We start from the raw sequence: 72,089 nt of genomic DNA on the forward strand, positions 1-72,089 counted from the left end.
TTAATGAAAATCAATCAATCCATAACATTTAAATGGACAAATAAGATCTATTATTGTGAACTGATTGAGTATATGGTAAGAACAGCATTACAAAGGAAGACCTTAGCAGTTGCACTGAGGTTCTTGCAATATTTCTGCCTGACTTTTTTTCATCAAGAACTGATTTCACCTTATCAGAGAGGCATAAAAATATCATAAGGCAAGAAGTGAACAAGTTACAGCTGTTCTTACATATGTCTCATATCCTAATTTCAAAAGCCTAATGTCATTTTCTAATCATTTTTGCTATTTTTATATTAAAAACATTAGAATATACAGTATGTGTGTGGGGGAGATTGGAAATATATATATATATATATTGTTACATAGTTTGTTATATATATATATATATATATATATATATATATATATATATATATATAGAGAGAGAGAGAGAGAGAGAGAGAGAGAGAGAGAGAGAGAGAGGGGGGGGGGGGGGGAGGGAGGGAGGGAGGGAGGACACACACACACACATATATGTATGTAATTTATATATATAAATTAGAAATTAGAAAAATGAATAAGCTTAAGAATTAAAAATTAAAAACAAATAGCAAAAGACTAAATAAAAATTTAATTTAACAAACATATACATGGACTTTTGAACCTTAGGATTTTTGCTAAATGATTTGGGGGGGGGTGGAATAAAAGTGGTATATAATACCTTCATGGGAATACCATTTTGTTTAATCTATCAAACTAATAACAGAGATTTGAGCCTTTATGGTTTCAAAAATTAGACACTAAGGGAATTTTTGAATTGGAGGGTAAACATTGGATTATAAAGAATAATAGATATTGCTGTGAAATCTGAGTCATTTCAGAAAACTTCTGAAGAATGATGACAGAGACTTGTAGCTACAATGGCAGAAATAATGTTTACTTATATGAATATATTATTTACAAAAGAAGAAAGGAAAGTTGTTAAAGAAAATGCTTTAAACGACTTATAGAATGAAGAGGTGAAACAAGTTTATTCAGATTAAAAAGAAATTGTGGATTACCAAATAGAGACAGCAATAAAGAGGAAATACAAATGACAAGCCAAGATAATGACCTAGATAACAATTTAAACTAAAGGTAAAGGTTTTCCCTGTCCAGTCATGTCCAACTCTAGGGGAGGAGGTACTCATCTCTGTTTCTTAGCCAAGAAGCCAGCATTTTCCACAAAACACCATTTAATCCTCTGAATAATTGTATCCATTACATTAGGCAGAGAGAAGATGAGTGGATTTATTAATACATGGGGAACTGACCCAGCTGAAATTCTCCATGTATCTTGTCCGCAGATATGCCACACGTAAGGAATAAACTCTGTCTTAACCATGTGACTTGGGGGGAAGGGGGGGCAGTGTAAAAAGATAATACATCTAGTGCTATTTGCTGTTATTATTCATCCAGACACACAGAATGCATAGAGAAAGATATGGAACAGTACAAGTTTTATCGATCACTTATTGAACTGAAAACATTAAATCTTTCCTTTACTTATTCTCCCTCTCTCTCACACACACACACATGTCTATGCATGCTCCGATTCAAGGCCTGGCTAGCCAGACTAGTTTTGAGGTCCAAACTCATTAAATGGAGAAATTTATCATGCATGGTTCCTTGCTCTACGCATTTCCAAGCTATCAGAATCTATAGACTTTACTGGATTTTATCAATACAGCTTTTCACTGAGTGTTTTAATAATGGATCAATTAAAGATCAATAACATTAAATATGCATTCATACCATCTCATATATATAGGAGTACTTCAGTCTCTAATGCAATTTGAGCTGAAAGAAATACAATTATAAGCTGCAAACTGTAAGATATGGCATTCAGTTCCGAGATTAACAAAACTTCAGAGGAGCCAGACTACATCAGCCAAACTAAATATGAGTCTCAGTCTATTTCCTGTCTCACAACTAAAAAGTGAAATCAACCTAAGCCTGAAATCACTGGAAGATTAGGTTTAAAAATCCAACTGCAGCTAGATCTAGCATGAGGTCAGGTATACATTGGTGATAATACCTAAGCACTTTCTGATAAAATCAATTTAACATTTTGTGTCAATACATTTGGAGCTCATATTCCATATTTTGGGGCTGAAGTCCAGCATAAACTTGACCCTGCATGTTAGAAATCAGTGTACATGGTGGCTGCAACTTAATACCATTCTTATTCACTTTATAAACTCAGTCAGTCCCAGCTTGGTACTTTTCTATTACATCTAAGCATTTTTCCACTTGAATTTCATTGTTATATCCAATTTCCTTAGAAGCATATCTTGTTTTGTTTTCTTGGAGGTCTCTTCATATGGTATTCTTCCACATGCTGGAGAATTAAAATCTTTCAGAAGAAGGCATTCTTCTTATATGATCTGCTTGATTGTGCCACATGAACTCCATCTTCCATCCTTACCTTGTCATGTTTTCATCTGTGTCCATTCATATTTTTTCTATCTTTGTCCACCTTGTATAGGAATAAGGCATAATAGAGACAGGCAGGCAGGCAGACAGGCAGACAGACAGACACAGACAGACACAGATATGTATCAGACACCTACAAAACTATACAGTATGTGATAATTACATAATAACACTGATACAAAGATGATGACATTCACAACCATTCAATGAATGTCAAGACTACAAACCATAGCATGTTACTTTACTCTCCCATATCTATGTCTATCCCATTCATTGGCTTTGATGTCAAATAACACAAAACAGAAAGGAGCATGGTTGGTTTGTTTTAGGCTTAGTAAAATATTTTAATTCAATCATTATAGATTACTGTCATGTAATCTCCTCTGGGTGCCGTTGGCCAAACAATGTCGACTGGCGGCCCCCAGGGGGAGAGTCTTCTCTGTGGGGGCACCTACTATCTGGAATGAGCTCCCACCGGAGATATGGAGGATCCCAGATCTGCACACCTTCCGTCGCGCTCTCAAGACTTTTTTATTCCATCAAGCCGGCCTGGCCTAAATCTTTCCCCTTTAAAATGTAAATTTTAATTTGTTTTTAAAATTATTGGGTGTTTTAAATTTGTCTCAGCCAAATTGTTTATTTCGGTTTTATTCTGTTTTTAAATTTTGTATTTATGTGTTTTATTCTGTGGCTGTTCACCGCCCTGAGTCCTTCGGGAGTAGGGCGGTATATAAATCCAATAAATGAAAATGAAATGAAATGAAATGTACTATATGAACTAGGCATTACTTATTTCCATTGGTGTTACCAATGCAGCTGAGATAAGGTAAAGTTCTTTCTTTGCAGAAAAGAGAAAATTAATCTGAATTAGGACAATGACAAACTTTGCTATATGGAAAGTTTACCATATTAGTCGTCACAACTGCTGCCTGGTTATCCTTAGGAATACATTGCCTCAATGTGCTTCATACTTGGCCTAGCGGTTAAGGCATCAGGCTAGAAATTAGGGGACTGTGAGTTCTAGTCCCATCTTCTGGATAAAAGCCAGCTGGATAATTTTGGGCCAGTCAATCTCTTTCAGCCAATTCATCTCACAGGGTTGTTGTGGGGAAAATAGGAGAAGAGAGGAGTATTAAAGATGTTTGCCACCTTGAGTTGTTTATAACAATAATAAATAAATAAATAAATAATAAATAAATAAATAAATAAATAAATAAATAAATAAATAAAGACTTTATACTTTATATACAATTGACATATTACAAAATGAACATGAAACAAAAGCAAATAAACAAGTCCAGATATCCTGATCTTCTATTGCATTCTTCAATTACCAGCTACAACATCATTGCAGTAGACAGATATACAAGGAGATCTTAGCTGCTGTAGTTACTTGTTTTATACCTTGGAAATGCTACAATTTCAAGAGTGATCTATCCAATTATTTATTTTGGTCTGAAACAATACCTATGTGAAGTGTCTATGATGAAAATCAAGTAAATGCTTGAGTGGTTCCATTACAATCAGGGAATTTTTAAAATTTGATCGGATCAATTTCACATTCACAAAATCAAATCCCAAAATAATTGTGCCAAATCATCTTTTCATTCATTCAATGGTTCAGTGATTCCTTCATCCTACCTATATTGATTTAAAAAAAAAAAGATGTGGGGGGAGAGGGGGCTTGCATGTACAGAAAAAACAGGGATTAAAAAGCAATCTATTGAGTGAAGAAATGGCAAGTTAATTTGTGACATTAAATAAAAACTGTCACCTAAAAGACACACTGCTGCATATGACACCACACAACGCCTTGAAATGAAGTTTGCTTTTGAGATGACCTAATAAGACTAAGTGCCTGGCAGCAAGAAAAGCTATGGATGCTGAAAGGCCTCATCAGGGAGCCTGGACAGCAGAGAATTGCTGCAATCCATCTTTGTAATGAAAAACAAAATGCAGCACCTTTTCTTGACCAAGCTCTGCTAAACATACCATCTAGGAACTTATGACAGGCTGTAATGGTGAAAAAGCACAGTTAATACAGGAAAGCCAGGGATGAAAGGGATGAAAGAAAAGCCTGCTGATTGAGACAGCATGTTTTATGTCTTGGAGAGTGACAACTTAATTTATAGCCGAACTGAAAGGCTAGTTCCCATATATCAGCGAGGTATGACTTTAGCATGTAACAACATGTAAAAGTTAATCTAAATACATTCACAGATTTAACGTTTCTAGAACATTGCACAAAATCTGTAAATTATTATTTTTTTATTTTGAAAAACATTTAATTTAGTACTGATCAATGATCTGATTTTGTCTGTTATAATATATGGCTGCAAGGAATGATATATTTTTCAAAGCAACATCTAATATAGCTGGGACATATGTCAGTCTGACCACTTAAAGAGAATGCAAGCTACAGAGATGACATGATGTCTGCACTGCTTGCCAATGGCATTATCAGACACAAATTAAGGTTTTTGACATTGACCTTCAAATGCTGTTTCATCTGTTTCATTATGAACCTGTTTGTCCATCAAGACCTGCAATCGAGGTCCTTCTAAAGTTGCCCCTGTAGCCTATCTTCTGGCACATATCCTTCCTCTGTGATATACCCTTAGAAGCAGCATTTCACTTCCATTCCCTCGGTATTTAAAAAAATCTGTAGACAAACTGCTTTCAGCAGATTGTTTCATACATCCATGTAGTTTACATGGCAACTGTATCAAAGATGTTTAATATTATCCTTTTCCAATATAGACTCTCCATCTCTGAAGGCCTTTAAGAAGAAGCTGGAGAACCACTTCTTCTGAATGTTGAAGTGGCTTTCCTGCACAGTTGGAGAATTGGACAAGATAATCCTGGTGGTTCCTTTATAAAATCTGGGAGGAGAGATAGCAAGCGTACTCTAGATATAATCCCTCCTACTGGTGCTGACTGAACATGCATTTGAAGCCTTAAAAGATGGCTAAAGGGTAGAACATAATGAATAATCTTAGCTGCATGAACAGTTTTACTTCTCACCAGCCACGCTCTTCACCAATTCTATTGCTTCAGTGCATCTCAACCAAAAGTAAGAGAGTCACAGGAATGAAAAGGAATTTGTTTTGTTTGACAGTAGGCAGTTATGCACAATTCTCTAATGTAATGCAGAGTGAGGAAAAAAATCCAGTTCTCCATGAATATCTATTTGAAGCAGAACATTAGAAATTTATTCTGAGATTTATTCTTTCCTGCCCTTCTTATTTCTGGCAAGCCAAAACATTGCAATATAATCTTGCTTAACATTTCAGTATGTGGAATGAAATCCACTTCCAGCATCATTGAACCGTCATGTTATTCTGTTAATATTCAGTTATAACTCTGAAAAATTAAAGCATCAGCACTATATTTCTTTCCTTAATAAAACTTTTCATGTTGAGTTCAATATTTATAAAAGTTACAGCTACAGACACCAATATTGGCTTATATTTGCACCTTGCGATTTTAAGAAGCTCAAAACAGTACATATGAGAATGAATTGATATGATTAATTAATAGGATTAATTCCTATTTATTAAGTTGACCAATAAAAAGATGGGGTGGGAAAGAAAGGGAAGAATTTTCTTGGTGGAGAATATCTAAGCTCAGGTCATCCAAGCCAATTCACAGGTCTTCTGACTGCATTTCCTTGCTCTGTATACTTAGAAGAAATACTGGGAGAACAGAAAATGTGCACTATAACTATTTCCTTATCATTTAAGTTTTCGAAAAGCTTTTAAAGTACAAAAAGGAAAACTTCAGCCCCTTCATATCCAGCCCAATGAGGCCAAGAGGTATAGAAAATCTCATTTGTTGGGGTCAATATTCTGACAATAAAGGCAGAGATCAAATAGTGGCTTGGCTATGGAAGAGGTAACTCAAGCTATTTCCTCACAATTGATTTATAACACTATCCACCTTTCCTTGTGTCAGCAGAAAACAATGCCCTCATAAAATCAGCCGTCTGCATCACCAGTTCTCATCCTCTCTCTAGTGCATCTACTGCGACTCTCTTCCAAACGCTTTTTGGCCAAATTTTCAGGTACACCAATTATGCAAATATGTTATTTCTCTCTCTCCCTCTCCCTCTCCCTCTCCCTCTCTCTCCCTCCCTCCCTTTCTCCCTCCCCCCCTCTCTCTCTCCCTCCCCCCCCCTACTGCTGTCCACTTTCAGCATGTTGGCAGACACAGAAAAATCATACATCATCTAGGCACTGCAGCATGGATGGAATCAGCATTGCATAATTCCACAATTTTAAAACATAATGTAAACCCCTTAGAGATAGTTCATCTATCTTTCCTTCATCTGGGCATCTTGCAAGTTACAAATAATACTAACTGAATAAACAGGAAACACGTCTCAATCAGAAATGGATGTCTACTTTTTTTTTTAATAAATTGAGCACTAGTTTCTAATGCAAACAAATAATAAAGGCACAGTTCTAATTCAGACAGAAAAAAAAAAACACCAAGTAAAAGTAAAAGACAAGGAAGAAAATTCCAGCAATGACTGCCATTAGCTAGGTCTTGTAGAGCTAAATCACTGAAACTGAGCCACATGCCGGGTGCTCTCTTGTTTCATCAAGGGAAATAAGACAAATACAGCAAAATTGTCAACAGAGATCAACATCATTTTTCCCTCTGTAGAAAGCTGTAATGCGGAAATGCAGGAATACTGTACGGGATAAGCCTGTCCTCTACTAGTCTTACCAGCTCTTCATATATTAATGCAACTATCTAAACAAAACAGTTTGTTCTCACTTTGCAGCTAAAGAACTGAGAATACCACTTTAGATTCTCATATGAAAGTTGACACAGGAAAAATCAGAGATGCAATTAGGCTGGCATCAGTACAAGATCTGCACTGGAATTAGATGTGGAGTCAAATAGCATCGGGAATGTCTCTAGGAAGAAGATTGGAAATGGAGATGATGGCTGGCAGCTAAAATCGAGTTTGTCAGCAGCTGGCTATTGAAGAGTGACTAATGGTTTTTTGCAAAACCTAGTAGGGATAAACGAGATGGATTTGCTTGTGGACAAATGTCAAAAAGTTTGCCAAAAAGAATTGTTTGAGCACTACTCGAAATATGAGACACTGAGGGATCTTTCTACTCAAGTCAGAAAATTTGTGGTGAACCTGAAGATGGAAAATAAGATCAAAGGCATGCCTGTCAGATAACCAACTGCCAGTCTGATTGATGGGAAAAAAATGCTTGCTAGAATAATTTCAGGCTCTTTTTAAATTCTAGATAGAAATAGTTCTATTATTTAGCAAACAGAGAAAGTTGCATACATGCTGGGTACATGTATTTCCCAAGTTTATATAACTTTCTACGTAATGCAATTTTAAAATGGCTTTGAGCTAGACATTAAGAGTCCAGACTGGGGGGAAAAAATGCTTGCTTGATATTTTTGTGACAGGCTGTGACAGGCTATCGTTCAGAACAAGTATATGACCACAACAGTTAGTGAGGTTTGCAGGTAGAAAAGTCAGTGCTTAACTATTCTGATAAAACTTGGCTGAAATTGCTTCTTGCTCTCTTAAAGTGATTTTTTTAAAAAAAGGTGTGAGGAAAAGTTGTGTGGACCTGCCTCTATCAACCACATCTCTTAAGCTCATATACCTTTCTCACACAGCATCTAACAAGATAGCTTTTGGGAGTTATGCAAATACAGTTATCCAAGTCACTATTCTTCAGTGAATAAACTAGTGAACTCTACTCTTCACTCATACTTGTTTGGGAGTCTGCAGAGACACAGCGTTCCAGAAATGGTGATGGTTGGGAGGTTATCTTCCCTTTATTTCCCCCTCCCCTAGCACTTTAAAGGCAGCCTGAAGACTATACCTGGTTTCAAATTATAAAAGGAAAACACTGAGGAGACAAGTGTGGGCATGTCTATGTGCTTTAAGAAAGATTTGTGTTGTGTGGGAGAAAAGAAAGGAAGAATTTATAGCTGAGGGAGTGGAGTTATCAGCTTAACTGGCAAGTGATAGTATAGGGGAAATAGGCTTGGACTTCACCAAACCAACGGCAAACAAACTGAATGAAGAGACAAAGCCCAGCAGTTTCACTGTTTCAGCAGCAATGCTGAGAAGTTACAGCCAGCCAGCAGCTGGTAAACTATCTTCCTTTTTTTACCTCAGCACAGACTGAGAAACTGTCATGCCAGTGCAGAACAGCAGCTGACAGCAACGAGCCAATCAGAAGGTGGTTAAATGATGGCTAAAGACTTTGGTGCAAGCTCAAGCAACAAAAATAGACTATTTAGGAAATAAGAAACACATATATACTGTACAGACATAGATGTCAGTCTGGCTGTAGTATAAGATAACAAGGTAAAAGTAAAGATTCCCCTCGCATATATGTGCTAGTCATTCCTGACTCTAGGGGGTGGTGGTCACCTCCGTTTCAAAGCCGAAGAGCCAGCGCTGTCCGAAGACGACTCCATGGTCATGCCAAAGGCGCATGAAATGCTGTTACCTTCCCACCAAAGCTGATCCCTATTTTTCTACTTGCATTTTTTACATGCTTTCAAACTGCTAGGTTGGCAGAAGCTGGGTCAAGTAACGGGAGCTCACCCCGTTACACAGCACTAGAGATTCAAACCGCTGAACTGCCCACCTTTCGGTCGACAAGCTCGGCATCTTAGCCACTGAGCCACCATGTCCCTTATTAAGATAACATAGTTTAGGAATAAGTGGTGAAGTAGAAAATAAGTTTGTTAATTTTTAAAAAACTAAAAGCCTCCCTGGGGAAACAAAGTGAAAATAAAAACAGCCTGTTTGTTGCTGGTTTGTACCATCTCCCAGAAGAGTCTCCTCACTGAGATGAAGATTTACATGTGGTATGCATGCATATATACAGCCACCCAACTCAAATATGTGATTCTGGGTAAAAAGATAGAAAAACTGTAAATTGCACAAAATAATGTAATACATTAAAACATACTAAATAATAAAATGGTGAACAGGTTATTTTAAAGGTTAGAATTATGGCTCTGACTTAGAATCATGGAATCCTCACTCAGGCTGAACAAGGTCTTCCAGGACTATCTACACAGGAATAAGAACCTCTGGATTTGGAGACCATGGAAGAATCAGTCCCAAGGGCTGTTGCAATTACTTTTTAAATATCTTGATTAAATCTCTTCCCTGCAACAAAAGCATTGCTAATGATAGTCACATCCCGCTCCTCTTCTTTGCATCGTGTTCCCAATTCCTCTTCTCCTCTGTATTTCTTCAGGTTACAGAAGATCCCAGGAAATATTTAGTTTAAAATAGTAGTCCAATATTAATGCAAAATATTAGCCCAATATTGTCAATACTCTAGTGTTGCACGGTAGTGTTGCACACTGCACTACGCCCTTCTTTAACCACAGTTGATTGTTAAGCCAAACCAAACAAATCATGTATAACCCAGCTATTGACAGGCATAAGTTTCAGACTGTACAGTATTTATTTAATCTACCAGAGATTTATCTTTGAACCTTCTACTTGTTTTCTATCATTGAAATTTCTTTCCCAGTATTATTTCTGAACCATGTTCTGCACTATATAATATGGTGACCTCTGAAAATTTCATCTGTAGTTATTTTGACAGTATATCCCACCTTTCCTCCCGGACTTCAAGGAGGCATACACAGCACTCTCTCCTCCAATTTTTCTCAACAAGAACTCTATAGGTTAAGCTCAGAGAATATGACTAACCCAGACAACTTTCATGGCTGAGAATGGACTTGAACACACACATGCAAACAAATCAAAGATTTAAATGACATTTATTCTTTGTTTGAAACATTACGAATTGCAATAATCAATCACATACATCAAACTATTGTTGAAACATCAAAGCAGTTTCTTAATTAAACAAGCCAATTTTATGACAAACATCTGTAATTCCATAAATTAACAAGAATTGATTTTGCACAATTTTAGTGCACAATGCAAAACCAGAACCATTAATGTAGTGCATAAATATTAAAGCCTTTGTAATAAAGGCAGGTAAGCATGCTTATCCCTGAATTAGTCTTTGCCAACTAGTGTTCAAACTGCTTGGAATGCATAAGTTCCCAGAATGAAGTGGTTGGGGGAGATAACTATATGCAAAGGATGTCATGTGCCCTTAGTAATTTTTCTGCAATCCTCAGAAAGCAAAATAGAAATCTTAAATTTGCAGCCTTATAGTATTCATTAACTTAATAACTTTAAGGCATTTGCTTCAATCTTAAATCCATCCTCAGACTGAGGGGGTACTAAGGGACAAAAATTTAAGAAACCCATTTTCTTGGGCTTCGTTCTATCATGTAGAACGAAACAAAAAAGCCAAACATTTTGACTCTGTCTGCTCTGATGGTATGAATTACTTCATCTGCAACTTTAAAGTCTATTTGGGGGAAAAAATGACAACAAACAAAAAACAAATCCTGGGTAGTCTATCCTTTATATTCCCACACTACAAAGGAAAAGAAAGTAGACATCATTTCAACCTCCAGTTTTGAACACCTGGCCAATATAAGATATCAAAATTTATTTAGTTGCTAAACCATTAGTCTTTAATGGGGAAAGTTACTTTTTTTGATCTCTAATTAAAAAAAAAACCTTTTCCTTTTAAAAATATGTGTTTAATTTTGATACCAAACAATATCCAACTAATAAAACAGACAAGCATATATATTATTATTAGTTTATTAACTGCATGCAAGTATATATGTACCATTGGCCAATCTGATCATCTTTTGTCTTAAGCTAAGCCATAAACAAGCATTTCGCTCATCCCAGGAACTTTCAATAACCAGAATTTTGTCTTTGCCTAACTGGTAATCAACAACTTACAAACAAACTAAACTGTTCAAGTTTGAAATTTAATTCAATATCCTGGCTAGTAAACAATTGTTTTGGTCAAGATAGAAAAAAATATGTTTAATTGGGGGCTTGTGGTTTAATCATGTCTGGAACAGACAAACAATCATAATTCTGTTCTGTAAACCAATACATTATCAACTGTAATATCTTGTCTCAGAAGTCTCTTTGAACTAGAAGAGAAATATATCTGTGTGTCACTTAACAAAGATATTTTGTAATGCTATCTAGAGTATAAACACAATTTAGTCAGAATCAACTTTCAAAGTAGCATATCCAGTTAGTTTTACTGAATGTCATGACATTGCCTAGAATTAAATGAAAAGAGACACAAAATTGAACTATTTTTTATAAAGGGGCACAGTTTTAAGAAGATACCTATTCTTTCTATAAAGCCAGCAATCCATAACACTAGCAGAAACAGGAACATATTAGTGTTTCTTCAATGGTAGATAAAAGGTGAGAAAACGTAAAACAAGATTCAGGTGTACAATCTGTATAATTTGCTACAGCACTGCAAATCTTTCTGATTATCAATAGTAACAAACAAAGAAAACAAATCCACAACCACAACCCTTTCTGGCATAACTTGTCTTATATAGACTATTTATCTCTCAGCTTCATTTGTCAAATTATGAACAACAACTGATCAGATGTTGATCAGAACCTTATAGACTTCTGTTGAGCAGTTTTAGAATTCTGTGTTAATATTTTTCCCAACTATAATTATTCAGTATACTTTTGCAATTATATATTCAGGACAACTTAGTACATTCTCATAGAGAGCTATTTGCTCTGTCCTATAAATTGCCAGTTTGTATTAGTTTTATTCTCCATTATTTTGTATTTGGCACCTACCCTGTACACTTCAGAATACTAAGTAATAAAATAAACTGAAACTAGTTAACTAATAAAAGATCAATAAATAAGCAAATTATTTTACCCTTCAATATTAAATTTCACCAAAAAGCATAAAGGAACATTGGCATTTGCAAGCTAATGTATGTGAACTATTGTTTTTATGCATGCCTTCTTATTCATGAAAGTTAGGGCCTTGCTATGTACATCATCCACAGATACTGATGCTTGTGCAACTCTTTGGGTTATAAATTTCACAATTTTACTGCTTGTAATGTCCTTTTGCAATAGTACTTTCATATGTATGCTGGCCTGCAGACAAGAGATAAAACAAGGTCTCGTGAATTTTCATCAACCACAGGTAGTCCTTGACTTACAACATAAATGAGCCTGGATTTATGGTAGTAAGTCATGGTAGTTGTTAATCGGATGACCATGTGACAGTGCCCAATTTTACATCCTTCTTTGTGTCAGTTGTTAAATAAATGCCACGGTTATTAAGCAAATCTGCTTTCACCAATAGATGTTTTTTGTCAGAAATCAGAAGTAAAAGCCAGAAACCAGCAAAAAATACCAAAAATCATGGTCATGTGACCACCAAATGCTGAAAACAGCCATAAATTCAAGCCAGTTGTCAAGACCCCAAAATGTGATTATGTGACACATTTTGGAGATGGTGCAGCCATCAGAACTGCAAGTACAAGTTGTAAATAGCTCTTGGGAGGTCCATCATAATTTTGAACTTCACTAAGGACCACCTCTACACTTTTTTCTCCTTCAATGTATCTAGTCAAAAACAAAGAAGAAAACTATAAAGCTATCTGGGTTATTGGGTTACCAACGTAAGATTAATAATAGGCATTTTCAATATATTTGCTATGCTGTTATCAACGAGAGGTAGTTTAAAATAAGGCATTTCACAGATAAACCAGCCAGTCATAAACTGGTTATTTTTTTTCTTCATTATAATTAGATAAGTGTATTAAGACATTAGAAAACTAGGAGTAAAATCTCATGTCCTAGTAGAAAACATAAATCCACTAAAATCCTTATTCCATCATTCCATGCTTCATAACAAATGAGGCATTCCATATGATTGCATTTCCATTTATAGCTTGCACAAAAATGTTTTAACAAAGATCTGATTTTAAGAAGGGAAAGAAGCAATTTATAGTCAGAAGAACATTGAATGTATATTAATATTAGCAGGAAATGATCAAAAAATCTCCAGTAGCATAATTAACTATTAAATTAAGGTTTGTCTGGGCACACTCAGAATTGACAATGTATGATGGAAACCTCAGCTGGCCTCAACGTGAAAATTATCAAATTGTGTCAGTTCAAAAGAATGGGTCCCAATAGCTGCCCAGCCATTCTCTGGACTGTGTGTGGTGATGTTCTCCCACAAAGGATAGCCATTCAACATGCCAGAGATATTGGATCCCTGTCAAAAAGAAGGGAAAAGTACAAATTTGTATTCAGGAGTCAATATTGTTTTCAGTATAATGATGAAGCACATCATAAGACAATAAATAAATCTTTCTAAACTAATTGGAAAATATTTGCCCACAAGGCAAATACTAGATCTTCCATTTTGAGGGAGATCTGCATTGCAAGCTCTCCACTGAAAATAAATTCACAAAATACGTACACTGGATTGAAACCAGAAAACAAATCATGGCCACATTCTATAATCAATGGTCTATAACCATTCCCACTGACCTTTATTTGCACCAGGCATATTTATCCATAATCTGGATACTCTACAGAGATGGAGTTCAACTCTCAGAATTCCCCAGCCAGCCTGACCCTTTCTGAGACCTCTGGAAGTTAGACTATTAGAACTGGGGAGTGGGAAGCTGACAGGGGAAATTGCTATTTCAGAGTTATTTCCAGGTGAATTAATTCCTATCATTTCAATGTCACAGGAACAACAAGCTAAATTAAGTGGGGGATATCCACATATTATTTCCTCTATTCACTTCATTCAGAGGAATAAATCAGAATATCACACACACAAACACACACATGTCCAAAAAGTAACCCTATGATGTACAGTCCAGATTTTAGAAGTAATAGGAAAATACGTAACTATAATGCATCCCAAGGAATGCCTTATATATTAAAATCTGACTTCAGGAAGGGCAATTCTCTGAAAATATGTGGATAGACAGGTTTTAACCTGCTGGGGTTTCTTGTACTAATCTCTAAGAGGCGATTCTTGAACAAAGGAACTCTCTCAGCATGATACTACTGAATTGCAGCTTGTCAGGTAGTTGAATTTTAATACCTGTGGCTTAATGAGATAGCAGGCCTTTATTCCTCTTTAGGAGTTAATCAGCTTACCAGTATTTGGATAGCACTTCAATGCTTACCTTGAGAATCAGAGTGAGTGTATGCCATCTGTTTGCTCGCACACCAGATAACCCTTTCATCAAGATATCAACGCCAGCTACAAAAGAATAACATTTTAAAATGCTTTCTCTATTTATAAAGTGAATTGAAATTGTGTGCCATACAAACTCTAAATTTGAACAAAATTAAATAAAACAAATTAAAAACATACAAGAATACAGTATAATTAGTATATTACATTCAAATACATTATTATATTATATTAGTATATATTATATATATATATTAGTATATATATTATATATACTATATATTATATATATATATATATATTATATATATATATATATATATTAGTATATTTTATATATATATATATAAACACGATTTTGCAACTAACAACAACAACAAATTCAAATACAGTGATAACTTTCAAGATAAGCTAAGGATAAAAGATAGTTTTCAATATTGTAATTTATTTGGTGTTGTAATGTATGTGATATACACCACATTTTGAGTGCATTTTGAGTTTTGAATATTAAAAAAAAATGTTCCAACTTCTACCTTTTTTTTATGATCTAACTTTTTATTAGTTTATCCAAGTATAAAATACAAAGCAAAAAACATGGAAAAGTAAGAGAGGGAGGGGAAAACAAGGGATATAGTATAATGGGAGGGAAAAAAAAGAAGGCACCAACTTCTGACTCTCTTTAGAACAGAAAGAAACATTACAACCAAAACATTTTGCTTTTACACAGCAGTATGTACAACTTTTTTAAAAACTTTTTTTAAGGGACGCGGTGGCTCATTGGCTAAGATGCTGAGCTTGTCAATCGAAGGGTCAGCAGTTCAGTGGTTCGAATCCCTAGTGCCACATAACGGGGTGAGCTCCCGTTACTTGTCCCAGCTTCTGCCAACCTAGCAGCTTGAAAGCATGTAAAAATGCAAGTAGAAAAAATAGGAACCACCTTTGGTGGGAAGATAACAATGTTCAGTGCACCTTTGGCATTTAGTCATGCCAGCCACATGACCACTGAGACATCTTCAGACAGCACTGGCCCTTCGGCTTTGAAACAGAGATGAGCACCGTCCCCTAGAGTCGGGAACGACTAGCACATATGTGCGAGGGGAACCTTTACCTTTACCTTATATACAACTTTAACCTTCCTAACATCTGGAGACACTAGGTTGCATAAGATTCTGAAATATGTAACATGAAAGATTTGCAGGGCAGTTATCAAGCCTCTGAGAATAAAGGGCAATCCACCTATCCAATACCCTCCCCCATCATGCTGCAAAAGTTAAAAAGTAAGAACTCACCGAGATCTCTTGTGACTCGATATGTGCCATCAGGAAAAACCCAGAAGAAAATTCCTTGGGCAGATGGAACATATATGCCACCTTTGCTAATTCTTCCTGCAATGAATGCTCCTCCTTTATTTGATTCTATATAAATATCACAGGTTATTATGAAATTTACCCTGCAGGAATAAATGGAAGATGGTTAAATTTTGGACTGATTTTTTTTTTTTAGGAATGGATACTAATTGTCTTAATGTTTGAATAGTCTTTTCTCTTGCTTATTTTGAAATCAGAATTTGTAATAGAAGGGTGATCCAGTTCATAATTATGTCAGGGGAGTGATATTTTCTTCCCACGAGCCGGATGCGTTACACGCTGACCACGCCCATGCCTGGTTCAGTGAAAAGGAAAAAAGTCCTGATACGTCACGTGACGCCATCATGACGACATGAGATTGACACCCCTGATCTAAAGTAATATTCTCAAAATAAAATAATGCTTTATTTGAGGCTAAAGCTTATTCCATATAAGACTTCCCAAATGAGAACTGCTTCATCTTGGATTATTTTTTAGCAAAGATGAAGTAAGACAGGTCTAGGACTTTTCGGCTCGAACTCTTGGCACTGCCTGTTTCTCCACCAGGGTTTCGTCTCCGTATTATTACACTTCGGCACTTTGGGACACGACCCCTCCGTCCCAGTCCCTTCACCGTGGCCCATTCGTCACAGTACAGTTCGTGTCAGGCTTTTGGGCACATAGGACAGTTTGAAGCCAGCCAATTGGTGCAGGGGCTCGGGGGCTTTGGGAGTAGAGCGGGGGCTGCAATTCAGAGGGAGGCTCTGTCAGTTCGGAGCCTCCTGAAGCGCCCAAGAGCAGTGTGGGGGAGGGATCCAGCCACAAAAGATGTGGTGGAGAGGGGCAGTAGAGGTTCCCAGGGCCTCTCCCTGTGGAAGAGGGGGCTGGGAGGCGGCAACGGTATTTCTACCCCAACCAGGGCTGCCCTAGTTAGTAGTGCTTCAGGCTCTGAAACCCCCATCCCCACCCCGCCTGTCAGTTTGGAGCCTCCCTTGGCGGATGAAAGCAGCGCAGGGGGAGGAGGACTGTAGAGGACGAGGGATCCATCAGGTGGGGCTTTTGCAACCAGCTGGCGGGAATGGCTGGCCTGATCTTTTGCTTTTCCTTCTGGTTTCTGAAGATCCTTTGTTTTTCCTTCTCCTGGTTTCTGAAGACCCACCTGTCCCAAGAGCCCTGCTCTCTTCTAATCCCTATCCCCACCTCTTCATTACCTAGGTTTCTGGGAGTACCTGGCATTTGTCAAAACAGATGTCTCACCTTTGATCAGAGCCTCCCCCTTCTGCCTAAGAATGCATTCAGTTTTGATCTGTTCCCAATACACCAGGGGGCCAAATGGCCAAAGGAAAGAGATTAGACTGATAAGACTAATGAGGAGTATTCTATCCTTTTTGCAGGAATACACAAATCTAATTAGGAAGCCAGGATGTTATTTTATGATGTTTCTGACTATATAAAAAGGAGTTACACCTTCTCTGAAGTGTAGCCTCCATTTAAGTTTCTTGTTTGGTATTTATGAGCTTAAAGTATTATTATTGGACCTTATTGGACTTTACAGATGGAAATGAAGAGTAGTGAGGAGCAACACTAATTCCAATCGCTTATCTTTTTCTCTTTCTCTGCTCACATTCCTTTCCCCAAACAGCCCTGGGAGGGCTAGAGCCCCCGGTCAGGAATTCCCTGGAATTCAACGGGGAAAATACACCTTCAAAACTGCCTGATATCTTATAAGATTTTAAAAATTTTGTTTCCAACAAAGCCAACACTTCACAATACTTTTAAGAGTTTTTGAAGTTTAATTTGGAATGCATTCAATACTATCTAGGACTATTGAAAATGTTATATTGAAAGTGATATATTACATATATTATACAATTACAGAAATACTGCACCTAAAAATACCTCTGGAAATACATCTAAGAGCAACAGAGATGCAACTATCAGTCTCTTTAGGAGAACTGAATCTAAAAGGATAATCAACAATATTATGCAATGTTCCATTTCTCTGGCTACCATGCTTGTAGCTACAGTATATGAACCTTCATTTTATTCCCAGGTGCTTTTTCTTTTCTAGTTTGGTATAGCTAAGGAAGAAACAATATCAAAGATGAGATCAAGGGAAAGAATACTGCAATAGGGAAGACAATAAGCAATTATCAGTATGTTCTTTATCATTTATTTGTAAACCATTCTGTAGATTCATTTTTAAAATCGAAGGGCATCACAGTGTCTTAAAATAAGTAAGTTTATTTACAGCAATTTTGTTTCCAGAATTCAAGAGATCAAATAATTCATACTTTGAAATATAAGACATATCCTTGTAACAAGCCTACTTTCAAGAATACTACCGGTAGCTAGGATAATTTTTGTCATAGGAAATATGTTCAGTTTTCTTTTAGCAATGGCTTCTATTCATCAGCTTCTCATTACACTGAAGGAGGCACTAGGTGGCAATCTTAGATTAAACATTATGTAGCACAAGATTTATATAAAATGACAACACCTCGGATTCAACAGAAAAGGCATGTTATAGGTCTTATCTACAAAGGAGTTCCATCTGATGGCACCCAGGAGACCTTTTTCTGATGTGACAGTATAGATTGGCTACAACCTCATTGGCCCTTAGAAAGTCCCTGAAGCCATTGTCACAAGATCAGGCCTTGATTGGTTAAAAAAAAGTTATTTGTTTTAATTATTTTAGTTTATTTCTGTGAGTTTGTATTTGCTGTTTTAACTCATGAGATGCCAAAGTCATATAAGTGAAATGGGGAGCAGCTATGTAAAATGTATGAAATAAAACTAAAATAAAGAATAACCACAATAAAGCAAGTTATCAAGAAAAGATTCTCTGCAACTGTACGTTCACTGCTATGCCCAAGTTTCATAATAAACTTTGGCCTAAATTGAAAATGTACTACAATACATGTACTACATACCACTTATAGTCGCCTATAATGCTGATTGTGTTCATTGCATCAAGAGCCCAGGTTACAGGTCTCTGAGTCACCACTTGCCGGAATGTAAAGACATGGTCCCCTGGATCAGAAGCATTAATAAAATATTCAAACACTCCTGTTTGATCAGCAAAGTATGGTGCTTCGCTGAAAGGTGGGTTGCCTATTTGAAGAACATAAATTTTATTATTTCAACTCCTCACAGTCATAGGTGTTCACATTATACAAAAGTAGAAATTTCTTAGTTCCAAAAAAACTCCACATTGTAATTGTTTATCGTCATATGTACTGCAAAACTCATTTTTACTGTCTTAACTGGTCCCCTCTTCAAAGTTATCAAGCTAAATGAAAAAAAGACCACCAAGAACAGTCAACTGAAATCTGTATGTGATTGGGAACTCTAGTGGGCTCAGATCTCAGTATTCATGTTTTTTGTGATTTACACCAACTAAGATGCTTTCAAAACTAAAAGGCTGCAGAAAGAAGTTCAGTGAACAAATGCATGGACTGACCAATTTGCAGCAATAATCACCAAGCAGAGCTAAATAGTTATTTATCATGGATGGTTTAATTTGGATCCCTGTCCAAACAAGGGATTAGACTTAAGGTTGTCAATAGATTCTCCCATTGTATTGATTTCTGTGTTTACCATTATACGTTTCTGTTCCTCTACTATAGGGAATGTTAGAGAATTTATACTGTCGATGAGGACCCTATCCTTGACAAAAATGACTAGTAGCCGAGGATCATCAAATAAAGAATTCCCTCAAAATAGCTTGATGTTGACTTACGGATGTTGAAATCATCTTTGTAAATGGACGGAAAAGGTTGAGAAGGAGGAGGTTCTGAGGAAGAACCTTTATGGCCAGTTGTTAGAGTTGTCAAAGTATAGATTTCATCCAAGCCCAAATTTAGCGCCAATATTCCTTCAGAGATCTGCATAGCAAGAAGGAGGACAAGTGACCAAGTAGTAGCAGTACATACAGGGAAGGCTTTCAGGGCATTGGAAAGGATTCATTTTTGGACCACTGGCAAGAATGAGAGACAATTTGGTCTAGCACTTAAGGTACCAAGCTAGAAACCAGGAGACAGTGAGTTCTAGCCCCACCTTACACATGAAAGCCAGCTGAGTGACTTTGGGCCAGTCCCTTTCTCTGCTCGATTTACCTCACAGGGTTGTTGTTGTTGTGGGCAAACTAAGAGGAAGAAGAATATATACAGATAACTCTAAAGAAATGAGTTTTAGCTGCAAACTATCATTCCAAGTGATTTTCTACATTCCCAAATCAGCCATTTATTAGGAGAGAGTAAGGAGTTATACTAAATTGTTATACTAAACCAACTAAATTGTTGGTTTAATACACCATCTGGAGTCCATTGGAGTTGGGCACCTGTAATCAATTTAAAATGAATAGGGCTTATAGTTTTAACATTTAGAGTGCTCATAGTTCTTTCTAAATTCTAGCTGCCTCATTAAAAGCAGAAATATGCTGCCTGCTATGACAAGATGCACACATTTCAGATATGGGAACTTCATAATACCTTTCCTACTTAAACAGCATTACTCTTTTGTTACAGAATAACAAGCAGTTTGGTTTCAGGAAAAATTTGTCCTGTAATTTACAACTCCTACATTGCAAAAACATATGGACTATACAACTTGACCAGGGTAAAGCAATAAACGCAATTTACATAGACTTCTGTAAAGCCTTTGATTCAGTGGTACACAACAAACTACTGTTAAAACTAAACTCTTACAGCATTTCCGGATCCTTGCATAAGTGGATAGCTGAGTTCCTGTCAAACAGGCAACAAGTAGTCAAAATAGGGAGCGCCCTATTAAATCCTGCACCAGTTAACAGCGGTGTCCCCAAGGCAGCGTTTTAGGACCCACACTCTATACTTTACATAAATGACATTTGAGATCATATTATAAGCAACTGCGTCCTCTTCACTGATGAAGTTAAACTATTCAACACCACTGTCAATGCTGCTGCCCTACAAAGTGATTTTGACTATGTGTCAGAATGGTCAAACAATTGGCAACTCCAAATCTCAACCAACAAATGCTCCAACTTACACATTGGCAAAAAAAATCAGAACACCATATACAAGCTGGGCGTATATGATCTCATAGATGACCCTCACTCTGTCAAGGATTTAGGAGTACTCATCTCAAATAATCTAAGCGCCGGAGCTCACTGTAAAAGCATTGCCAAAAAGGCATTAAGAGTTGTAAACCTAATCTTGTGAAGCTTCTTCTCCGATAACATTGTATTGCAAACTAGGGCATACAAAACCTTTACTAGACCAATTCTCGAATACAGCTTGTCCGCCTGGAATCCGCACTGTATATCGGACATTAATACAATTGAGCGAGTCCGGAGATATTTCACGAGAAGAGTACTCCACTCCTCTGCTCGCAACAAAATACCTTATGCCACCAGGCTTGAAATTTTAGGCTTGGACAACCTAGAACTACAGCGCCTGCGGTCCGACCTAAGCGTAGTACACAAAGTTATCCGCTACAACGTACTACCTGTCAACGACTACTTCAGCTTCAACTGCAATAATACACGAGCACAAAATAGATAAACTCAAGGTAAACCGCTCCAAACTCGATTGCAGAAAATACAATTTCAGCAACAGAGTGGTCAATGCCTGGAATGCGCTACCTGACTCTGTTATTACATCCTCAACCCCCATAACTTTAACCTTAAATGATCTACTGTTGACCCCACCCCATTCCTAAGAGGTCTGTAAGGGGCATGCATAAGCACATCAGCATGCCTTCCGTCCCTGTCCTACTGTCCCCATTATTCGTACCCATTTCCTGTATTAATATCCATGTTATACTTACTCCTGTTATCTCGTACATGTTTGACAAACTAAATAAATAAATAAAATAAAATAGAAGCAACTTTGTAGAAGACAGCATGCAGGCAAATGCTCTTCCTTTGCATACCTTTAGTTCCTCCAATAGACTCTTAAAGGCAATATCCATTAACTGTATCATAGCCATATTAACCCTTTAACTTATGGTGTACTCACATTTTTAGGGCCAAGTGACTGAAATAATGTAGAGTTGGCAGTAGAAAAACCAAGCTTGGAATACCACATCTGAAGAGATTTCAGCTTGTTCTAGAGGAGAAAAAGTTTACATATAATTTTTAATTTTATTTAATTTTATAGCCACCAACATAGATGGTTTTTAAATTATAGGCATGAAGAAGACTAATATTATCTACTAGCCAGCATCAGGACTATTGTGACTCTAATTACTAGTTACTAAATAGAACATGAGCAATAAGATACCACTTTGCTCATATCCTCTTTGTGGGCTCCCCACTGGTATCTTTTTAGCCACTGTGAGCCACTGGATATGATTAAATTGACCTTTAGTCTAGCCATCACAGTTCTTCTGTAGTTGCTTAGACAGGAGGCAGTGGCACAGCAGCAGAAAATTAAAACAAAACAAAACTCTAAACTAGGAAGTCAAAATAACAATCATCTAAACACCTTTTTATATAGATGGATAAATATCAGACTATTGAAATTACATAACTTTCTTTAATTTTTCAATGTTGTAATTAATTATTTTATTTATTTTTTTGTAATAAGTTTTTTATTTTATTTGATAACACAAAAATTCCAATTTCAATTGAACAGTGTGTTCTCTGGGTACAAATCATTTTAGGAAATAATAATCATGGTATTTACAACAATACTTGTTGCATTAATATCAATTGTATTAATATTAATAATATTAATAATATTTGTTTAACCATGTTTGTTTATGATGAATTGAATCTACTCCATATGAAATTGCATTCTCTAGTCTTGCCTCTCTCGATACAAAGCTGATTCAAAGTCTTCAAAGTTGACAAATTTAAGAGAATTAAATAGAATATTCTATTCTATTAAATTAAATATTTAATAGAATATTCACAGTTTAGAATTGAACTATTCTTCCATATGTAGAAGATCATCTTTTTTGAATCCAAGCACAATATATCCAAAGTTCTTCCAGGATTGAACATTTCTACATTTTTGAAAGATAAGGATTAAGAATATCAATGTATTGTTAAATTAATTGCCTTTAAAAAGTTCTGATTCATCATGGCTATAATATATGACCAATAAGGAATTACATATTTACCAACATTCCTTGAAATTTATTACTAATGTAGCATATTAATAGACCCAAACAATTGTTTTTTTAAAAAAACTCAGAATGCTGGGGAAAAGTAGCAAACTGCATAGATAACAAAAATTTTAACAGTATTTATTGCTATTTAAAAACCTTTTCAGAATCTCAAAAATACTAATAGCATTTCTAAAATTCTAAATTCTAAAAACAATTGATTAAGAGTATTATGAGCCCATGACTTTTTAAAAAAATGTACTTCTACCCATTTTAAAATAAAAGAAAAATTTATACTATAATTATAACTACTATAATTGTCCCGATAAGCTGAGCCCAGCTTAGGGCTCTGATATTTATTCAATATTGTTTCCATTCCAATGCATGACTGAGATTAATAAATGGGCCTCATAATACTATTTAAAATCAGAACAACAAAAACAATTATTATTTACTTCAAAATAAATTAAAATCTGGTTCATTTATCATCAATTCTGCTGCTGATAGTTCCACTTAAATATTTTAAAACCCATTAATAAGCTAATAATTATTTTTTAATGGAAGGAACAAATATCCAGAATTTCCCTGTTCAAATTAAGTCTTTCTTGGAAATCTGAGTTACACAGCAGAAATTAGTACTATAATCAGACCACAGGAGGCAAAACATTGCAGTACCATGAATCTGAACTGCACCACGTTTATTTGTTCATGGACAACTTCTGACAACAGCCAATAAGACTGGGTGCATAGGAATGGAATTTGTCCCTCAATTAGTTTTATGTAACATTCAACTACATAGTCACTTCAAAAATGCCAATCATTCTAATTGCTATAGATAAACAAAACAAGCTATTGTCTTATCTTATTTTGATCATCTACTCTTTAAGGCACCTGACAGAGTGATTGAGGTACAGTTCAATTACTTACAAAGGATCCCTTCAAGTGGAAAACTGCCTTTTGGGGTGACACAACATAGGGAGGAAGTGGTGGCCTGATGCACTTTGAGTGGTTACGAGTCTAAAAATAAAGAATAAATTGCACAGATCAAACATCACCTCAAAATGTAATTCCTTTTATTTCCATCATCCAGACTGTACATGACATTGCTTATTTAGATAAAGAGTGTCACCCACATAAAAGCATAATTATCAAATTCTGGAAAATCATTATGTATGTATGTATTACTTTTTTTAAAGATAGGGTGAAAAGAAAAGGACAGAGAAGAGAGAAATCCCAAGAATAGCTCAATGAGAACTGAGCTATGTTTGGTGACCACGAAATACTGACCACAGGAATAGGGGGCGAGGTTTCCCCACCCCATCTTTGTCTGTCTTTGTCTCTCTCCTAAGACAGCATTCTGAAGAGGGTGTAAGTCATAATGCAATACACTGCAATAATAATTCTGCTTGCAACTTATGTCTAGGATATCCCCATCAACTGTGGTAGTGACTGGGAGTGAGGAGATCCCTGGAACTAGGTTATTCTATCTGATATGCCAAATCAGGAAGTGGAAAATACATCACTAACACACAACAGAAAAAAAAATACACACACACAAAACATAATCAGTAAAAACAGACCAGGTTTGCATTGCTGAATCCTTAGAGCATAATGCAAGACCTTAAGATCACAACTTGAAAATTGTTAAAGAATACAATGAACCACAATCATAAGCTTCTTATTGTCTACTCAGGATCTGAAAAAATTCCCGTTACAAAGATGTGGTTCAATATAAACAAATATAAATTTGTTTAATATATAAATGAATAACTTGACTTTAGTATTGCATTTCAAAATGTTAAAAAAAATCCTTTATACATACTATACCAATAATTTATACTACAACCCTGTAAAATAAATCAATATAACATATCCCCAGAAGACAAATTTGTTTGTCTAAGGCCTCTTCTCGAGGCCTGTCAAAACTGAGACTCAAAGAAGGCACTTCTCATTCACAACTTAGTCTTAGGGACTATGTTAGACCAACTGAAAAGACACTAATACAATGCTCCTCATAGAGAAGCATTTATTTTCAATATATATCAGCAGGTGGCAGCATTTGACTGATTTTGTGGGGGCTCAAAAACAAAACAGTGTTATTATTTGGATGGGAGAGTATCAGAGACTACTTGGGTTATAGACTATACTGAAAGTCGGGGGTGGGGGAGACACCTTGAAGAAATGCAACAGCAATTCATTTTCATATTGTTGCCATGAATACTCCATGGATGCATTAATGCAATTAATAGGAGCCAGGAGCAACTCAAAGACAGTATACTTCCATAGCATTCGTCCTGTTATGCTTCCATAAACTTTATAGTGTGTGAAATCAATTCTACATTAGACTTTGCCGAATAACACTACCATTGTTTCAATGATGATGGTCAGATTGCCTAGCCCATCAGTCAGAGCCACAAAGCTTCCACCTTTTTTCAGATGCCCATCTACTTTCAGGTAATACCAGCCTGGTTGGGTGAACTGTGTTGTATGTGCTGTGTTAAAACAAAAAACAAAACAAAACACTGAAACCTGCTTCAATGGGAAGAAAAAATAATAAGGTCAACACAAAATCACATGAAGAAAGGAGATAGCTCAATTGTCCTACAAGTAAGCAATCATCTCGCTCTGATTGCAGTACCTATATATAGTTACAAGTCAAAGAAAGGTCCAGGAATAACTTCTTATAGGAATGCAGATGGTTATGGATTTAATTCAGAAGAGCTCCTTCATAATGTGCGGGATCATGAATGCAATACCAGTCTGTGACTCAATAAAACTACTGTGGTTTAAACCAACAGTTCACAGCCTGTGCTCTCCAGCTATTCTGGATTCTACGGCCTATAAATCCCAGACAGATCAGATATTGTAAAATGGAAGGTTCCAGGCTAGACTCCAGTCCTAATTGTCAAACTTCTGAATTAAAAAGTATTTTGAATGATTAAGCAATAAAGTAAGAACAGCATTATGTTCTCATACAACTCACACTTTTTTCATAAAGTTATGAGCTTATTAAAATGTAAGCATTGAATCAGTACATTTAATGGTTTGAATTCCAAACCTGACTGAGTCAGAAATCTGTACATGGGAAACAGAATGAGCCTATGGCCTCAATTTTGATAGGACAAAATGTCTGAAATCATTTCAAATCAACAGTAGTCCTATGAAGCTACTCCATTGTGCAAAATCTTGCACACATGTTGAAACAAAACTGTTTTACTCTATGCACATTCTCTTATAATCTCTAGTAAGAAGCTATGTATTATTCATTCAGAAAGATTCTGCTATACTCCAACAAGTATTACGATTCAAAACAATAGATATTCAATATGCTACTCAACAGCTCAACATGCATTTGATAACTGGAAAAGTTTATGTCTAACTTTTAAAATGTACCTGTGACCCATATAGGAGAATTCACAGAGTAATGTCCACTCCATGGTTCTTGTGCTGTCATTAAACCACACCTTCCAAAGGGTAATTCATCATAGTAACTAGCCACCAAATTCCAAGCAAGAGTGCTAAGAACAAGAAATAAGAAAAAGGAAGGAAATTATTAATTATATTCCACTATTCATAAACCAAAATGTTCCAAGTGATTTTACAGGAGATAACAGCAATCATTAATAAAATCTCAATAAATAAGTATATGAATAAATGGAGGTGGTTACCAAAGGTGAAAATACTGACACAGACTAACCTTAGAGAGGTATTTATTTATCTGCCTGCCTTTCACTCTCTTCTGAAACTTTTCACTTGATGGTAATAGCGCAAAAAATCAAAAGGAAGGGGCTTCACAGATGTTTAGACAGTTAAGTGGCCAAGCAAACATCCACCTATTTAATTCATCCCAAGAGCTACTATATATTGATCAATCAAGCACAACGTAAGTATTTACCAAATCATATATTAAGAAACACTCTTATGGGGGAATGTCTGCAGAATAAATGTTCTTGTTATGAATAATTCATCTTGGGGGGTGGGGAATAGTTGGTCCAAGTTTCATGAGCATAATTATTTCATTTATTAAAAATATTGATCCAATTGTCACTGCCAAAAGAATTGAGCAAGGTTTTCACAATATTATAGGTCCACATTATTGTCATGAAATACACTTTTATATCACCAGACATATCGATACATACGCAGTCATGTTCCCATTTACATAATTTTGATTCAGGATTCGAGCCCAGCAACCAGAACCCACTTCATTGTTGAAGGTACTGTAGTCCTCAGAAGACCAGAGTTTCTTTAGAGTTAATTGAGCAGCTTTCACTGTTTCTGTCCCTGGATAGTGAGCCCTAGACAAGGGAAAAAAGTATACGTTTTAACTCCAATATATATGCATTTGATTAAATAACATTCTAGAAAAGTATAGAAGGCATGGTGTCTTTTCTGATAACGTATTTCCTCAAGGCTTCAATTTTTGATGGTTATATGGAAAATTGGGAATCTCAACTAGTCTTAAATAACTCATAGCTCTTTCAAGGGCATTTCAGCAATCTCTTTGCTCCCATCTATTCTCCTTAGCGTTTACTTTTAGAGCAATGATAAATCTGTGGCATAGCAAATAAAAGTGTTCATGCATGAATTCAGGAATAACATTTAAAGGCTACCATTTACAATGTAAATGCTCAGCATTTATCCAGCATTTTAAAAGTCAGAAATGTTTGAAAAAAAGGAAGAGTAAATCAGTACGATAATCCCTGGATTGCAGTTGGCAAGTTTTAGCCTTAGTTTTCTTTATGGCTGTCTAGTAAGATCAAAGGAAAGACAAAATTTTTAAAAAAGATTTCCAGGGTTTCACTATGTGGCAGCATTCTCTCATTACTACTGAGCAGACTTTAGAGACCTAAATGTCTCAGTGCTTTTGATTTATGTATCTTAAAACATGAGTCTAGATTCCTTTTGAAATGAGGAGATACAAAATAACTCAAACCTCTATCTTCATTTAACAACTAATATATTCTGAAGTCTTGAACACTTGGTACAGAAATCACTGCTAGGGACAGTCTTGTCAATCCAACTTAAATCCTTCCAATAAAACATAAGAGACTTAATATCTACCTCTTTAAAAGTTATGTTCAAAACTCTTTAAAAATTGGGACCAGCAAACATTAGAGATAACTGTGACTGGGAATTTCTACTGGTTCATTTTGATAAAAATCAGAGCAGAAGACCACTTTAGAATTTTCTTTGGTTTTTTTTTCAACAAATACACAACAATTACTTTCATTTTCCAGCTACATTCCTCAACAAGACTGTTTACACTATGCAAGCAAAGATCATCAGTTTTCCTTTGTCAATCCAGCTGACAGTTGTCCTTTTTCTCTCTCAGGTTGGTAAAGCCATTTTTCTTTCATCATCTTCAGTCTTGTTAGTGGTCATCTGTGAAAGGCATCCCCTCCTCCTCCTCAACTTTGGCAGGTCTAGGCTGAATTTCCTCTCCTTTGCTTCAAGAGGATTTAAACTCGCCTGAAACTAGCATATCAGAACCAAAAAAGCTTTAGCAGTGACACTGTCTAGCCCAGGGGTCTCTAACCTTGGCAACTTTAAGACTTGTGGACTTCAACTCCCAGAGCTTTGCTGGCTGAGGAATTCTGGGAGTTGAAGTCCACAAGTCTTAAAGTTGCCAAGGTTGGAAATCCCTGGTCTAACCCATGTTAGGTTTATCAGACATCCATGTGTTTTCCTAAAACCAAAAGCCAATTTTCAACAGCCAGAGCTGTCTTCCATCATCTTAGATGCCGGTCATTACACATCTCCATTAAGTTCTCTCCAAGATCTCTTTCCCAGAACATCTGATGAGTTTTAATCTTTCACTTCTAATGTCAGCAGAATAGTTTTCTTTGGAAATCTTTTCTATAGGAAATTAAACCATCCCTATTCTTATCTAATAACTAGAAGAGGCACTTGGTTGATTTTTATGTAGATATGTAAATAGCCAGCAGGAAACCAGGGCTGAATGCAAACTATTATAATAACCAAGTACGAAAAACAAGTGGAGCAACTTTTATTCACTGGAAAGCCATTGAGGTGCTACCTCAGATATGTCTATGGAAATTCTCAGTCATGCAGATCATGGTTGCCCCAAAGGTGCTTTTCAAAAGGCAACTGGACTTTGTTTTTTTCTTGAAGATGTTTCACTTCTCATCCAAGTAGCTTCTTCAGGTCTGACTGAATGGTGGGGATTGGAAGGATTTATATTCTTTGCAATCATATGATAAATCCTTCCATTCCCCACTATTCAATAAGAACTGAAAAAGCTTCTTGGATGACAAGCAAAATGTCTTCAAAGAAAAAACAAAGTCCAGTTGTCTTTTGGGACTACCTCAGCATATCATCTGAGTTGAAAGTATACAATTGAAACTACATCTCCCATAAGATCTAGGCAACATGGCCCACAATTGTTGATTACAGAAGATATAGTCTGAACATTTGGGTGACCCAAGGTTTCTCCATCTCTTCTACATGTCAACAAATCTGTTTCTATCTAAAATAAATAACCTGAATTGGGAAAACTCTTTCTACATTTCTCAACATAAAACTATGACAAAGTTGTACAAATGCACCAAAAAACAATCAAACTATTCAGGGAAGAGTTAATTTTGAGGGAAAATTTTGAGGGAAAATAGTAGGCAAAAAGAAGTTTCCAATCCAGTCTTCCAATATTATGTATACATTAAATCTCATGAATTCAGGTAATCATTACTTAATCTCCATTCATTCAGTGATTTTGAAATTATGATGGTGCTGTATGAAGTTCCAGCTGTTGCAGCACCCCTGTAGTTATGTGAACAAAATTCAGGCACTTGGCAACCAGCTCGCACTTATGACTGATCACAACATCTTCACAGTCCTAATTTTAAAGTCCTGCTATTTCCTGCTTAATAACCTACGGGCAACAAGAGCAACTGGGACTACCTGGATTGATGTTGCTAAGCAATGTGAACTCATAATATTGCACATTAAGACCACATCACTTAGTGATGGCAATCCCAGTCCCAATTGTCATAGTAACTTCACACTACCTGCGTAAGAGTCTGAAGGGAATAAGCAGCCTGGGTATTGCAGTGAAAAGAAGATGGAAAAAGAAAACGAAAGCATTTCCTTGAACTTTCCTATGCAAAATTGCCAGTTTGTGACAACTGCACTTTTGTCCCTATGGACAAAAGGACATGAAATCAAACAGAAATAAATACTTTTTTAAAAAAAGACGGTCAGGGATGTGGTCATATTTGCATATGTCATTTGACACTTTGAAAGCTCATGAGTCTAAAGATTGCAACTACTTAATATTCCAGAAAGATTTTCTTTCTTCTCCCAAAAGGTGCTACCTCTATCAGATGTGCCACAAGGGGTTATGAGGAAAGAATCAGTTTTGTAAAGATGCCCTACCCAATAATACTGACTGCTTCATGGAGCTCAGAGTCAGTGAGCATGAAAAAGGATATTGGTTCCCATAGGTCATCACTGGCTATGATCTGCACTCGTTGAAGGTCTTGCTTATCCAAAGCGTACCTTAAAATCTTTTAAAATAAAGAGACAAGAAAAGTAGCATTTTACTCATTTTTATTTATTTATGTATTAAATTTGTATGCCACCCATATCTCTGCCAAGCAACATTTTTCCCATCAGTTGTAAGAAATAAATATTTAAAAAGCCAAAATGTGCAATTTATTTTGCTGATGTCTAGCAACAAAACACGTATCTCTCTCTATGACAAGTGCATAAATGTGAATAGCAGTAGCACTTAGACTTATATACCGCTTAACCGTGCTTTATGGCCCTCTCTAAGTGGTTTACAGAGTCAGCCTATTGCCCCCAACAATCTGGGTCCTCATTTTACCGACCTCAGAAAGATGGAAAGCTGAGTCAACCTTGAGCCAGTGAGACTCAAACTCAAGACTCGAGCAGAATTAGCCTTCAATACTGCATTCTAACCACTGCACCACCAGAGCTCTTGAAGTTACAATAAACGCAACCATTTGTCTGCCAAAGCAGACAAATGCTGGTGGCTCAGCAGACTGATAGCATTGTGATTAACACCAGCTGTCTGAAATTACTGTAAGTTCGAATCTCATCAGGCTCAAGGTTGACTCAGCCTTCCATCCTTTCTAAGGTAGATAAATTGAGGACCCAGTTTGTGGGGGCAATAAAGCTGACTTTGTATAAATATACAAAAGTATGAAGGCTATTGCTTAACGCATTGTAAGCTGCCCTGAGTCTCCAGAGAAGGGCGGCATATAAATCAATTTTTTTAAAAAAAGGGGGGGGAATAGAGCAAGATGCCACTCTCTTCAGTAAATTGCTTCACTTCTAAAAGTTTTAAATGGACAAAGTTCATAATAGTTGCTTTGGACAGTGAGATGGATGGCATATAAATTAATTAAATAAATAAGAAAGCTCCATAGACAGGCTGGGGAAACAAAGAGGCAAGCCTCATTCTCCTGCAGCAAAATTCTAAAAGTCTTTTGTAGGCAGACACCTGTCATTTCAGATGCCAGAATAAGAACATGTCGAAGAATAAACAAATCAGGACAAAATCCAATTGTCTGCTCACACCACAGAATGTTCTCCCACTTCCTCCCCACTGTGGTCCGCCTGCCCCAATTTACCCCAGAAGTTTCTTCCAGCCCAGAGAACAGATGTCTATGGAGAGTCTCATTTATCCAGGTCACAGTGGTCTCAAAGGTGGATTTCATGAGGCAACTGGACTTTGTTGTTTTTCTTTGAAGACATTTTCCTTCTCATCCAAGAAGCTTCTTCAGACATCATCCAGTCAGAGCTGAAGAAACTTCTTGGATGAGAAGCAAAATGTTTTCAAAGAAAAACAACAAAGCCCAGTTGCGTCCTGAAAAAGCACCTTTGGACCAGAGAACAGATGCTAATGATGCACAGGGTGGAGGATGGAGACAGAGGAAGAGAAAATAATTTCTCTCTTCCACTGATGGAAGTACTGTAGCGCTGTCAATGAAACAATTTCCCCACCCATATTTAGCTAACAGTGTAACATCTTTAGTGAAATTGAATTTCAGATTACGAAAGAAATATCAATAAAAACTCACAGAGCACTCTTGCACACTTATTGACTGAAGACCATTAACCAACTTTGAATAGCCAATTCTCTGCAAAGCTATCAGATGACACCCAGAATAAAGCTCAAGACTTGAGATTATCTACAGGATTGCAATTTGAGCCAAATTTATAACGTGCATATAGACTATGACAAATGAATCGGAGACTTGATAAACACTGAAATACTGGAATCAAATAAGATACTGTAAAGATCAAGAAAAGGTATGCAACACTCTAAAAAACAGAACAGTTAAGATAACAGGGGAATAGGGGAATTCTAGAAAGTTTTTATACCCTACTGCATTTTGTAACTTTTAGAAAAGAAAATGTTTTCTAAATGGGGAGAAATATTTTTTCTACATAGTAAAATGATGCTATAAATCCAATCATTTATTTACGAAAAGTGACATTTTAAGATTTGATAAGATTTTCAATACGTGTGTGTGTGTGTGAGAGAGAGAGAGAGAGAGAGAGAGAGGGAGGGAGGGAGGGAGGAAGAGAGAGAGAGAGAGAGAGAGAGAGTCCAATTATGTCTTCATTTCATCTTATGTATTAAACAATTTTCTTTCTATGTTAGTAGTAACATGATATTGCACACCTAGTGCATAGGTTCAGGATAATGCTAGATTTGAACTCTACAATAACCTTATTCTCATTTTATACAGTACCTCAGTATTAAGTAATGACAAGCTTGATGGTAAAAAAATTCAGCTATCAATGAGTTTTTGCTTACTTATTTCAGTGTTATTATTTTGAAGTTCTAAAGTGATGCTGCAACTGAGATTCAGCCATTCTTCTTAGATATACATAATCAGTAGCAAATGGTGGTTTGATGAGAGCCAAGCAGTTATCTAGGGTACCAATTTTAACTTTTCTCAACTGCAATATCATCAGAGGGCCGTATATTTGGGAGGATCAGAAGAAAGACAGGCACCCTGCCATTTATAAGTGATGACAACTGCCCCTTGAATGGCGGGGGACAACTGTCAGCCAGAATAATTGTTAACAGTCATAAATGGCAATGATAGCAATGACACTTGGGAGTTTGATCACGAGAGAGGTGGTATCAGCTTCAGAAGCACTCTCATATCCAAAGTTTCTAAGTTTCTATTTCTATTCTTAAGAAACAATAGAAAATCAAACTGCAAAGCTTATGATCCACAACAATCTTCAGCCTTACTATAAATGCATAAGTATAAACTTTCATTTATAAATTTTCAAATTTTCAGGTATAAATTTTGTGGTTATTATTTAATAAAATGCCATCATTTCTCATAAAAATCATTTTTAATAGAAATCAAACACTGTTCCATTTTTAATGTCTTAAAATTTTTCCACCGAAATGGCCCTTTGAGTGCATACAACTACTCTCTAATGGTTTAGCTTAGTCAATGAGTTAATTAATGCAGCACATCTACACAACGTATTAGATAGCCATAAAATCAAAGCACTGAGAATATAGAGAATAAGATTAGATGATACAGTTTAGTAAATCAGACATGAAAATTATCACTGATAATCTCCAGGTAGTGTGTTCACTTTGGAAAGGTGACATTTAAAAGCATAATATACAACACATTCCTGCATCTCTGGCAGGGTGGATAAAATAGATGTTTTTTTTTTTAATTAAAAATCAGATTTTTAAAATTTAAATCATATTTTTTTATTTAAATCATATTTTTTATTTATTTTAATAAAATGCTTTTGGAGTAAACAATCTATCTAAAGATAGTTTTCTGTTTAAGATACATTAATAATTTAGTTTATTCAGCATAAAATGGAACTTAGCTATGTAGCATGAGGCTGTATATTCTGCAATATTTACATTTTTGGTAAACTCATTCAATGAATCCAAGCTCTGCAAGCAGAGGTAATATGCACTCTAAATAGGAAAGCTTCATTTTGTTTGCAAATAATAATATTAAAGATTTTAACTACCAGCAATAATGAGTTTAAAGAGCACCTGTCATTTCAGATCTATCATGGCAGCCCTGTTAGCAGGCATCCACTCACCTGCAGCCCGCCACATCCCTCACCTTGTTGTGTCACTGCCGCATCACCAGTCGTCCCATTAAAGTGAATGGGACTGTCGGTGAATCAACAGCGGGCCAGAGGAGGAGCCGCTGCGGGACAGAGATGATAGTTGCTCTTTAAAAGTTATGATTTAAATTGAGTTGATTTAAAACAAATCCATCCTGATCTCTGGCATTCAAAGCAACTATGATACAGATCAAAAAGCAAAATGAATATATTAAAAATACCACCACAAATAGACTAAAAGATAAAACAAAACAAAACAAAATGGGACATTTTCCCAAGAAGTGTATTCTTAAGCTACGATAAGACTGCCATCACTGAAAAGGTCCAAGCAATCACAAGAAACTTCCTCAGAGTTCCTATTCTCTTCTATTGGTTCCTTAATAAGATAGTCAATAGTGTTTTAACGTTCCACACAATCCTATATATATACAAGTATATCAACAGCTCTTAAACTTTATGCCACCAATTTTCAAAATTTCCCCTAAAGATCAACACATAGTGAAGGTACTGAGAATTTCCTATTGATATGAAGCCTTAGGTTCTTATGGTACCCATAGGAAAGGAAGTTACTATTTAAGAAACATCCGTGGAACATACTATATAAAACAAAAGTCACATAGTTACAGAAGATAGCAAATGATGTTGGTATCCTATTAAGCTACAACAAATACCGTAGTCAGCTGGAAGTAAAACTAGTGTCAGGTGCAGGACTGGAAACAAATGATACTGCAGCCCATGCATAAGAAAAGCAGGATAACCAAGCTTGTGTCCAGATTCTAATTAATACAAAGCTTTATATATATAATAGAGGAATAACTGTTCCTCTGTATTTCCACACTTACCCTACTATCTCAACCGCATCATATAGATAAGGATCGACTAGCATTTGATTGGCAATGTTCCAAGTTCCATCCGCAGCAATGATGCCAAGGGTCTTTAAACCCACTCTGTCCAAAGTTTTGCGAAGTACCTTGTTAACAGATAATATTACTTGAAGAATAATTTTCACCAACTAAGGAACATGACATTAGCTTAAGGGAACAAATAAGGACAAGGTAATCGAGTTCTGAAACGAATTGTTAAAAAGCTAAAATAATATATGTTGTTGGCTTGCCTAGATTTCATAGTCCTTACTAGGAACTGTGCACTTTTTGGTGATAATCAGTTAATAAGAAACGTTACTTGTATAAGATTGGCTACTTAATACACAAATCATGGCTAAACAAAGAGGCAGTGATTCAAAACACATCTGAAGAAATTTAGGTGGCACAGGAGACTGAAACCTTACTGATCTACTCCCCCAAATCTATTTTATAAGTAATCAACAGGGGAAAAAAGTATGCATTATATGCACTACTTCAAAGGGTATTCAGATGGCATCAATACCAATGCCACCTAACCAGAGCCCATTCTTATTTCAGAATTTGAGCACTGACCATTTAATATGAATTTAATACCTAACCTGGCTATTAAGAAGCACATGTTGAACTCAAGAATTTGAGAATTCTTTTAAGTATCTTGTTTTAAATTAAAAGATAAACTAAATTACTATCAGTGTTCTACACAGACATTCCCCAGAAATATTAAACCTTATTTTACTTACTATCTAATAAATTCCCATTTTAAGAAAGACAGTGCTTTTTCATAGACTATATAAACTGGAACAAGTGATCACTGCCAAAAGGTTAATCTGCCTGAACAAAAAAAGCCTTGTTCCAAATCACTGTTGGACAGCAACCATCCCAGTTGGGAGGAGGGCTCAGGCACGGAATTAAGTCTGTTCCTTGGCTACATCTCCAAATGTACAGAGCCAGGAAAATGACCTTGAGAGAGATACACTAGATCCATTACTAAAGCAACAAGGAGAAATACATGGCTTAAATTTAAAACAGAAATACCGAAAGGCAGAAATACAGGTAGCAATAGCACTTATATACCGCTTTACAGTGCTCTACATCCCTCTCTAAGCAGTTTACAGAGTCAGCCTATTGCCCCCAACAATCTGGGTCCTCATTTTACCGACCTCAGAAGGATGGAAGCCTGAGTCAACCTTGAGCCTGGTGAGATTTGAACTGCCAAATTACAGGCAGCCAGCAGTCAGCAGAAGTAGCCTGCAGTACTGCACTCTAACCACTGCACCACCACAGGTAGTCCTCACTTACCAACTACAATGGGCAAATTAGCCACTGGCAGCTCTGTTACAAAGCAGAGCAGTTGTTAACCACAATGTCATGTGACGGCACCAAATTACAATGTCAGTGTTGGCTGCAGTCAATATGTGGATCACCACAGGTTGTAAAATGTGATGTCATACGACAGTAACTTGTGACTTCCTTCTAGCTTCCCCATTGACTTTGCATGTTGGAAGCTGGCTGTGAAGGCCACAAATGATGATCATGTAACTTAGGAACATCATAAAATGCATTCTGGTTGCCAAACAGCTGAATTGGGACTGCAGGGATGCTGTAATGCCCACAACTTTAAGGACCAGTAACGTCTCGTTTTTCTGTACCCTTGCAAACTTGAACATCATTGAATAAATGATCAGGAAGCAAGGACTAGCTCTAGGTATAATTGGCTCAGATACACACCTCCATAATTCACATAGAAATTCACAAGGGAGGAGGCACAGCCCAATCACACTTACAAGATTTTGTTATTATAGTTTTTTTTCTCAATAAAATTAGAACACCTTCCTGTACAGTTGAAGCTTGGTCTGATCTACTTGGTGGGGTTACATCAGTATCCAGAATCTATCAAAATATCTTCTTTTTTTGATCCATGTGCAAAATTGTAAAGATCCTATCATATATAACACTGAAAGGATAAATTTGTTATTTGTAAAAATAATAAAGTTGGGATATAAATAAATACATGAATTACTGAAGTGGGCTATTGAAATATGTTATTTATTTTCCTACGACAAACAAAGCTTTTTTTAAAAAAATGAAACTGAGATAATTTGGGGATAATTTGTTTTATCTATGGCACAAATGTCCAGGGTCCCCCGTAGCCACAGCTGCCAACTGCTCCACAAGCATAAATCCAGGAGGACCGGCCCAGACTGTGAATCAACTCTGTCCAGGGAATAGAAAACTTGTAGTGAAAGTTACAACTGTGAGTTGACTGACAAGCACCTGGATTGTGATCCTATTACCAAGGGGACTGTGTGCCAGCCAGAACTTTTGAGGACTGGTCATAAGTACCACTCATCTTCACCACTCTAACTTCAAGTTGCAGCTGAGCAAGTGGGCAATAAGTGAGGACTAGCTGTATATAGAAATATAACTAAAATTGCAAATTTACATCAAAGCCACCTGCTCTAAAATAAAAGAAGAAAGAAGAATTTATTGTCAATTGTAGATGTACCTGTGGTGGGTCCTACAAGAAGTTTTTTTAAACCTGAGGTTCATATGAGCTCATGAAAGAAACATTTACATCACAACGAGCACCTTAAATTGCATTCGTAAAACAAACGGCAACTAGTATAGCTTGTTCAACATAGGTGACTATGAAATACCATTGTACACACCTGCTGCCACATTCTGGGCCAGCTGCAATTTAAATTACTAAAAAATTAAACAGCAAATCTTTCCCACACATTTCAACTCACAGAGATCTCCCCTTAGGAATTAGGCAAGTGCCTATAGCCTTCAGGTCACTTGGTATCAAATATTCATCTCTTTTACACATTCCATAGCCTTCCTTACATTTTAAATCAAAAGTAAACCTTATCTAAATTAGCCAAAACTTGATGAACCCTAGCAAGTTAGATATGTACGCTAAACTGTATATTTTCAAAAGCAAATAATGAACTCCATACTAGAAACTAACAGACATATTTAAATGTATAAGTGTTGTATCTAATCAAAGTAGGAAATACTTTTTTAAAACCTAATCATTTTTTCTAGATTAAGTTCTGCAACATCCTTCAAGCTAAGAAATCAATTAAGTAATACATGAATATTATAAAGAAATAAGTATTCTTTTTTAGATTCTAGATACTGTATCTACATTCTATATAAAAGTTCCTAGATTCATCAATCACTAAAGGCCCGAGCTTTATCCATGGCTAAGAATGCTTAATGTCAACTTGGATAATATACCACCTAGATCAGGGTTGTCAAACTCCCGGCCCATGGGCCGAATGCGTCACACGTTGGCCACACCCACCCCGTTTAGCAAAGGGGAAAAAAGTCCCGATATGTCACGTGACGCTGCCATGACGACATGAGTTTGACACCCCAGACCTAGATGCTTTTTCTGGAGAGGGACAACCCAGCTACAATTGTTTATGGATGCATAGCCTCATCCATAGATCATTCCAAAGTATTCAGTATAAAACTGTTCTTATACTTGGTCCACAAAATGCAGCTGTATGGTGGAGCAACTAAGATAGGTTAGTTCCTGCACTGGTTGCTAGTTAGCTACTAAGCCCAGATCATGTTTCTAGCTATGGTAGTCAAGATCCTAAACACCTTGGAATCAGAATAGTACCTTTTGAGCCAGTAGGATAATGAGCAGACACTAACCAGTAAAGGCCCCCAAATTGAGAATATTTCAGCTCAAATGTCACACAAAATGAACAGCATTACATTTTACTTTCAATGTCCAGTCAGTATTATATGGATAGCACAAAATGGCTCAGATGTTATTAGTGAATAGGAGAGCATGCAAACGTAAAGCAACTAGGCAACAAAGGCAAGCATATTTTCAGTACACATCAAGTCATGCAAATGGTTAGTTGTTTACCTGAAGTAACGTAATCCCACTTTCTTGCTCTGCTGCATAATTTTGTTCCATCTTAAAGCAAGAACAAGACTCCTATTTGGTTAAATAAGTGAAGGATAGTTGTTGACATACCTTGATATATGTACTGTTAAAAGGTCGTTCATTCCAAATCTTCAAGGAAAAAAAAGGAACAAAGTTTAAAAGTGTTATAATGTTGCTTAAAAACTAGTAATAAAATCTAACTGCCAGCAAGACTAGAACAGGAATTACAAGAAAATTCCACTAAATCCAGTTCCCCAACCCCAAAGCACAATAACTTGAATTGGAACCCTAACAATTAGGGAATGAAACATAAATGGAACAATTGAATATCTCAGCCACGGTGTTTCTTTAAAGTCTGCATGACTAGGTCAGTGTTTCTCAACCCTGACAACTTTAAGAAAAGTGAACTTTTAACTCCCAGAATTCCTTAGACAGCGTCTTGCTTGGGAATGCTTAGAGTTAAAATCCCTACTTCTTAAGGTCACCAAGGTCAGACAATACTTCCCTAGGTCATTCAAAACACATTAAAAAATATGTACTCTTTTAAATTTAGCACTGAAGCCCTGTTCCAGTGAGACAAGGTCTTTGTATCAAGAATATTCTGCCAGTGAAGATCCTCTGTATCTTTGTGTAACATGTCTTTGTACTATTTTCCAAAATATAAATAACTACACTAAAGCATGCCAAGTCACTTATTTCTTAGAAAATAATTGATATTGCTTCATTATTATTGGATCTTTCTTAAATACTGATTTTTGAATTTTATATATATTCTTCTCTGGGATGAAACTTTGTTCTCAAATCAAGAACTCAATCTTAAAATAAAAATCAAAACTATCTGTTGCCATAGACACTCATACTGCATCATCTCTGACCTTGCTAAAGTCTTAAAAGCAAGGACACATTGTCTACAAAAATGTCAAATTAAATTCTACATTAAAGTCTCTAACACATTGTTTAGCTACAAAGAAAACTCCTGTGAGCGACTATAATCTTGCAATTTATTTTATCATTTATGATGGGGAAATAATTAGTGGGTAGCCTCCTAGGCTATTATATATCCAGAGGCACCTTTCTTTAATTCAAAGATTAATTTTCAGATATTACATAAAATCCAACTTTAGCATATAATGAACAAATTTAGACTAGTTTCAAGCTTATGTCATGTATCTATATACTGTATGTATGTATGTATGTATGTATGTATGTATGTATGTATGTATGTTTTTACAGGACTAATATCGCCACCTATCTCATGCAATTACTCTAGGCCGCTCACAACAATCCATGAAACCTAATTTTAAAACAAAGAATATCCTAATAAAGGAAAATATTTGTAGCTGAGGGTTGACATGAGGGGTCCTTGGTGCTCTCTAAGCTTGCTTGATTTCTTGCAGACGTTCCATTACCTAAACTAGGTAATATCATCAGTGATAGTTTGGGTAATAAAATGTGTGCAAGAAAACAAGCAAGCTCAGAGAGCATCAAGGACCCCTCAAAGAACACCCTTCTCCTCAGGTGCCAGACCAAACATTCTCCCAGCTCAACCCCAACCTAGCCCAAGCTTAGAGGAAGAGCTAGGTCTTCACGGCCTTCGGGAACAATAAGTCATTGGAACATCTTGCCTTCAGAAGTTGTAGGGTGCTTCATCACTGGAGGTTTTTAAGAAAAGACTGAACAGTCACCTATCTGAAATGGGATAGGGTCTCGGGGTTTGGACTAGAACAGCGGTCACCAACTGGTGGTCTGTGGACCACTGGTGGTCCGCGTGAAAATTTTGATGGTCCGCAGAAAAATTATTTGCATTTTTAATATTGCACTAAATTAGGGGTCCTCAAACTATGGCCCCTGAACCAGATACGTGTAATGAATGTTTGTGTTGCTACAGAGAGTCTCCCCCTTCGGAGTCTTCTTGTGTGGGTTGGAGGGGGGCAAAAATTCCGACTTGAAGTCTGCTTCAGCCTCCTGCTGCGGGACTTTGGGCAAAGGCTGGAGGGAAGTGCTGCTGGTGGCAAAGAGCCGGAGGGCTTCGTTCCAGTGGGACTGCATCATGGCCTTGAACCGGCTGATCATCTCAGCCCGCTGAGCCTCTAGCACCTGCCTTGCACTCCCACAGGTCTTCCCTCTGCTTGGAAAGCCTATGCTTGTAATCCTGAGTGAGGTGCTTCTGCTGAGCCTCCTTCTCAGTCAGATCCAATGTGAATTGAGCTGTTTTGCCAATTCTTTCTTGTGGTGGCTGCTTAGCTCCAACAACTATTTCCTGTTGGGGCCCTAAGGAGCCCAGGCGGGCAGGCGAGAGTGGATGGGTGGGGAGGGGCAAGTAAAGGCCGGCGAAGTGCCCCTCGACGCGAGTGTCATTGAGTTGGCCATGCCCACCCAGTCACATGCCCACCTAGCCATGCCCATCCAGCTGGTCATTAGGCAGATCATATTAGTGGTCTGCAGGATTTTAAATTATGAATTTAGTGGTCCCTGAGGTCCAAAAGGTTGGGGACCTCTGGACTAGAAGACCTCCAAGGTCCCTTCCAGCTCTATTCTGATTGATTGAAGGCTGAAAGGGTAGCGATCCCTTGAATCTAGATGGAAGGCTACTCTAGAGGGCTGGGGTGAAGGTCCCATCATGTGAAAATATTTAAGGGAGGGGATCTTGAGTGCGTCCATCTTATCTAACCTATTAGGATGACCAAATACTGTACCATGGTTTTAACAGAAGGACATGGATTATCTGGCCATCTCCACTTGGAGAAATTATATGTTTTAAATCCAGTCTCTATGTAGACTAATTAAAAAACCCAGAATTGCTTCAGATAATGAGGTGGGCAGAATATAAATTTAATAATGAACAAACAAATAAGCATTTTTGAAATTTTTAAAAAGCTACTTTGAATCAATCAATTGCATTCTACATTCTAAGCATTCAAGAAAGAACATGACTTACTGGCATGCAGATTCTTTCCTGCAATCAGTCCAAAGTAAGCTAAATTATTTTTTACTTATGGATGAAATGCATGTTAGTATAAATCCAAATTCACTTTACTAGTTCAATTGCCTTTTATATTACCGTATTTTCCGGCGTATAAGACGACTTTTTAACACATGAAAATCTTCTCAAAAGTCGGGGGTCGTCTTATACGCCGGGTGTCGTTCTCCTGTAACCAGGCAGACCAGCCCGAAAGGCTCTGACGAGCCTTAAATGGCTCTGGCGATCCCAGCTCTGACGATCCCAGCTCTGACGATCCCAGCTGAGTTCCCTGCAACTCAGCTGGGATCGCCAGAAACCACGTAAAAGGAAAAAAGTTTTTTCCCTTTTACTCTGACGATCCCAGCTCTGACGATCCCAGCTGAGTTCCCTGCAGCTCAGCTGGGATCGCCAGAAACCACGTAAAAGGAAAAAAGTTTTTTACCTTTTACTCTGAGGATCCCAGCTCTGACGATCCCAGCTGAGTTCCCTGCAGCTCAGCTGGGATCGCCAGAAACCACGTAAAAGGAAAAAAATTTTTACCTTTTACTCTGACCATACCAGCTCTGACGATCCCAGCTGAGTTTCCTGCAACTCAGCTGGGATCGCCAGAAACCACGTAAAAGGAAAAAAGTTTTTTACCTTTTACTCTGAGGATCCCAGCTCTGACGATCCCAGCTGAGTTCCCTGCAACTCAGCTGGGATCGCCAGAACCATGGCTCTGACGGTCCCAGTTCTGACGGTCGATCCCATCCCAGCTGAGTTCGCTGCAACTCAGCTGGGATGGCCAGAGCCATGTAAAAGGGAAAAAGTTTTCCCCCTCCAGCTTGCTTACCTCAGCTGCTAGTCCCAACGCTTGCCTTGCTTTGCTTGCCTGAATCTATTCAGGCAAGCAAGCAACTCCCTGCCTGCAATCAAGCAAGGAGTTAGTTGTGGACTTCAACTCCCAGAATTCCTCAGCCAGCAAAGCAAAGCTGGCTGAGGAATTCTGGGAGTTGAAGTCTACAAGTCTTAAAGTTGCCAAGGTTGGAGACCCCTGTTCTATTGGGTAAGTTTTTTTCCCCTTTGGGAGCTTTAAAAAAAAGAGTCAATTGAGGTTTTTTTAGTTGTTCTTTTTTAGACCTAGCCATTTAAAGTTTAGGAAGTTTTAAATTTAGCTTTCATATAAAAATAAAATAAAATAAAACAATATTTGTGCAGCTTTCTGAGATTTAGTGTGTTTCTGTAGTGTTTCACTCCAACTACACAAACACACAAAATCTCACAAAGCTGTATGTGGAATTTTGTGTGTGTAAAGTGTGAAAGTTGGTTTTTTGGACTTTTTGTGGCTGTGTGAGGTTCCTGCTTGTTGCAGGGGCCATTTTGGGTCTAGCACAGCTGCTTTTACATTGTAGGTGAGCCAGTTGATGTTTTTTAATTTTTATTTGGTGTGCATTGGAAGAGGGGCAGTCTTATATGGCGAGTATAGCCCAAACCCTATATTTTAACAGGAAAAGTTGGGGGTCGTCTTATACGCCCAGTCGTCTTATACGCCGGAAAATACGGTAACTTTTATTTTACCACCCCAATTATGTCTTTTGACCAAATCGCCCACAAATAAATTGCTTAATGCAGAAAGAAGGGGATTAAAAAAAAAACACTTGGTAAACATACCTACATTATAAGCCATATAGTACAAGTTGTATTTAATTTTTTTACAAAAAACAGAATGTAATGAAAAACTCCTCTACTAACCCCAATGTAGTCAATGTCCAAATCATGATATTTTTTAGCTCCTATAATCCAGGAGATAATATAATATGCAGTGACATCCGGGTAGTCATAAGGCCAACTCATACCCCTCCCAATCCATCCTGGAAAAGCCCAGGGCAAGCCTGCAAGGAAACACATAAAAAACATAAACAAACACAAAGGAAAATTATGCTTAACACATCAATTTCACAGAGCTAAAATGTTTTTTTTTTTAATGTCGATAATGTGGGGTGAAAAGTACTAAAATGTCAGTTATTGTAGAAACAAATTAATTTGTTCACATGTTCTAGGACCCCTACAATAGTCACTAGATTCTACACATTTTTTACTTTCTTTTTCTACTATGCTAGTGTTATGGTTTGCATTATTAATAACAGGGTAATTCACTAAAATGGGAAGAATGAGCGGTAAAAATAACTGCTAGCAAGCACTGGATGAAATAATTAACAAAATTAAGAACAAGCTGATAAATAGGAGTGTGTTTTTCCGAAACCTCAGAGCCCTGATTACGTTTGTTGAAAACTGTCATGTTGTGCTTATGAAAACTGCTTCATAAAAAGGCATGTTATTGTTTTAAACATTACCTCTGCCTTTATTTATAAAAGCCCTGAAAACCATTGTTTCTCCCAGGTCATGTGATAATTTGAATGGCGGGATCCTTTAGAGAGGTCTGGTCTACATGGGAACATTTTGATTCTTCTGTATCACTATCATTTTCTGTTAATTGTTGCCTTTTGTCTTTTTTTTTCAATATTGTGAACTGTACAGAGTAATTTTTGAATTGGGAAGCCTTATAAATTCTACAGACAAACAAACATGGCATATGTAATAAGGCCCCACCTACTTTGTGATTCCTCATTCCTGTCATATGCCCCTTGGCCAATGAGTTGATTAGAAGTCAGGGAAATGAAGATGAGCTAGAAACAGAGAAAGAATGAGAGGGGTCAGCTGGCAGGCAACATGCCTGAAAAGCGGGAATCAGACACATAGAAGTAATAAGCAAAAGACTGGTGATGAAAACAGTTGATTTAAGAAAAGAATCAGTGGATGGCAAATGGATGCATAGAATGTCATCCATTTGCCAGCAGAACAGGTACTGCTAATAAGTCTTGCTTGAGAGATAGAGGATCTTTCTGAGTAAATCAGAGGGAAATGCAAGAGGATAGGGAGGATATGAACAGAAAGCACAACAGCAGTAATAAAAGTTAATTCAGTTGATGCCGGATGTAATTCAATGATGAAGTTATTAAAAATATTTTTCTTTGTTAGATGATTACTTGTTGTGGGTAGACAATTTTAATTTCCTGGATTCCAAGCTAAGTGTATTTAAGACTGGCATATCTATCTATGTATATTATTTCTTCATTTTTTATTATTTCAGGACTTCTTCCCATTTTTATATATTATAGTGTTTTCCAAAAAAGCTTCTGTGTGTATGGGTTATACAAGGAGTGCTTTTTTAATGGCCATTTGTTCAGTAGGTGTTCAAAATTACGGCAGTGCTGAACGAATGGTCCTTGAAGTTACATTCATTGCACCGGCCCACAGTCATGTGACCAAAAATGGACACCTGGCAATTCACCCACATTTAGGATCACAGGGTGCACCTCAACTCCCTCCCCACCTAATTTTCCTCCACTGGCCTTTCGGTCCCTTGTACTCCAGTGCCCCTCCACCAGGCACACCTCATAAGCAGCAGGAGGAAGAAAATGGCGAGGGGCAGCTGGGATGGAAGGTGCTGCAGAGGAGCTAGGTGATATATAAGCAAGATGGTGGGGACAGCACAGCAATGGAGGGCACAGTGGCTGGACAACAGGGATGGTGGAGTGCAAGGCAGCAAAGTGCAGGACAGTCAAAAGGGCAGAAATGGGGGAAGATGGGCGAGTGTGGGGAGCTGAAGTGCTCTATGAAATTATTTGGGCTGCCGAGCACACAAATTTTAGTCACATGACAGCGGGGTGGCGCAACTGCCATAATTTCAAGGACTGGATGTAAGTACCATTTTTTTAGTGCCTTTGTAATTGAAGTTTGCTGAACAAATGGTTCTTAAACAAGGATTAGCACCCCAAATTAGTTTGTTCTCACATACTATCAACTTCATTAATCGCATTTACCTGAAAAGCAGACCATTTTTATTTTTAATACCACTATTTTCACAATGCAAATTTAAATTTAAAAAAAAATACTTTAGGAGAGATAACAATAAATGTAATTAAAGGAGTATTGTTACTAACAAAAGCACTTTTTTTCCAGGCTCCTCCACAATCCTGAAAAAGAGATGGTGCTTTTAAGGAAAGTAAATCCTAAAGCAACAATATATTTATTTAAGCTTTCCCAGAAGGCGGAAAAAAGACTTGGTTGCTTTAAAACAACAAGGAACAAAAGCAGTGTGTGATTCATGCAAAGTTTCAAGTACTTCATAATCTTTTTCAAAGCACACAGAGCTCTAATAACTACTTCAACATTAGGGTCATTCAACATTTAGGGTCCTTTTGCATTGTTAAAAGAAAATTGTTCTTCTCCCAAATCATTTGGAAGGAGCAGCATCTTCAGGCAGGGGAGTCTAAGGGAATCAAAGGAAGATTGTGATTTCATGATACCAGCCTAACCAGTGGTGGTATTCAAATTTTTTTATTACCAGTTCTGTGGGTGTGGCTTGGTGGGTGTGACAGGAGAAGGGTACTGTAAAATCCCCATTTCCTCCCCACCCCACTAACCTGCTTTCCAGCTCTGTTCTCCTGTGCAGGGCAACAAAAGAAGACCCAGCCAATCAGCTGGGACTCTGATCAGCTGGGACTCCGGAGGCAGCAAATAAATGCTGCTACTTCCAAATGATTTGGGGGAAGAACAATTCTCTTTTAACAATGCAAAAGGACCCTAATGCTGAATGACCTTGTTATTTTAAAGTAACCAAGTCTTTTTTCCGCCTTCTGGGAAAGCTTAAATAAATATATTGTTGCTTTAGGATACAACCAGAGATGGTATTTTTCGGTTCTCCAAACTACTCAAAATTTCTGCTATCGATTCTCCAGAACTGTCAGAACTGGCTGACAGTTCTAAGCCTAACTATGTGTATTTTCTATGTGCATTATGACAAACATACATGTGAAATTGTGACAGGGTTTGCCACAGTGCTGCTTTCAGTATTTTCACGAATGCAGCAAGACCTTGGAAGCACAATTATCACTGATTCCAGCGCTAATAAATTTTTATTTTATTAATTGTATTTATTATTAACTTTTTATGCCCATCTCCCCTTAAAGGGAAGCCTAGTGGTATTGCAGAGGAAGAAGTAGATGGTATTATTCATCTAGGATGATAATAAAATAATAAAAAGTATTCAAAATTCAATCCACTACAGCACACTTAGGAATTACTCCCAGAAAACAGGCTCAGACTACACTTTTCAGTGTTGTAGATTTACTTAATTAGCAATCCTTCTGGTATTATCCATCAGCAAATATCTCTTTAAAAAAGTACAGACTCCTCCATTCTAAGCTTTACAATGACTGGAGAGAGATCTGATCAGAGGCAAATTCCAATCAATAGGATTGATTCCCTAGAAAGCATATTCTGGCTTACTGCCTTTTCCAATTACTTGTTTTGAGCTGGAAGGGATAAGTGATGAGTAATGAGCCAAGCTTGGCTCTACTGTGTCAGTGGACAGAGCCACAATGCTCAAGGAGATATCAGAGGCAGGCTGAAGTATGTAGGCCAAACAGAAGAACCACAATTGAAGCAAGTCCTTACAGGTAGTCCTTGCTTAACAACCCTGTTTGGGACCAGAATTTTTGCTGCTAAACAATGCAGTTGTTAGGGGAAACATCACATGACTGCACTGCTTAGCAGTTTCAGTAGCCCCAGTTGTACTTGTTAAGCCAGTACCATGCCACTGTAGGACCTCAGGCTTCTTCTTCCCTGCTGGGCTTGCCTCCACTTCAACTTTCCCATTCACCTATCTTCTCTATTTTTGCTCTTTAGGCCACCCTGCACTCAGTCACTATCTATGCCAAGATTGCAGATTGTCTTAGAAACCTTGCAAGATCTCAGTAGGGCTACACATGACATCAAAAGATGATGTCATGCTGCGGCAGCAGTCCCTGGCAAGGGAGGAAGAAGGCAGAAAAGTTCAGCTGAGGCAACAAGAATGGTGGAGCAAAGGTCAGCAAAGGCAGTGAAGCAAATGCTGCAGGACAGCAGGGGCAGTGATTGCAGGGTGGCAAGAGTGGTGGAGCCTAGGGCGATCAAAAGAAAGAGGGGAAGAAAGATGGAATGCATCTCATGATCATAAATGCAGGTGGGAAGCCAAGTGCCTGAATGTTGACCACATGACCAAGAGGGCACTGCAATGGCCATAACTTCAAAAGCCAGACATAAGTATCATTCATTCAGTCTCATAATTCTGAATATGTTAAGAATATGTTTAACCTCATTAAGCAAAGACTACCTGTATTATTATATACAAAGCAACACAAAGCTAGACTTTTTGCTAAGAAACCAGTAAACACATGCAGTCCATGTATGTCAAGAAACATTGTGTATGGCAGGGGTCAGCAACCCGCGGCTCTGGAGCCACATGTGGCTCTTTCATCTCTCTGCTACAGTTCCCTGTCACCGGTCGGTTCCACAATTGATAGGGCTTTCAGTTAGGACCCGTAGAGGAAAAAAATGACACCTCGCTAGGAGGAGACTCTGTGGTGTGGGAACCGGACTTCCGGTTAGCTCCAGAATTGAATGGGGGGCTTCCGGTTAGGACCTTTGTGGCTCTTTGAGTGTTTAAGGTTGTCGATCCCTGATGTAAGGTATGCAATCTAGTCAGCAGATTCTCCAACAAATCACAGGGTTCAGGATGTATTGCAACATGGGTATTTGCACTGTAATAAGACTTTCAGAAAAATAGCAAAGTTCAACTACTAGAGAACATTTTTATTTCAGAATGTGGTGTAGGTTGCTACCGCCATATCCACACATTACTTTGAACCAGCTTAATGGCCAAGAGTACAAGACCGATGCTCATGGCTACTTCTCTGTTCCAAATAACGTCCCTATGTTCCCTGATTAGATAAGTGGCAAGCAATATACAGGGTTTATTTCCCAGCCAGGAACAGGAAATAGAAGAGGCTAAGTCCTGGAACATGAGATGATTGCTGTAAGCATGTGATGAAAGCCTCAAACCCCTTTTTAACCTGTTTCTGTTCCTAACGCTTTGCCAGCCAGGATACAAAGACAGCAACTAGGAATTTGGCTTAGTCTGAAATCCAGATGAGTACAAAATAAAATTATTTATAACATAAACTGGATATTTCACTTGGCATTAAGAGATTATAATTAAAAATGAATCACCAAGCTGTTTTCAAATTATACTATCAAGATACCAAAGCATCATATCTCAAAGGCCTCCAGTTCTTACCAATCAATTTAATGGAAGGATTTCTCTTTTTAGCTTCTTTCATCAGCCACCATTCATAGCCACGAAAATAATTTTCATCATTTTCATAATGCATGTGGGAGGGTTCAGTGCCATCTAGGAATGGAAAATAAAAATCTTCTTTGTATTTCATTAAATGCAAGACCTTCAATTATTTTTACTCCAGCGTATTTCCCAAAATCATATGAAAGTACATATGTGTAATGAAACTGAATATGAAAACATTATTCTATTTTAGCCCACAAGATAATGTCAAGGGCAGAAGCATTAATACAGGTAATTGTCTATATCACATTCATCTTTATAATCTTCATTTTAAAAACATAATTGTATGACTAGCTAGTAATAACAGATTGCAAAGCTTTTGCTCAATAGAAAACAATTATGTGCCAAGAACAGTCACTCCTATATTTTAGACGTAAGTTTCAAAATGGAACTTTAAAAATGAACTGTAAGCATGATACCAAATTTCAGACTAGATTTAGAGTTTTCTTCGGTAAACAATCACTATGAGCAGTTGTACACCCTGCCTATCAACCATCCAGATCCTTAAATAGTTCTTCAATTATCTACATTGGCAGATACTAAGTCTTTAATAAAATTGCTTTACCACAGGCTAAACTTGTTTTTCCATTTTCTATGTGCCTGAAATAAACTTGTTATATAAGGAGCAACCTCACAATTCTAACAGTTGGCACCAGATTTACTTGCTGATTTTTTAAACAAAGTGGCCCTATTTTGTTCAATTAGTACAGTTAATACAATCATATGTAGGGAAGTAGAGAAAATGCATGTTATATCATGCAAAACTTACTTGCAGGTTTGCAAGTATCACTTAGAATTAAGGATCTATCAATACATTATCTAATATTAACCTAGCACATATTGGAATATTACAGGATCTCCCATGCACTTCTTCTTCTTCTTGTGCCATATCCGTCATCGGACGTTGGCAATCATGTTGGCAATCCTATTTTTGTCAACAACCGTATGAAAAAGTGCTGCTGAGTTTTGTCCAAACCAGTCCCTTACATTTTGAATCCATGGTGTTCTTCTGCCTGGACCTCATTTGCCTTCAATCTTTCCCTGGAGGATTAAGTGAAGGATGCCGTATTTTTCTGGGTGTCGCATCACATTTCCAAAATATTCTAACTTTCGCTTTTTAATGGCTTTGATGATTTCCCTTTGCTTTCCCAGTAGTAGTTTTGGGTTTATCATGCTTCTAGCGGACTGGGAGATTCTTAGCACCCCTGCCCTCTTTAAGGGCCCCCTGTACTTGGGGTCATTGTTAGGTTTTGCCACAATTAACATGATTTTCTTGGGAAATATATAGTGTAGTAGTCATTCCTTTGCTTTCTACACCGCTGTACACACACTGTTCAAGTGGCTGCCACCACACCATGTGCTGTTCTTCTGAAGTCATTCTGACCAATGAGGTCTCCGCCTTCAGTCAATACTGATGAGCCAGCTACCACTCACCAGGCCTGTTGGTCCATGGGCAGTATTTTATTCCCTCTAACCCACCATTATAGCATAAAAGCTATACTGGGTAGGAGCCCCCAATCCGCCACACAGGGACGCGCTCTGTGGGGATTCCAGGCTCTCCCTAAGAATTTCCATGCACACCGTCTAGAACAGTGGTCACCAACTGGTGGTCCGCGGACCACAGGTGGCCTGCGAGAAAATTTTGGTGGTCCGCAGGCACACCCGGGTGGAGGAGTTGCTCCGGGATGAGCAATGGCCAGTCCTGTAACTAGAGCTCTGGCCAGGCAGCTCATAGTGGAGTTGTAAATCTCCGCCATAGAGGGAGTGCAACTTGCAACTTTGCAGCACAGCCCTCGCTGGCGGGAATGAGGTAATGGTGCAAGGGGGGTGGGAGAAAGAGAGAGAAAGAAAGAAGGGAAGAAAGAGAGATGAAAGTGAGAAAGAGAAAGAGGGGGAAGAAAAATGAGAGAGAGAGAAAGGGGAAGAGAGAGAAAGAGAAAGAGAGGGGGAAGAAAGAGAGAGAGAGAAAGAAAAAGAGATGAGAGAGAGAAAGTGGGAGAGATATGAGAAAGAAAGAGGGTGAGAGAAAGAGAGAGAATGAAACAGAATCAGAGTGAGAGAATCAGAATGAGAGAGAGAGTGGGAGAGAGAGAGAGAGAATGAAACAGAATCAGAGTGAGAGAGAATCAGAATGAGAGAGAGAGTGGGAGAGAGAGAGAGAGAATGAAACAGAATCAGAGTGAGAGAGAATCAGAATGAGAGGGGGGGAGAGAGAGAAAGAGAGAATAAGAGAGAAAGAGTGGGAGAGAGAATGAGCGGGAGAGAAAGGGGAGAGAGAGAGGGAGAGAGAGAAAAAGAGAGAGAAAGGAGGGAGAGTGCCTGAAGGATCCCATCCTATCACTGGGAGTCCAGGCGCTTCAACAAGCGGCATGCTGGATTCGTATTAGTGGTCCACGGGATTTAAAATTATGAACTCGGTGGTCCCTGAGGTCCAAAACGTTGGGGACCCCTGTTCTAGAATATATGCAAGAAAGGAATGGAGGAGTGGGTTATAAAAAACCATTCATTTGCAGAAGAACACATATCAGCACTATTACCCCAAGGGCTCTCATTCGCTGATGGTACAAATCTTTCCTGAAAACCCAAATTTAAATACCTGTAGTCTGTGCATCACCACCAATCTCTACTTTGAGGAGTTGTAAGGAGGCACCAAAATTTGGCTTGAAACAAAAGAATGAAAAAGAAGTGTTAATGTTTATGTTTGGTAAACAACATTCCACTGTTATCACACTCATGTTAATAGGCTTCCTCCTAATTAACATGAACTCCTCATGATTCTAAAAAAAATAATTACACTATTTCCTCCCTCCCTACATTTTATGAAAATGATAACACTCTACATTGGCTTTCCTTCCTTCCTTCCTTCCTTCCTTCCTTCCTTCCTTCCTTCCTTCCTTCCTTCCTTCCTTCCTTCTTTTTCATCAGGTCAACTTTCTTAAAATGTTCCATTCATTCCTCAAAACATTATATTGTTTCAGATGGTTCAGACAAGCATATCAACCCACTAAGTAGGATTCATACATCATGGCAGTGGTGAAATCCAAAATTTTTTACTACCAGTTCTTTGGGCGTAGCTTGGTGGGTGTCGTGTGGCTTGGTGGGCATGGCAGAAGGATACTGCAAAATCTCCAGGTGATATTTGCCAGTTCTCCCAACTACTCAAAATTTCTGCTACCGGTTCTCCGAACTGCTCAAAATTTTCCGCTACCGGTTCTCCAGAACCTGTCAGAACCTGCTGGATTTCACCCTTGCATCATGGTGAATAAATTCACATGGTATGCTAAGATCTAACTATGACTTACAAATCCCAATACCCAAGTTCATATTTCAACTGCAAAACTCCAGAAGACTCTTACATGGAAGCAAAGAGTTAGCATTCATAATTTTGCTGCCTTCTAGGATATTGCCTGAATTTCTGTAGCTCACAAATGGTATGTCAACATACTATGGCTCTGTACAGTGGTGGTGAACCAAGACATATATGTCAAAGATGACATGCCACAGTATTTTGGTGGACACACCAGCATTTACCAGCATCCAACATCAACTTCTCAAAAGAATGTCCCATCCTTTTGTGAAAGTTGGAGACTGCAGAGGTCACACAAGAATGGGTGTGCTTTCCTGTGCTCTCTAGAAGTTGTGCAAGAGGGTCATACTCTTCCACCACCTGCAGACCCTCCACTTTTTGAGTGACTGACAGCAGTGGCACCAGGACTGAAGACAAGGTCTGTGTATCTACTTCAGTTCTAGCATTGGCACTGTTGCTGAATGCCGCTGTTTAGAGTGGTGTAGATGGGAGGAAGATAGAGAAATGTTTATCTTTTGGTCGTGTGTGTGTGTGTGTGTGTGTGTGTGTGTGTGTGTGTTCGTGTGTGTGCATGTGAGATGCCAGCAAAGTCAAGTTAGGCATTTTCCAAAATTTTGATATGCCAAGCCAAAAGGTTTGCTATCACTGGTTTAAGTACAATGCGAATCCAATCTCTGCTTCTATTCACATTTTCTTTCTAGATTACTTCAGAAAGTTCAAACAGACTATGTTTGATTTTTCCACAGGTAGTCCCTGCTTAACGACAGTCAAGTCATTGGGACTGGAATTCTGATTGCTAACCAATGTGGTTGTAATGCACAACATAATGTGAGTAAAATTGCATCGGTGCCCATAGCACCCTATGAGTAATTTGCGGCTTGGGGGTGGTTGCCGCTGTGTGGGGGAGATTTAACTTTACAAGAAAGGTTGCAAATGCTGTTCACTTGACACTGAGGGCCATTGTAACTGTCATTAAGTGTGAGCCAGTTGCCAAGTGCCCATGTCATAATCATGTAACTACAGTGGTGAGATGTTGAGTTAGAAGACCAGTCGTACCACTTGTTCAGCACCACTACAACTTCAAAGAGTCACTGAACTGTGGTTGGTAAGCGAGGACTATCTGTATATCATCCAATACTATTGGAGAAAAACAAGAACTAGCCCTAAAGGAATTTCCAAGTAAAAAGCCATAAGATTAAGAAAAAAGACAGCCAATATATAAAGGGGACAAACCAGGAAACTGATATGAATTATGTACTTGCATTATTTAATGTAATGGTACAAGAATGTAAGTTTGCATAATGTCTGAGATTGTTACAGGATCATGTGGGTGTAATAGACATTATTGGCTCTACACCAGATGTATCCTTCAGATAACCAATTTTAGATCATATGAGAGCTCACTGCCAAGCAACACCAAAATTATTAAAGAAATTCTGAAAACATTTTATAAAACTTGTTGGAAGAAAACCAGTTCTGCCTTCTCCAGTCATTAGTATTTTTTTTCTCAAGTGCTTCCAAAAATATATCTCATTGCTCAACCAGATTGTATACCCACCATATTATTTTCATTCAAGGCAAGTAGTGATATGTAAAGTATAGAAGAGGAATACATTTGTAATGGAAAGAAATTAAAGAGAAAGGGAAAGGGAAGGAAAATCTACATTCTCTCTAATTTTATCATTTTACCAAGCATCTTCATACTTTCCATTAGTAATCCTTTTCATTTTGTTCCAAACAGCTTCCACATCCTCTTTATGTCTAGTTTCATTTGTTTTCTATTGGGAGATTAATCTACCTGCTAATAGCTTTGGAATTGAGTATATCTAGTTTAATGAAAAGAAGGGCTAGGTGGTGACATGATAGCAGCGTTCTATTATCTCAGGGATTGCCACAAAGAAGAGGAAGTCAAGCTATTCTCCAAAACACCTGAAGGCAAGACAAGAAGCAATGGATGGAAACTAATCAAGTTCTAAGAACTAATTAGTTCTAAGCAACCTAGAACTAAGGAGAAATTTCCTGACAGTTAGAACAATTAATCAGTGGAACAACTTGCCTTTGGAAGTTGTGAATGCTCCAACACTGGAAGTTTTTAAGAAGAGATTGGATAATCATTTGTCTAAAGTGGTGTAGGGTTTCCTGCCTAAGCAGGAGGTTGGACTACAAGACCTCCAAGATCCCTTCCAACTCTGTTATTCTATTCTGTTCTAGCTTTTTGATAAGGTACTTGTGTTCAGTCATTCAATTTTCATTCTAATTTCTTTTATTTACAATTTCTTCAATGTCCACTTGCTCCCATTATCACCTCTTGATATAGCAAAAGGTGCTCTGGCCCATATTCAGAACATCTCAAGAGTCTTGAATCTTTCACTAATTCTCTCAAACTTTCATCACAATCATGCTTTTAGATTTATATTCATTTTTTTGGTACATGTATATATGAAGGGATTTGCTTGAAGTATTTTAAACATATTTTTATAAGCAGATTTATAAGCAAATTCTTATCCTTCTCATTCATTATTGGGTCTCTGAATCATTCTGGTAGTTAAGATTCTGGGCTAAAAGAGTAACTCAATGGCATTTCCTCTCCCTCCTTCTCCCCCACTCTCTCCCTCAGAAAACAATTAAAGTTCTACTTAAAATCAATCCAATAAGGCAATAATTACCTTAAAAAGATAATCTAAAATCTGAGATCGATAAGGCTCTGGATAATTCACTAAAAGACGTGAGGTAGCCTAGAAAAAGAATTAGGAAGAAAAATGTTTGGAATTAATACTTATACATAATGATACTACTGATCAGAAGTATCAGATAATCATTTTCCATGCCCATTTTCCCATGTTTGGTTCATTATTCCTGTCTTCAAAAAAATCTTGTCCTAGCCCCGTGATGGTGAACCTATGGCACACATGCCAGAGGTGGCATACAAAGCCCTCTCTGTAGGCATGCATTGCCAGCTGCTCTTCTGGTTTCCGGAGCGCACATGCGTGCTGGCCAGCTGGTCTTTGAGGGTGCCAGAGCACTGGAAAACAGCATGAAAACGGCCCAAAAATGGTCTGGAAAAGGGCCAAAAAACAGGCATGTGCATGCCAGCCAGCTGGTCTTCAGGTTTCCAGCACATGCACATGCATGTGCATGCACGCACTCAGCGCCGAAAAGATTCACCATCACTGTCCTAGCCTCTACATATGTTTTCTGCAAAAACTGAATTTAACAGATAGCTAGCCAACCATGCTGATCTCAAAATACCATGTAAGATCAAATGTGGAGATCAACAGAAAATCCCTTATAAATTTGACAAGGAATTCAGAAAAAAAATTAGCCAAAGAAAGCAGTAACAAATTACTTCCAATTTCTTGTCAAAGAAAATCAAAAGGATTTGTCCAAGAAATAATAAATAATTAGAAATAAGGTTTCAACTTGAGTGTGCCTTTATTTTACCTAATAAAATCTTATTTTTACCCCACTTGTCTTATCAGTTTCCATTATCTTCCTATATTTTACTGCTCACAATGAAATATATCCCTGCATGTCCATTGTTGACACTGATCACTTCTTTCTCCTGCCTCCAAATTCTTACCTGAAAACATCCCTTTTCTCTATTTGGTTATTTTAGAAAACCAGTGTACAAAGCTTCATCCATTGAAATCCAAATGGCAAAAATTCAAATCCAGCTTCTAAAAAAAAAAAAAGACATTTCCTTGCCCATTTCCCTCTCTCCTCTGCCCGCACTGAACAAAGCTGGAGAATATATCTTACCTTTAAGCACATAATGCAACACACTGCCCAATTATGTCTGTTTCTTTATATCCCCTACCTGATGTAATAGCTTCCCAACTTGGGATAATAAAATTTGCCTGTTAGGTATTATAAGTTCTGTAAGGAAACCCTGTTCATCCTCATTGGAAAAATAAAATATAAAAAATGTCATGCAAGTTACAGCAACTTTTCCTGGAAGTTACTTATTATTATTAATGTACAGTATTATATGCATCGAACACAGGAGCAATAAATTGAGTTTATATGTGCATATAATATACGAATTAAAATTAAGTAACAACCACGCTCAGATCTCCTTAGAGGCGTTTCCTGTAAGAAGAATCTGATCAAACTTGACAGCTCAGATCTTCTTTTTTTTTTTACAGGAAACGCCTCTGAGTTCACAACGGGTTCTCTATTTTGCCTACTTTGCCTCTAAGCGCGGTTGTTACTGTACTTTGTCCCCAAGGTAAGCAGAGGACACGGGACATCAGCAGTGCTTCCAACTAGGAAGCGACCCGAGCTTCGGGTTCTCACATTCGCAGGATTTTTCCTGGGACGATTTCCGTCAGGCTGTGAAAAGCCTCTGCAAACACCACCCACCCAACCGCAACGGATTGTCCGACCCGCTCCCAGCCCGCCCGGGGTCTCCGTTCACCCACCCCGCCGCCGCTAACGGCTCCGATGCCATCCAACTGCCGCCCCAGCCCGACGGCATCATCCAGCGAGTAATCGTCGCTCCACCAAGCAGCCGCTCTGCAGCCCAGCAGCCACAGCAAAGACCAAAGCCGCATCCTTGGCAGGTCGAAGGAACCGCCGCGCTCAGGACGACCAGGGACAGCCCACCGACCGCATCCCCTCTCTCGGAGGAAATCCTCGGGAGGCGGCTGAAGCCTCGCTCCTTATCGAAAGCACGGTCATGTGACACGCGATCACGTGACCAGGCGGGCAAAACTGGCGGCGCGGAAAGAAAAGGGAGCTAAGTCTTTTGAGCGGCGTGGCGGCTCTGTTTCGCGCCTCCCACCCCCGCCCCCACGCCTTGGCGATGACGTAATCTCCAGGTCACGTGCCGGGACTGGATTGTTATTAAGGAAAAGGGCTTGCAGGTCGGGGCCCTTGCGCTTTTTCAACCATTGCGTACCGTCGGCGCTGCAACTCCCTTGAGGAGTTGAAAGATTAATGTGCCTTGCGGTGATTTTAACAGCAAATGAGAACCATGTTCCTTGTAATAAAGTGGGGGAAAGCATGCAGAGCGTGGCTTCTCCCCTCTAACACCACTGGAGGATTTTATTTCCTTGGGTGGAACGACGTGGAGTGGGGAGTCGGTCCTGTGTGTGTTCTTCCCTTCACAGTTTGGACCAGGAGTCTCCAACCTTGGCATCTTTAGGACTTGTGGACTTCAACTCCCAGCTTTGCTGGCTGAGGAACTCTGGGAGTTGAAGTCCACAAGTCTTAAAGTTGCCAAGGTTGGAGACCCATGCTTTGGACAACTCTTTGTCCTCTTTCTCTCCCTCTTCCTCCCTCCTTCCTTCCCTCTCTCCACCAAATGTGGTCCTATTCCTGTTTGGGGAGAGTTTTGCTGCTGATGGACAATCTTCAACCCTGTGGTTTTTCCCCACATTTGTACTAAACCAGAGGTCTGCAACCTTAAACACTCAAAGAGCCATTTGGACCATTTCCCACAGAAAAGAAAACACCGGGAGCCACAAAATCGTTCCTGTGCCTGACTTTTTCTTGAGCGGCCACAAAACTAGCATATGTAGTTCAATTGTAGTTCCGTCAGGCTGGACTATCAGTATAAAGATTTTAATTGGTTTTAAATGGGATTTTAAATTTGGGGTTTTATAAATTGGGCCTATTATTTAATAATTTTAATTATTTTTAAATATTGTCTGTCTTTGTGTTTTTAATTAGGCTGTACATCACCCTGAGTCCTTCAGGAGAAGGGCGGTATAGAAATAAAATTAATAAATAAATAATAAAATTAAATTAAATGTTTTGTTTTCTTCTGAAACTTTTCTTCTTTTGGATTTATCCATGGTTGGCCTACCAGGGGTTGAAAAGCTCAATATATTGCGTGCTGGTGGGTGTTGCACATTGGCGGTTGTGACGCATATTTGAATGACAGAGCCGCAGCAGAGAGGTGAAAGATCCACATGCAGCTCCAGAGCCGCAGATTGGTGACCCCTGTACTAGAACAAGTCCACAAAAATGTCTTATTTTTCAGATGGGAAACAGTATGAAACTTTAAGAAAAGGTTCCATCCCATCTGCTCAGTCGTTTTATTGCAGGTTAATTGTTTTTGAGAAGCTTTGGATATTCTAAGGTAATGTTAGATCAGTTTATCCACCTATGGTGTATGTGCTTTTTTTTTAAATGCAGATGTGTACAGTCATCAGGTGTGTACATTCATCAAGAGTCGGCAAAATGGGCGGCATTGAACTTTAATAATAAATAAAGTAAATATATAGTGTTAGTAAGTCATACAGTAAATTCAGAAATCTGGTTGCCTTGAACACATCACCAAAGGGATTCTGTCTTGGGAAAGAAGATTTTGAAATACCTGGTATTGAAGTATTATAAGATAACCAACCTATAAGCACTCACAGGAATCTTAATTCATATATTCATTAGAATGTGTTTTAAGTGTGTAGTGCTTTACTAAAATAATGCTTTAAAATATGTATAATTATGCATGCATTTTTTTTCTTTCAGTGTGCAGGAATAGTCTGGATTCTTTTAGGATAATGTATTGTGACTTGAATGTTTGTTTAGGGTCAGGAACCTTCTCAGGATGTACAATATATGCTTACTATGGTCTCCACTTTGAGCAATTCCCATTGATTATTTGGTTCTGTAGTTCTGTTTCCAAACCCTCTTTAACCCCATGCTCTAAAATATTTCCTTTTTAAATTTGACAGATCTATTTTGTCTCTATTTTACTATAATAGTAGTACTTCACTCAGATTGGTGCACATACTGAGATCTCTATCATGTTTTCAGCTTCATAGTGCTGAGTCACTTATTTTATTTTTATTTATTTATTTATTCCGTCAAATATGTATTAGGTAAATATATAAGTATAAAACATGATAATGAATACATGAAATGGATAGGAATAAAAAGGAACATTAGGACAGGGATGGTAGGCACGTTGGTGCGCTTATACACGCCCCTTACAGACCAGTGATGGGTTGCCCCCGGTTCCGACCAGTTCTATAGAACCAGTAGTAAAACCGGCGGGAGGCTCCGCCCACTGACCCCGACATCATCAGAACGCTTCTGCGCATGCACGGAAGAGCGAGCGAAGCCCCGTTGCGAACCGGTTGTAAAGGTAGGTAGAACCCACCCCTGTTACAGACCTCTTAGGAATGGGGTGAGGTTGACAGTGGACAGTCTTAAGTTAAAGTTTTGGGGGTTCGAGGAAGAAACCACAGAGTCAGATAGTGCATTCCAGGCATTGACCACTCTGTTGTGTGCTCATGTGTTGTTGTGGTTGAAGTGACAGGACATTATAGCAGATAATTTTATGTACTACGCTTAGGTCAGACTAAAGGCGGCATAGTTCTAAATTGTCTAAGCCCAAAATTTCAAGTCTGGTGGCATAAGGTATTCTGTTGCGAGTAGAGGAGTGAAGGACTGTTCTCGTGAAATATCTCTGGACATTATCAATTGTATTAATGTCCGATATGCAGTGTGGGTTCCAGACAGATGAGCTGTATTTGAGAATTGGTCTAGCAAAAGTTTTGTATGCTCTGGTTAGCAATATAGTATTTCCAGAGAAGAATCTCACCAACCATTTTGAGTTAGTTTGTCTTGCACAGCTCTGGAGATCACAGAGCAATGATAACTTTAACCTTATCCTGAGTAAGAGACAATACAAATCACAGAAGTTTAACATTTTATTCTGTTTGATGATTGGGAATGCCTTAATCCTGTGATAAATAACCCATTATCTGGCTATGGTTATGTAGTGGTTACATCTCATTGCTGTAGAAGCCGTGGACCTATTAGAATAGTCTTCCCAAAAGGTCTATTGATCAAATTGGACTTCAAGAAGACTTGTGCAGGTTGGTGGTTAATCCCACTAATAATCTGTTGATGCCCTGAAATAGGAGACTTGCTAAGGCTACTCACATAATCACTTCTAATTTTTGTCATGCTTCACAAATGACTCCTTGAGGTACAAACTCTGGGAGCTGAAAAAGCAAATTAGATGGCTAAGAACAGGTGGTAGATGACTCAGGAACTACAGCATAAAATCTACTTGAGAGCATACATTGTGGTGATACATGCAGCAGAGAAGCAATATATACTGCATTGGCAAATTCAGTGCTTGCTGGGCTCTTCAGATTGTCTTCCTTTTCAACCTCCAACACTTAATCATAGAACTTCTAGACTTTTGAGGTTTTGTTGGATTTTTGCTTTGTTGTTTTGGGGTTTGGTTTAGTTTGTTTTCCTCCTGATTAAATCTCAAGCTTATTCAAGCTTGCATAAATGCCAACATTAATGTAGAGTCAATTATGTTCTGTTGGTATCTAATAATGACTCCTGTATGATTAGAATGCATAAATTTCCACGTGTGATATCTGTAAATGTGGACAAACCAGTTATTCTCTTAATTCTTGGTTTGTAATTTCTAGCCAGGGGTTATTAAAAGTGTTATAGTCTGTATCATCAGTACTACTCTCTGGAATGCGAAATACCTCATTACTTGAAAGAGATAAGAATTTTAGAATGCATCCTGATGAATTATATTTAGAGAATGACAGATGGAAAATAGAAGAAATCCCAAAAAAGGGGGAAAAGAACAGGTTCTAAAAGATAAAAACATTGATTTATACAGTACAAATAATGTCAGTAATTGTATTAGTATACAGCAGAAACACTCAAATAATAGTAATATAATACAATAATAGTAATATAAGTAGTCCTCGCTTAATAACTGCCCTGTTTAGCGACCATTCAAAATTAGTGCTGAAAAAATAACTTACGACTGGTCCTCACACTTACAGGATGAAAGCGTGATAGTCCTATAGTCACAGGATGGAAATTTATGTGTTTTACAACCAACAGGTGTTTACAACCATCACAGCATCTCATATTCACGGTCTATGGAGAATCTCAGTCATCCAGGTCATGGTTGTCCCATAGGTGCTTTTTCAGGAGGCAACTGGGCTTTCTTGTTTTTCTTTGAAGATGTTTCGTTTCTCATCCAAGAAGCTTCTTCAGCTCTCTCTGGATGGTGGGAAATAGAAGGATTTCTATTCCTTGCAGACGGCTGGTCATTTGCATTCTTATAGAGAGTCGTTGAGGCCGCTTGGAGGTTTATCTGTGTCCTTAGGGTCACCTGAGTAGAGCAAATGGGTGTGGCGCCTTCTTGCCTGCAGGATGTTTTCTGTCCTGTGTCCCTTCACTGTTGAAGACAGGCGCAGACTATTGGAGATGAGTCTGATTGTCTGCATCTCAAACTGAAGTGCAAATGGTTCCTGTAGTCTGCGATTTTTCTGGAAATCCAGTCACATTCCTGCACCATTCGAAGGATGTTCATCCCAAAGTGCACGACTAAATGTCTATGGAGAATCTCAGTCATCCAGGTCATGGTTGTCTCAAAGATGCTTTTTCAGGAGGCAACTGGACATTTTGCTCTGCTCTGCTCTGCTTTGTTTTTAAGATGTTTAACTTTTCAACCAAGAAGCTTCACAGAGCTGAAGAAGCTTCTTGGATGAGAAATGAAACTGTTCAAAGAAAAACAAGAAAAAGCACTTTGTATTCATAGGGACTTGTATTCACAGGATCGCCATCCTTGGCATACTTCACAGCCAGCTTCTGACAAGCAGAGTCTGTTACATTTGAAAATACCTAACCTGATATCTGTAAATATGTATGCTTGTGTATATGTCATTGTGTGATGTCATTGTGTCACTTATCATTGGTCACTACTTACCATTAGCCCCGCCTCCTCTGTATATAAGCTCTCGCTCCTCTCAGATTGACTGCGGTCTGAATGTGTTCCTGAGGAAGAAGAGAATTAAACATTATTATTACAAGAAAGTCTACAGTCTTTTATATTGGGCCTAACCAGGATAACCAAACTAGCAATAAATTGGTAGCAAGAGGATGGTTTGGTAGGCCCAACCAAACATAAAGATGCAAGACTCACAAAAAGAAAAAAGAAGACCTGCCACCAGATACATAACAAAAAGAATGGCAGCCCAGCTGACTCCTGACATATATACACCACTTGAAAACATGAAGAAACAAACGCAATCGCAAGAAAATGAACTGCTAACACAAAACGAACAACCACTAGCTGGAGCAGAAGAACCCTTCTCAACACCAAACAAAGAAGATGAAGTAAAAAGAAAAATACTACAATTAATAGAAACAACTACAATTGAATCAAATCTGCTTGTGAAAATCCGCAGCATGATAAACGACCACGGAACAGCAGCAGATAACGAAAATAACAAACAAGAAAACTGCAAGGTAAGAAACTCAACCCCTAACTTCAAAAACGGCACCGAAGATGACGACAGCTTCCCGCCTTTTTTATGGCAGCCATCTTACCCACCTAATACCTCTAAAATGCCCGACCAATTACTAAAAGAATTCCAAACTTCAAACTATGAAATAAAAAACAAAACCTACCAAGAAGATGACTACCCGAGTCCAAAAACAAATAAAAAACAATTATTTAAACAAAGCAAAGCTCAACCTACTGAAGTAGAAATAGACAACGCTATACAAGTGCTGACTGCAGCACTCGGGACTAAATTAAAAATACCAAACGAACTATCAGAAAATAAAATAGAAAATTCTAAACTACCATCTGCTAAAAGCCAAAAAGAAACAGACTGTCTAAACAAAGACCTAGCCACCCGAAAAAAGACGCGCTGGCAATCATACTTACCTACCGAAGAGCAACTCGCTGAGCAACCCAGCTCCATCGGTGATGACGGCCCGCCTCGAGCTCCACTTACTGACGACCTCAGAGAAAATGGCCGACAAGCCTCCGGTGTCTTCTCCCTCGATCCTCGCGACTTCGGAGACTCCACGACGAGCAGAGCAGCACCCCAGGCATTCTCCAGTCACCAGAGGCCCTCCAGAAACAAAACAGAACAACAGAAGGCCGTCTGGGACTTCACCCCGGGAACTGCAAACAAAGGAACCTCCCTCGCCGACTGCTGGAAGAGAATGAAGACTGAGCATGCCCAGAACGAGCCTGCAGAGAAAAAAGAAGAAAACATAGATACAAGTCAGCACAACATAGAGATAAGTAAATACAGACATACATCTACCATACCCAGGCCTTATTGCGAGTATGCTAAGGTCTTAAACCATGGACAGCTACTAAACATGAATAACACTTCACTACACTCAGGGACAATACCTTCAGACTTTATAAAATTGAAATTAGATGGAAGCAACTTAATGGAATGGGACCAGTGTTTACAGATTATATATTTGAAAGAAAATGTTTTATTTTTTATTGATAACCCACCAAATAAGCCTTGGACCTATGAAATAGACTGCCTCCATCACAAAGCATATTATATATTAATTGTCTCTATTTCCCCAAGTATACTTCCCAGTATAGAGCATAATTTAACTGTATTTGAAGTATATCAAAAATTATTCAGACTGTTCTATAGCAAAAATGTAGCCACCACCACAAAAATCTCTAGGGAATTCTATTCTGCCAAACTAAAACATGATACCTCCATGAGTGAACATATCTTGAATCTAAACACTGTAAGAGCAGACCTTATTCAAAGGGGGGAAACCATTTCTGACAACACCATGAAAAGCATTATAATTAACTCATTAGATCACAGCTGGGATAACTATATTACTTTAATAGATAACCTAAGTATAGAGCAAATTACTTTAGAAAACCTTACCAATAAGGTTACTGAAGATAGACTTAGAAGAGAGCGATATACACAACAAAGGGAAGGTAGAAATCAAAGAAGAACTGATTTTAGGGTCAGAGATAGGTACCCACATGAATGTCTCATATGTGGATCTGAAAGACATCAGAGTAGAGATTGTCCCAAGAATGCAGGATACAGTGACTCATATCAACACAAGGATAGGAGAATACACTTCTTAGACAGAACTTCCCCAGATTACAGGTATAAGCGAAGAGAATCACCACACCCTAGAGAAAGACAAATGAACAGAAATAACCCTAAAGATAGTAAGAAAGGATCACTATATGGAATAAGAAACAATAACACTTTGATGTCTGATTCACTCAACACTTGGCTCATCGATTCTGGAGCCACATGTCATACAACTCATAATAGAGAAATATTAAGCAACTTCATTGAAAAGAAATATTACATTAAAGTAGCAAACCAAAATAAAGTTCTAGTGAGAGGAATGGGAGACACGCATATAAAGGGTATAGGAAAAATAGAGGGGGTACTATTTGTGCCCGAAATTCCAAATAACATATTGGCAACCCTAAAATTAAGTATAGAGAATGGAATAGAAACCACTTTCAGAGGTGGAAAGGTATTTATGACTAAAAACAACAGAAACATAGGTAAACTATTTACAAATGATGGACTAACATACCTACTGCCACAAGATAATGAACTAGTCTATGCAAACTATCAATTAAGAAACGAAAAGCCAAATTCAGATAGCCATGATGAAAGTAATAATGATAATGCATCAACCACTGATACTAATATGTCTGAAAATTTAAACAATGGAAGACCTATTCACGATAATTGTAGTCACTTACTCCACAGAAAGCTAGGACACGCGAGCTTTCCCGTCATACGAAAAATGTTAGAATGTTCCGAAGATTTAAAAATAAAGAACTGTAAAAATTACTTAGAATGCTCTGTGTGCAATTCATCCAAGATTAAAAACAAACCAAAACCCAAAAAAGCCACTCGCACCACACAATCAATTTTTCAACTAATTCATATGGATGTAGTAGGCCCATTAAAACCTTCAATTAAATATAAAAAAAGATACTTTCTAACCATAGTCGATGACTACAGTAGATTCGGTTTTGTATATACCCTTAATCACAAAAGTGAGGTTTTCAAAAAATTTAAGGAGTTCTTTAAAATGGTAGAAACGCAACACAATACTAAAATTAAACAAATAATGACTGACAGGGGGTCGGAATTCCTATCCAACGAATTTTCAAATTGGCTAAAATCACAAGGAATATTGCACTTTAAATCTTGTCCATTTTCCCCATTTCAAAATGGAGTTTCTGAAAGAAAAAATGGTTTGCTACAAACCATGGTTAAATGTGTGTTAGATGATGCTGGCTTAAACCAATCATTCTGGGCTGAAGCCCTTACTTATTCCAATTACACTATAAATCGCTTATGGTCCAGTACAATCAACAAGACCCCATACGAACTCATGTATGGAAGGAAACCAAAAATTGGGCATTTACACGTATTTGGTGTATCTGCTGATGTATATGTCCCCTCACAATTAAGGCGCAAAGGAGAGAAAGTATCCAAAAGACTGATATTTATGGGGTACGAATCAGGAACCAAGGGATATCGCTTCATTGATAAAAATAACCACTTCATTGTATCCAGATCTGCCGTGTTTCATGAACACATGAACTGGTCAAAATTACATCTCAATGAAATTTACCCAGAATCAAAAAATATTACACACACGCACGCAAAACATCATATATCAGATACGAACCCCAAATCCACATCCACAAACAGAATCAAATGCCCAAAAATAGTTAATGATGAATGGAAAAAAGGACACCCCACTTTGAAGGTAGATCAATTAACCGAAAAAGAAGCTAAGTATATGCATAGCGATGAACATCCCCAGAATAGGCCCATTAGATCCAATAGGGGCATAATCCCTAAAAGATTAGATGATTACGTACTGTCTATACAAGCTAAACACCTGACTCCCAACACATATGATGACATACTTAAGTTACCTCTAGAAGAAAAAAGTAAGTGGGAGGAAGCAATGAAAAAAGAGATGGACAGTTTGAAAGAACTAAATGTATATACACCAACAGACCTACCCACTGAGAAATCCCCCATTGGCACTAGGTGGATCTATAAAATCAAAGAGCTAGAGGATGGTAAATTCCTATACAAAGCCAGGTTAGTGGCTCAAGGCTTTGCCCAAAGATTTCCGGATGACTATGAAGACACATACTCCCCAACCGTTAGATCAGAAAGTGTGAAAACAGCACTAGTGTTAGCTTCCATTTTAAATCTAGAAGTATATCAATTTGACGTGCAGACAGCCTATCTGCACGCTGATCTAGATAAAGAAATTTATGTGAAAGCACCCCCAGGAAAAGATACAAAAAAGGGAGAAATTTGGCTATTAAATAAGAGCCTTTATGGACTAAAACAGTCTGGTAAGCGGTGGTATGAGTGTTTATCAAAGATACTTAAAGATATAGGCTTTGTAGCTACTTCATCTGATTTTTGTTTTTTCACGAAAAGAAATAATGATTCTATTGAATATGTTTTGATTTATGTTGATGATATATTATATTTTGGACGTGACAAGATTAAATGTGATAATTTCGCTGAACAACTAGGCAAGAGTTTCAACTTAAAAATATTAGGAAAGGTAAATAAGTATTTAGGAGTCCAAATTGACAAAACAGATAAGGGGTTCAAATTATCTCAGAAAGACAAAATTATGGAACTCATACAAAAATGTAACATGATTAACTCAAAAATTTGTGATACTCCTATGTCAACTGATTTTTATAGGAATGTGTACAAAGAATACGAACCATTCAAGGATAACACTTTATATCGATCAATTATCGGGTCCTTATTATACATATCTAATTGGACCAGGCCTGATATCAACCTTGCCGTAAATTTGTTGTCAAGACATGTAAGCAATCCTAACTTATATCATTGGGAGGGAATTAAGAGGATTTTAAAGTATCTGAAATCTAGCATTAATGTGTGCCTATTCTTAGAACCATTCATTTCTGAAAAACCAACTTTGACCTGCTACGCCGATGCTGATTGGGCTACTGATTCAAAAAGCAGAAAAAGCACTTCTGGATATGTTTTTCTTATAAATGGTTGTGCAGTGCACTGGTACACTGGCAAACAGAACTTAATTGCCACTTCTACAGCGGAAGCCGAATACGTTTGCTTATCCAAAGCGGTCAATAATCTAACTTGGTTCGATGATTTGTTATCTAATGTGTGGGATGAACCTGTTTATCCAATTATTATCAATGAGGACAATAAGGCAGCAATAGATATATCAGCTTCCGAAGCAATAGGTCAACGATCTCGACATATCGATATCAAATATAAACATGTGAGACAACTGTCAAGTATAGGATTCATTAAAGCTGTCCATTGCAATACTAGTGAACAAATTGCTGATATCCTCACTAAGCCATTACCAACCAAACAACATGTGTATTTGACTTCCAAACTCAATGTACATATATAATCTTAATAACTCACCATTAGTTAGGTATTTTAGAGGGGGATTTGTTACATTTGAAAATACCTAACCTGATATCTGTAAATATGTATGCTTGTGTATATGTCATTGTGTGATGTCATTGTGTCACTTATCATTGGTCACTACTTACCATTAGCCCCGCCTCCTCTGTATATAAGCTCTCGCTCCTCTCAGATTGACTGCGGTCTGAATGTGTTCCTGAGGAAGAAGAGAATTAAACATTATTATTACAAGAAAGTCTACAGTCTTTTATATTGGGCCTAACCAGGATAACCAAACTAGCAACAGAGTCAATGGAGAAGCCAGCAGCAAAATCACAAGACACAGTCGCATTATGCCTCACTTAATGAGCTGAGTGATTCATTTAACAACTACAGAGGAAGTAAGCCTGTAAGCCCATCACAATTACCTGATGTCTTGCTTAATAACCATGACACTTAGCAATGGAATTGCCAATCCCAATTTTCACCATTAATGAGGCTACCTGTAGAAATAGAAGTATATGTAGGTTAGGATGCAAGTATATGTATATCATGTTTATACTTTTGATTATGCGAAATCTGAAGTCTTCCCATCCCTTTTAAGACCTATAGAGAAACCATCTGGTTCAGGGTGCTAATGGGTGCTGATCAGTCTTTCCACCTCCGAACCATTCTTAATTGAATTTAAAATGCATTTGAGATTCTTTTGGTTATTTGGAGATAATATGAATGCAGTCATATTTATGAGTTTGAAGCCCAAACTATGTAGAGAACCATCAACAATTCAATAGATATTCTTTCTGGCTAATAGCTAAGCACAGTTTTCTGTGCACAATCTTCTAAGCACAATGGTTTTCTCTTATTTCCTTCTCAAGCCAGCCAAGAACAGAGCGCCATGTTTCATGCCTTCCACTGCACTGGGGTGCACCTAAAAATTACTTTTTTTCATCACACATGTAAAAAAGATAGTAAGTTATTAGCAGAATCCTCTTTTCTATTCCATTGTTTCTATGTATCTGTTCTAAATATTTGTTTAATTGCTTAGTAATAAATTCCCAGTGGAAATTTATTGTGAAACTATGTGAAAGAAAATGAATTATTTAAAAAATAATGAATAAATACCTGAAAATTTTCCAAAGTGTTCCCAGGCACAGAAGAGGTCTTCCCCTCTTCTGGTGTACCTGTTGTGGTCCGCCAGCAGCCTGTGGACCTGGCAATGGAGTCAAACAATGAGGAGGCTGGGGAGGACAATGGGCCAGTCCTGCAGTCAGGGGAAGGCTCAGACGAGGGTTCTGTGTCGGAGGCAAAGATGGGGCCAGGCCGTTTGGGAGCGATGTGCGGACTCCTGAGCCTCCAGAGGTGTACAGCAGAGAGGCAGAGGAACAGGAGGAGCCTGTTCCTAGTGCGTGCATGCAAAGAGCTGCCAGAAGGCAAGAGCAGCTGAAGCAAAAAGGATGACTCGGGAGTAAGGCCAGAAGATGATTGGCCACTCCTATAAGGCTTAAAAGAGCAGCAATGAGCCGTTGGGTTCTTTGTAGAAAAGCAACATTGATTCCAGTGCTTTTTGTCAGCGTCTCTTGAACTTTGGGGGGGGGGTTTGCCAAAAAAAGCCTTTGTCAGATTGCCAAAGACATCAAAGATTGGTAATAAGGCCTACGGACTGGTTATGAAGAATTTGTTTTGGACTAAGCTGAGAATGAATTAATTTTCAGCTGTTTTAATAAAATAAGTTTGTTCAGGACTGAATTGTGTTTGGTAATCACTACATTGGCCTCGGTCACAACCAGTGGTGGGTTCCGCCCAGTTCCGCCAAGCCGGTAGCAGTGACGATATGACGTCACCGAACCGGTTCTGCCCCCCTGCCCTCCCTGCCCCCCCCGTGTTATTCTTACCTTTTATTTGGCCCCACCCCCAATCTATTGCTGCCTCCTGAGTCCCATCTGATTGGCTAGAAGGAAAAAAAACTGTTTTAACTCTTGCCGCGGGGCTTCAAAGGGCCACCCTAGAGCTGATCAGTGTTAAAAGGCAGTGTGGTGGTAGACTGGTGCCTCCAAAAACAAATGAGTAGACCGGTGCCTGCAAAAATAAATGGGTAGATCAGTGCCTCCAAAAACAAATGAGTAGACCGGTGCCTGCAAAAATAAATGTGTAGACCAGTGCCTCCAAAAACAAATGAGTAGACTGGTACAGCTCTGCAAGCAGTTAAAAGCCTGGTAGACCAGTACCTCTTCTAAATCCTAAAGAATTGTCACATGACCATCAAGCCACGCCCACAGAACCGGTAGTAAAAAAATTTAGAACCCACCCCTGGTCACAACAGTACCAGCACATCTGCACTGGGTTTATTTTTCTAATTATGTCAGCATATTACTGCAGTGGGATCTCAAAAGGTAAAAGACAGACCAAATAATTCTCACAAATGAGAAAATAGATCAGTCCTCAGAACAGGTCAATGATACAGGTTTTTGGTTTTGTTTTAAATGCATTTGTTGCCTTAAAAAAGGCATTTCTCCTCAGGTACAAGGTATGGAGTAAAATTGCTTCCATCTCACTGCTACGACTGTTCTTTCATATCTCCAAAGAACCTCTGTACTGAAGACATTATATTTACTGCCAATTTGTTTCCAGCATTAAATATAAAAAGGTAGCAAATATGGGTCCAAATTGTTGGACCAAATGGCTGCTTCTATATGATCCTACCACCCACCACTGATCACTGATATATTTTGAGGAGGATACCCTAAAGTTGCTGTAGGGTCTCGTATTGCAATATGGTTACAAGCTGTTTCTACTAGCTGAGGTCGCTCTACTGATTTGAGGGGATTAATCTTTTTAGATTTTCTATTATTTAAAAAAATATTTTTAAACTGATATATAATTTATTATTTTAATTTTGTTTTTAATATTTCTGTTTTTAACTCTCCTATTATTGTAAACTGCCATTTAATGATAAATAAAATCAAAGTAATTAATTTTAATTATTTAAAATTAAATAATTTAGTTAAAAAAAGGTATACAACAGTATGGCTATCCAAAGCAAAATAGTCAATACGTTTGATCTTTCTTTGGCCTGAAGTCACACTGACCTAGTGTCAAAGGCTGAAAGATAATTGCTTCTTATTTAGAAAGATTAATTATTTATGCTTTGTAACATGCAGGTTATAAAAGATGAACCAGACAGACTTATGTGGCAAAATGTCACTTTTGTTTCCTCATTTTAATTGTTCCAAATGTCTAGGCCTAGATTTTTAACCCTACCTAGTATCACTTTAATTGGACAACAATCTTGAGCAATCTTCCTTAGAAGAATGCTCCATTGAGCAAAAGTAAGACCTATTCCCTAGCCAAAATCTAGAGAACTAACTGAATAAAGTCTAGACTTGCTTATTATCACAACTAAAATAAATGGCATTTGTTTCCAAAGTAAGCTTGTTTTGGATAAGGAGGTTGCAAATTGTTTGCCCTAGTCCTGTGACACATAATTATTCCAAATGTATTGCATGTATTACTGGCAGGCAGGGAGGGTTCAAGTAAGTTTAATCATATATGTCAACTATGACATATATCAGATGAAGGCCATTTATTTTGCTCTCTGTATGAGTAAGAGAAATCTACTACTATGTCTGGTGCCTCAGCACTTGTATGTCAATGAGAAAGAGACATGTGCAGTGAACCCAAAGCAAACTACACAGAGAATTATTTTTTGTTGGATTTGGTTCATTGAAGCAACATCAAGGGGGGAACTGCAGGTGGTGCTGTGCTGGCAAAAGTTATATTCTAAAGAAATTTAGAATATCACACAGTAGGATCTGCTTTAGGTTGAGTGAGGCAAATTGCCTTAATGTCATAAAAGGCAGTAAACTTATCAGTTAATTTTATTTGTACAGTGTTTCTACTCTGGGTTAGAAGTAGTCATGAATTTTTCTGATTCTGATAAAAAAATTATGTCTGGCCTTCAATATTACAATGTATTGAATTTCTGTTCTAAGGCTCTGAGCTTTCAGTTTCCATATCTACACTGCTAGCAACACGTTATTTTATTTTATAGTAGACAACCCATGACCCCATTGGGTCATTCTTTCAGAGATGTTTCCTTACCAGAATGCCTTCAACAATGACAGAACTTCTAATGTTCTGCCTTCACTGGAAAAGCTGAGACATATTTAAAGATGTACCTTGACCTTGAAAATAGCCCATGTTGAATTGTATAGTATAGTCAAACACCAGCATGGAAAATTTGTTATGGCATTTTGTATTATGTCATAAACTGTTTTATGATTATTTTTATGTCCTAAAATGTTTTATAAAATTTGCCAAATTTCAATTCCATCGAAGTCATGGATTCCAGATTTTGGATGCACTTTGCAAGTTAGCCTATTAGGTACCTAATCAAGGTACCTTGGTTCAAAAATTGTTGCAATGTGATGCACCGTTTCACCCAGGGGTGAAATTCAGCCGGTTCTATCTGGATC

General features: G+C 37.8%; 1 protein-coding gene across 1 annotated transcript; it reads right to left on the bottom strand.

Annotated features, from left to right (window-relative positions):
- Nucleotides 1–10,354: 10,354 nt before the first annotated feature.
- GALC (galactosylceramidase) lies at nucleotides 10,355–56,941 on the bottom strand. Its single transcript, XM_070931478.1, has 17 exons — nucleotides 56,824–56,941; nucleotides 55,069–55,137; nucleotides 51,692–51,755; nucleotides 49,033–49,146; nucleotides 43,605–43,744; nucleotides 39,002–39,040; nucleotides 30,419–30,549; nucleotides 27,166–27,321; nucleotides 26,417–26,541; nucleotides 25,388–25,515; nucleotides 23,951–24,040; nucleotides 21,931–22,020; nucleotides 19,671–19,815; nucleotides 18,862–19,042; nucleotides 15,872–16,032; nucleotides 14,572–14,648; nucleotides 10,355–13,640 (listed from the first exon to the last, which is right to left on the bottom strand). Exons 4-17 carry the CDS (start codon nucleotides 49,124–49,126, stop codon nucleotides 13,497–13,499), a joined length of 1,701 nt encoding a protein of 566 aa, XP_070787579.1. The 5' UTR covers nucleotides 49,127–49,146; nucleotides 51,692–51,755; nucleotides 55,069–55,137; nucleotides 56,824–56,941; the 3' UTR covers nucleotides 10,355–13,496.
- Between the last annotated feature and the right edge of the window lie 15,148 nt (nucleotides 56,942–72,089).

The sequence above is a fragment of the Pituophis catenifer genome, unplaced genomic scaffold, assembly GCF_029215685.1.
Source record: "Pituophis catenifer annectens isolate HBS135680 unplaced genomic scaffold, rPitCat1.0.hap2 SCAF_1, whole genome shotgun sequence".
Lineage (NCBI taxonomy): Eukaryota > Metazoa > Chordata > Lepidosauria > Squamata > Colubridae > Pituophis > Pituophis catenifer.

Coding starts and splice junctions, on each gene's coding strand:
- GALC (XM_070931478.1), bottom strand. CDS start 49,126: ATGCATTATGAAAATGATGAAAATTATTTTCGTGGCTATGAATGGTGG. Junction 16,033..18,861: donor ATTATAGGCGACTATAAGTG/GTATGTAGTACA, acceptor TTATTCCTGCAG/GGTAAATTTCATAATAACCT. Junction 13,641..14,571: donor CACTCACTCTGATTCTCAAG/GTAAGCATTGAA, acceptor TCTTTTTGACAG/GGATCCAATATCTCTGGCAT.